The 72,089-nt window shown below is 37.6% G+C and overlaps 1 pseudogene across 1 annotated transcript; it reads left to right on the forward strand.

The window, feature by feature from the left end:
* Positions 1–13,982: 13,982 nt before the first annotated feature.
* Positions 13,983–45,048, forward strand: LOC114302121 (MLO-like protein 3; annotated as a pseudogene). The gene is made up of 14 exons (XR_014341467.1): positions 13,983–14,158; positions 14,256–14,402; positions 15,256–15,372; positions 15,569–15,629; positions 19,207–19,295; positions 19,709–19,783; positions 19,907–19,998; positions 20,467–20,516; positions 20,947–20,987; positions 21,111–21,284; positions 21,853–21,887; positions 33,235–33,302; positions 33,428–33,488; positions 44,366–45,048. The product of XR_014341467.1 is annotated as an MLO-like protein 3 (transcript).
* Positions 45,049–72,089: the final 27,041 nt, after the last annotated feature.

A 72,089-nucleotide genomic window follows, 5' to 3' on the forward strand; every position in this document is an offset into this window, starting at 1 on the left:
TTTTTACTTTTTTTTTTTTTTTTTTTACTTGATATGGAAATTAGGGGGATTAGGGGGGATGTTTTTAGGGGGATGTAGCATGACCCAAACTCAAAATACAACCGTATTATCAAATAATAATATTTAACAAGCTCTACCAAATGCTATCTTATATTTTCCGTATATTTATTTGGAATTTCTCTCTTATTGTTTGAAGCTTCTTTATATTAATTATGTGTTGTATTTTATTTTTATTGAAATTATAATCTATTAAGAGGTTGTTTGGAATGATATAAATAAATATATTCTTTTAGTTTTTATGAAAAGATGTGCAGAAAAATAAAAAGATGATATGACTAAAATAAGCGCATTTATCTAAATAATTGCATGTTGTTTGAGAAAATTTAAATAAGTATACTTTTTAACTTTTTATAAAAAAATATATAAAAAAAATAAAAAAATAATGTGACCTAAAAAAAATAAATAAAATATGCTACTATAAATCATGCCAAATAAACTCTTATTTAGAGTTTGCGAAACACTCTAAGTTTTATGGTAATATTAAATATAAAATACAAAAAGTAGTGGACCCTGTAGGTTTAAGTGAATACTGTGATTCAAATCCTCTTCATTTTTCTTAGTAAAGGGAGATTTCTTAGGGAGATTTCTTACCTATGATATGGAAATTTTTCTAAGGGTATTTCCGTCTAGTCCAACTCAATTGGATTAGAGTTATTGCTTATTTGAACAATCAAAAATTCTAACTCGGTATCTTAAATTTTATTTTCATATTTTTATCACTTGACCAGTTTTACAAAGATGTAAGTAGTTGTAGGGTGTTAGTTTTGAATTTTACTGATATATTTTATAATTGTATGCTAAATTTTGGAGAAATAACCTTTCACGTAGTTGAATATTTCTTTTCTTCGTATTCATGATAAATTTTACAAATTTTAATTATTAAAGTTAGTTTAAATTATAAATACACCTTTTAAGGTTTGCAATGAATACAAACTATTTTCTGCAGGTTTGAAAATTACATCATACCCCTTTAAGTTTTAATTATATAACAAATAACTCTTTTATTAATAAATCATCAAATTGATTAAGAGTTTTAATAAAATCAAAAATATGTTCTGATTAAAATTTTATGTAATTTTATTGTTACATAGGAAAGTAGTTAGGAATTTCATCTTTTCTGTTAATTCTGTTAAATAATTTTTTTTTAAACAAAGATGTATTTGTAATTCCTCAAACTATAAAAAATAATTTAAATTTTAAACAAATCTCATGAGTTATATTTATAATTTATAATTAAAATTATAAATATTTTCATAAATATGTAATTGTTTTTAAAAATTATATCTGATTTATAAGTTCCCCTTAAATTTGTAGGGGTCTCCAATTCTAACACATGGAGTATGATATTTGTCGATGCTTTGCCTTGATAAGTTATCATTTTCGACTTGGTCAGCAAGTACGTATACGTAAAATTGAATGGTTCATCATATTTTATGTTTTTGATAATCCAACGTCTGGACTATCTTCTCTGCTGATGTCAAACTCTCAGAAAACGATTATAGCCAAATTACGGGGATTCTATTTACATTTAAAAAATTATTATGAACTTTTAATTTTGAAATACACTCTGTTTAATTATTTAAAATTTTATTTTATTCTTATTATATCGTGTTATTTTTCTTAAATTGCCCTCAAGGTAAACTCAAATAATAAATAATAAATGAACTAAAAAAATTAAATTATTTCAAATCTTCTCAATATAGAAAATAATTCTCAAATACAGAAAAAAAACTTATAAGCACTTAAGCATTATAAATACAGAAAAAAATCAAACTTTTACATAAGCATTATAAAACTTTTCAATACAAAAAAAAAAAAAAAAATTACATTATAAATTATTCACAAGAATGCTTGTGAAAAAGTAAAAAACCAAACTTATAAGCACATAAGAATCAAGCACAAACAAGAAAGAGTAGTTCTCAAATAATGCACTATTTAAATGACAAAATAAGAACAACTCCAATAATATATTATTGTTAATTTAATTACGGAGCCCTGTAATTTTTTTTCAAAAAAACGATATAGAAATAATTAATGGTGCTCTACAAAAATTGTGAAACCCCTTTATATGAGTATTTACCTGCTTTTTGATGGGTTGCTTCAAAAAACTATTTTGATTATTATTCTCATATATTATTTGATTGTTCAAACCTTCTTCTAGAATTTAGGATTTATAATTTCAAAATAATAAAAAATAATGATGTTGATGATGATTGTGAGTTTTGGTAGGGTGGATTGGAGTTTTGGAGGAAGGAAGAAGAAGTCGAAGAATAACTTTGATCTCTTGAGGAAGAAAATACAGAGATTTGAATTGGAATAACTGATTAAGGTGTACTATGAGAAAAAAAATATTATTTTGAAATTTAATATTTGCTGTCTTTATTAATAAATTCATATTATGATATATTAGAAATTAAAATTAGGCGTACTGAGACATATTTTGGATTCAAATAGAATCCCCCAAATCACTTGGATCTGCCCTCACACATCACACTTTCTACAATAATAAAAATTAACATAATGGTTAATTATATATATTTTTTTGGTCTCCAAAATACAAGTATTGTATCACTTCAATTCTTAATATTTAAATTATGTCAATTTAATTCTTTATATAACCTTTCAATTTTTTAAAGTTACGGTAATCAAGTTCCCAATGTATAAATGTGTTTCATTTTAGTTTCAAAATTTAATTATGTTAATGTCACGACCCAAACCCGCCCCTGTAGATTTAGCATCGTAACCGGCCAGTAATCCGTGGATTACCAAAGGCCTCTGAACAGATTAGCAATTAATAAGGGGCTGCGGAAGCAATAATACAAAATAAACAAGGTCCAATTAACTGTGATAACGTACATGAGACAGAACATTCTGTAAATACTTTGTAAATATTGTGTATCTGGACTGGCATGTTTATATATATATATATATATAGACCTGACTTAACAAAACAGTCATAGAGACTAGCATGAATACAAAAGCAGCCATGGCATTAGGCTTCGTTCGGAACCTCCTCGGGAGGCACAATAGTTGGCTGACACAAAAATAGAACAGAAGGCCGTCAACTCTGGCCCTGGTCACCCACCGACTCACCTACGTACATAATATAAACTGTGAGCGAAAGCCTAGTGAATAATAATAGAGTAAAAGGTTTCAATGAATGAGTTTGTACAGATTCAGAAATCATAATTCAGTTTCATATCAAAATCATAGTTTATCCAGATCATATACAGACAGAAATCATAAGTCATGATTAAGTTTACGCGATACATCCATTAGCACTAACAGAACAGAACAGAATAGAACATATACACATGGGGTTACGAATAACCAGTTCCATAAAGGAACCTCCGGATCCGGGTAACAGAACAGAACATAACAGAAGCTGAGCCCCCGTGGCAAGGCCTCCGGTACGGGTAACAGAGTGCAGACAGATATAAGTTCCATAAAGGAACCTTCGATACTGGGTAACAGCTAACAGATATCACATGATGCTAAGGATGTCACGAATACATATCAGAAATTGAACAATCATTCATTATACAGAACATATCATTTTGGAAAACAGATCATGTTTTATCACACAGAAAATAGATATAGTTGAACATAACTTTACTAAATTATTACTCATAGTTGGCCTTGAAACAGACACACGGAGTAGATTGATCACACGATACGCGGCACGCGACCTACATAACACATAATAGACACACGCTTGAAACATACATTCTAATTGCATAAAACTTACGTCGTTGGTTCTTAGTGTGTTTCTAACCTTAAATCCTCACTATAGAGTCTTAAACATGGCCTAGGAATGCCTAGGATGAAATGAGGATGCAAACATGCACTTTAAAACACTTTTCAAAATTTTCAAAAAACAGGGGTCTCGTTCGAGCGTGGCTTTTTACGCTCGAGCAGACATACAGACAAAGGATCTCCGCTCGAGCATGACTTCCTTCACTCGAGCGGACTGTAAACTACAGTAAAAGTATTGGATGCACAAAAATCACGCTAGATGGGCGCTCGATCCACGCTCGAGCGTGAGACACAAGTGCTCGCTCGAGCGTGCATTCCCTCGCTCGAGCCGACTGCAAACATGTGAAAAGTACTGGATACACGCATTTCACGCTCGAGTGTTACTTTCCACGCTCGAGCGGAATGCATGTATTCAGAGTGTACGCTCGAGCGTAAAGTCCTACGCTCGAGCGTGGGTCCAAAATCTGGAATTTTCAGATTGAACCTCCAAGCTCAAAACCAATTTTTAAAGCATTAATTTCGATCCTTTTGGGCTAATTTTCTGAAAAACACTTGTAAACTCATAGTATAAGATGTTTCAAAAATCAATTTGTAAAATCAAAGCCCAAAGGTGAGTCAATTAAACATAATTTCAAATAAAATATCAAGAACATAACTCAAATGTAACATGCATGAATTCTCATGACTTCTAATGCTCCAAAACATGATTCAAAGCAAAATTAAGCTCAAGAATAGGATGAATTCATAGACTATAACAAAAATGTGGACATGCATGTGGAAATTCATGAAGAACAACTCTAAAATCCAAGAATATGTGCATGTATGCATGAATTCACTCTCAAATCCAACTCTTAAAGCCAATTCTAGACTTTAAACTCTAATCTTCCATGAACCATGCAAGAATTAATCTTAAATTCACATTTGAAAGGGGAATCTCCTACCTTAAACCTTGAATTCCAAGTCTAGGAGCTCAAATTTGCCAAGCCTCTTCAAGTCTTCTAATTCTCCAAGCCAATTCTAGATGAATCAATCTTGTTCTCCCACTCTCCCACTCTCATACAGTTTGGGTTTCTAAGAACATGGCTGAAGAGTGATGTATGAAGGTGCCAAACAAGTTTGTAATGGTGGCCCACTAAGTGGCAATATAGTTATAAATTTGAACTAATGTAATTTAGCCTTATTTAATCCAATTTAATCATACCAAGTCAAATTTCACCTAAATTTACCATAAAATCACATAAATTCTAATTAGCATAAGACATTAATCAATTTCGGGTTCGGCCGTCGATAAGGCTTTCAATTTGCAAACCGAACTAAAATGCGAACAGATCTTTCTACGCCTAACAGATATAAACACCCCAATGCAACACACACATGCATTTAAATTTAGAATTTTGCCTTAATTACTAATTAGGCATAATTAATCATGGATTAACGTTAATCAGGGGTTGGGGTTATTACAGTCTTCCCCCCTTAAAAGAGTTTGGTTTTTCAAACTCGAATTACCTTCATTCTGGAACAACATTGGGTCCAACGGGAACAGATCTGGATGCCTCTTCATCATGTCTTCTTTTGTTTCCCAAGTTGCATAGGTTCCTCCGTGGTTTTGCCAATCAACTTTCACCAATGGTGTTTCTTTGTTTCTCAATCTTTTGATCCGGCGGTTCACAATCTGGATAGGTCTTTCTTCATAGGTATAATTATTGTTCAAAAGCACATGTGTTGGCTCAATGATGTGGAGTGGATCCCTCAAATATTCTCGAAGCATCAACACATGAAAGACATTGTGCATATGCTCCATTACCGGTGGTAAAGCTACCCGATATGATACCGGATTGATCTTTTCAAGGACTTCATAAGGTCCAACATACCTTGGCGCCAATTTTCCCTTAACACCAAACCGAGTTTGACCTTTCATCGGGGTCACCTTTATAAACACGGGGTCTCCAACTTCATATTCTCTATCTCTTCTTCGAACATCGGCATAGCTTTTCTGCCGACTCTGTGCAGTTTTCAGGCGCTGCTGTATCAGTTTCACTTTCTTGGTTGTTTCTTACACAAGTTCCGGTCCTAACAAAGGTCTATCACCTACTTCAGCCCAATATATTGGAGAACAACATTTTCTTCCATACAAAGCTTCGTAAGGGGCTATGCCAAGGCTTGAATGGTAACTGTTGTTATACACAAATTCGGCTAATGGCAAGTAGGTCTCCCAATTTCCTTGGAAGTCTAACACACACATTCTGAGCATATCCTCCAGAGTTTGGTTCGTTCGTTCAATTTGGCCATCTGTCTGTGGGTGATAGGCACTGTTCAGTCTTAATTCAGTCCCCAAGGCCTGTTGCAAACTCTGCCAAAATCTCGATACAAACTTTGAGTCCCTGTCAGACACAATAGATACTGGCACTCCATGCAATCTCACAATTCCAGTTATATAGATATTGGCCAATTTATCAGTATTATAAATAGTTTTGACAGGCAGAAAATGGGCAAACTTAGTTAATCGGTCAACTATGACCCAGATAGAGTCCATACCTCGAGAAGAACGAGGCAATCCCACAATGAAGTCTATGGTAATGTGCTCCCATTTCCATTCTGGTATTGGGAGTGGTTGTAGCAAACCAGCGGGTCGTTGATGTTCAGTTTTAACCTGTAAGCAATGTAGACATCTAGCTACAAAGTCTGCAATACTCTTTTTCATTCCAGGCCACCAAAAATTATGTTTCAAATTATGATACATCTTTGTGTTCCCCGGATGCATAGCAAATTTACTACTGTGAGCTTCGGTCATAACACGTTTCCTCAAATCATAACAATCGGGCACACAAAGACGGTTCTGAAATTTCAGCACATTATTCTTAAACACAAATCCTGGCCTCGGCTTTGAATCAAATTCCTCCGTGATCTTTTTCAAGTATTCATTCTCGCATTGTTTCTGTTTGATCTCGTCAAGAATTATATGTTGAGCGACAATAGCAGTTAGTATCCCATCTTGTTCTAGGTCAGCCAACAATTCTTTTCGGTTGGATAACAAACATGACAAATTTGCACTGGATTTTCGGCTCAAGGCATCTGCTACGGTATTAGCCTTTCCTAGATGATACAAGATTTGCAAATCATAATCTTTGATTAGTTTTAACCATCGTCTCTGTCTCATGTTCAATTCCTTTTGGGTGAAGAAATATTTCAAGCTTTTATGGTCTCTATACACCTCGCAAGTTACCCCATACAAATAGTGGCGCCATATTTTCAAAGCAAACACCACAGCCGTTAATTCAAGATCATGTGTCGGGTAATTCTTTTCATGAGGTCGAAGTTGTCTAGAAGCATAGGCAATCACCCTTTCGTTTTGCATTAGTACGCACCCCAAGCCTTTATAGGAAGCATCACTGTACACTTGAAACCCATCAGTACCATTAGGCAAGGTTAAGATTGGTGCAGTCACTAACTTGGTTTTCAACTCTTGGAAAGCTGCCTCTCTTTGTTCATTCCAGTCAAATGGCACATTTTTCTGAGTTAACTGAGTCAATGGCAAGGCAAGCTTGGAAAAGTCTTTCACAAACCTCCTGTAGTAACCTGCAAGTCCTAGAAAACTTCGGACTTTCGTCACATTTGTCAGTCTAGGCCAATCCACGACAGTTTCAATTTTCTGAGGTCAACAGAAACACCATCCTTGTCAATTACACGTCCAAAAAATGCCACACTGTCAAGCCAGAATTTACACTTGGACAATTTAGCATACAGCATCTTCTCTCTCAAAATCTGCAAGGTAGTTTTCAGATGGTTCTCATGTTCTTCCCTGTCTTTAGAATAAATCAAAATGTCATCAATAAATACAATAATGAAGTCATCCAGATATGATTTAAACACCCTATTCATAAGATCCATGAAAGTTGCAGGTGCATTGGTCATCCCAAACGGCATTACTAAAAACTCATAATGTCCATATCTAGTTCGGAATGCAGTTTTCTCTATGTCCTCAGCTCTAACCTTTAATTGATGATACCCAGACCTAATGTCAATTTTGAAAAACACTTGGGGCACCCTGAAGTTGATCAAACAAGTCATCTATTCGGGGCAGAGGGTATTTATTCTTGATAGTCACTTTATTCAGTTCTTGGTAGTCTATACACAATCTTAAAGATCCATCATTCTTTTTGACAAACAACACTGGGGCACCCCAAGGTGAAGTACTCAGACGGATAAATTTCTTGTCTAACAGTCCTAAAGTTGGGTTTTCAATTCTTTCAGCTCAAAGGTAGACATTCTATAGGGAGTCTTGGAAATAGGTTGTGTCCCCGGAAACACTTCAACAGTGAATTCAACTTCTCTATCAACTAAGTCCCCAGGTAAGTCAGTTGGAAACACATCGGGAAATTCACAAGCAACAGGGATTGTTTCTACAGTTGTACTGTTAGATGGTGCAGTCAGTATACAACACAGATAACCCCTACATCCCTTCCTAAGGAGTTTTACAGCTTTCATAGCCGAAATCAAATATGGGGGAGGAACTACCCCATTTCCAATAAAAGTAAATTCAGGCATACCCAGTGGTCTAAACACAACAGTTTTATTGGCACGGTTAATGGTAGCACAATATTTAGTCAACCAGTCCATCCCCAAAATACAATCAAAATGATTAATGTCCAAGGGTAATAAGTCCACATATAACATCATATCGCCAACCATAACATCACATGCAGGATAAACATGAGCACACATCATAGGATTCCCAGACGACGTAGGCACAGATAACACATAGGTCATAAGTTCTAATGGTTTAGTCAATTTTCGAGAAAAAGCATGCGATACAAAGGAATGTGTAGAACCAAAATCTATCAGTACACATGCATTTTGAGAACATACGTATGTCACCGGGCACTAAGACAAACAATTGGCCTTGTCTCAGAGGTTCTTTCCCAGGATTGGCTTTGGCATTGGTTTTGGCCACAGAAACGGATCCCGCTAAACTTGCTGCAGGACGACTCGTAGTCTCAGACCTGAGCGGACAATCTTTCACTTCATGACCTGGCTGGCCACACCGGAAATAAGCACTGGACACTCAGTAGCACACACCCCTGTGCCTTTTTCCACAATCAGAACAGACCAGAATAAACCCGCTACTTTGACTCGAGCTGTTCGAAGTCCCTATGTTTTGCTTCTTATCGACAAAGGGCCAGCCTCTTTTAAAACCAAACCCGAATCTTTTTCCTCTCCATTCAGTTGTTGTAGTTATTGGGGCTTTACTTTGTTTCATGGCGGCTAGGGTGGCCTCTGCCATTAAGGCTCTGTCTAGAACTTCCACATAAGTAGGCAATTTCAGGACGCCTACTCGATCAAACACCTCCAAATCCAATCCACCTCCAAACTTTTGTGCTTTCTTGTAATCAGTGTCCACCATATGTGAAGCAAACCGTGCCAGTTCGGTGAATTTAGCTTCATATTCTACCACAGACATTCTTTCCTGTTTGAGTTCCTGAAATTCAGACACTTTCCGATCCCTAAAACATTGGGGAAAGTACTTGTCGTAGAAGATAGCATTAAACTGTGCCCATGTCATATTTCCATTGCCATTTTGGATCAGTAACCACCACCTGCGGGCTTCATCTTTCAGAGTGTAGGTGGCTAGGAGGACTTTTTGAGTTTCAGAGCAAGAAAATACTTCATACAATTTTTCTATCTCAAGCAACCACGTCTCAGCTTTCAAAGGTTCAATTCCACCATAGAACGTTGGCGGTTTCATTTTTATGAATTTCTGTGTCAGATTGATGATGCCATTATTATCTGCCTTGGCTTGTGCCGATGGAGGCGGATGGGGCAAAGAGTGTTGTCTCTGCTGTTGTGTCAAGGTTTCAGTCAATGCTGCTAACATCTGTTCCATTCGGCCCATGTGAGCCTTTGAAGATTTACTTTCACCACTTCCCCTTACATTCTCCATCTTACTATACAGACATCAAATAATAATAAACACAGGCATAATCTTATTCGTTTCTTTTCAATTCATTTGATTCAAATGTACATTCAGTTATTCATATTCAGTTGCATTACCACACACTCAAACATGCAAATGGAATGCCCCTAACTCTTACTAGGACATCCTAAGCTCATACGGACCTGTGTGTGCGGTAGAACACGTGCTCTAATACCACTCTGTCACGACCCAAACCTGCCCCTGTAGGTTTAGCACCATAACCGACCAGTAATCCGTGGATTACCAAAGGCCTCTAAAGATATTAGCAATTAATAAGGGGCTGCGGAAGCAATAATACAAAATAAACAAGGTTCAATGAGCTGTGATAACGTACATGGGACAGAACATCTCAAAACATATTTATATATATATAAACATGCCAGTCTAGATACACAATATTTACAAAGTATTTACAGAATGTACATCTCAAGACCTGACTTAACAAAACAGTCATAGAGACTAGCATGAATACAAAAGCAGCCATAGCATTAGGCTTCGTTCGGAACCTCCTCGGGAGGCACAATAGTTGGCTGACACAAAAACAGTACAGAAGGCCGTCAACTCTGGCCCTGGTCACCCGCCGACTCACCTACATACATAATATAAACTGTGAGCGAAAGCCTAGCGAATAATAATAGAGTAAAGGATTTTAATGAATGAGTTTGTACAGATTCAGAAATCATAATTCAGTTTCATATCAAAATCATAGTTTATCCAGATCATATATAGACAGAAATCATAAGTCATGATTAAGTTTACGTGATACATCCATTAGCACTAACAGAACAGAACAGAATAGAACATATACACGTGGGGTTACGAATAACCAGTTCCATAAAGGAACCTCCAGATCTGGGTAACAGAACAGAACAGAAGCTGAGCCCCCGTGACAGGGCCTCCGGTACGGGTAACAGAGTGCAGACAGATATAAGTTCCATAAAGGAACCTCCGATACCGAGTAACAGCTAACGGATATCACATGATGCTAAGGATGTCATTAATACATATCAGAAATTGAACAATCATTCATTGTACATAACATATCATTTTGGAAAACAGATCTTATTTTATCACACAGAAAATAGATACAGTTGAACATAACTTTACTAAATTATTACTCACAGTTGGCCTTGAAACAGACAGACGGAGCATATTGATCACACGATATGCGACACGTGACCTACATAACACATAACAGACACACACTTGAAACACACATTCTAATTGCATAAAACTTACGTCGTTGGTTTTTAGTGTGTTTCTAACCTTAAATCCTCACTATAGTGTCTTAAAAATGGCCTATGAATGCCTAGGATGAAATGAGGATGCAAACATACACTTTAAAACACTTTTCAAAATTTTCAAAAAACAGGTGTCTCGCTCGAGCGTGGCTTTCTACGCTTGAGCGGACATGCAGACAAAAGATCTTTGCTCGAGTGTGACTTCCTTCGCTCAAGCGGATTGTAAACTACAGTAAAAGTGCTGGATACACAAAAATCACGCTCGATGGGCGCTCGATCCACGCTCGAGCGTGAGACACAAGTCCTCGCTCGAGCGTGCATTCCCTCGCTCGAGCCGACTGCAAACATGTGAAAAGTACTGGATACACGCATTTCACGCTCGAGCGTTACTTTCCACGCTCAAGCGGGATGCATGTATTCAGAGTGTACGCTCGAGCGTAAAGTCCTACGCTCGAGTGTAGGTCCAAAATCTGGAATTTTCAGATTGAACCTCCAAGCTCAAAACCAACTTTTAAGCATTAATTTCGATCCTCTTGGGCTAATTTTCTGAAAAATACTTGTAAACTCATAGTATAAGATGTTTCAAAGATCAATTTATAAAATCAATGCCCAAAGGTGAGTCAATTAAACACAATTTCAAATAAAATATCAAGAACATAACTCAAATGTAACATGCATGAATTCTCATGACTTCTAATGCTCCAAAACATGATTCAAAGCAAAATTAAGCTCAAGAATAGGATGAATTCATAGACTATAACAAAAATGTGGACATGCACGTGAAAATTCATGAAAAACAACTCTAAAATCCAAGAATATGTGCATGCATGCATGAATTCACTCTCAAATCCAACTCTTAAAGCCAATTCTAGACTTTAAACTCTAATCTTCCATGAACCATGCAAGAATTAATCTTAAATTCACATTTGAAAGGGGAATCTCCTACCTTAAATCTTGAATTCCAAGTCTAAGAGTTTAAATTTGCCAAGCCTTTTCAAGTTTTCTAATTCTCCAAGCCAATTCTAGATGAATCAATCTTGTTCTCCTACTCCCCCTCTCTCATACGGTTTGGGTTTCTAAGAACATGGCTGAAGAGTCATGTATGAAGGTGCCAAACAAGTTTGTAATGGTCGCCCTCTAAGTGGCAATATAGTAATAAATTTGAACTAATGTAATTTAGCCTTATTTAATTCAATTTAATCATACCAAATCAAATTTCACCTAAATTTACCATAAAATCACATAAATTCTAATTAGCATAAGACATTAATCAATTTCAGGTTCAGCCGCCAATAAGGCTTTCAATTCGCAAACCGAACTAAAACGCGAACAGATATAAACACCCTAATGCAATACACATATGCATTTAAATTTAGAATTTTGCCTTAATTACTAATTAGGCATAATTAATCATGGATTAACGTTAATCAGGGATTGGGGTTATTACAGTGAATAACATAATTTGAGCATTAGAGGAAATTGGGATACTAAATTTAAACAATTTTGATACATTGAGAACTAAATTGATACAATTTAAATATTGGTAATCAAATTGAAATACTTTTACATATTATGAACTAAATTGAAACACTTTTATATATTAGGGACCAAAATGTAAGAGTGATAAACAAACTAAACAGCTCGAGCTCAACTAATTTTTGGCTTATTAAAAGCTTGTTGAAGCTCGGTTCGTTAAATAAACAAGTCAAACTTGAACACATTTAATAACTCGCTGTTTTCAAACTAATTTTGAACAATCAATTGATCCTTCGGCTTGGTTCAATAAATCTAAAATTACATAAAATATTAAATTATTCGAGTTCGGCTTGATAAAAGTTCGTTTGAGATTGACTCAAAAGTTTAACAAACCAAACTTGAACAAATTTTGAAAGTTATTAAAGTCATCAAACCAAGGTTGAACATTTAACTCGTTCAAGTTGTTTATTACCCGACCAAAATAGCGCAGGGTCCATATTTTGAAAACTAATAGTACAATTAACCTAAAAAAAAAATCATAAAAAGTGTTTGTGCTTGTTTGTTTGTGTTTTTCTGTTTTTTTTTTTTTTTCTTTTTGGTAGTAAAACAGTCTTCCAAATTAAAAAATAAAAAAATAAAAAATTCTGAGAGTGCTTCTTGAGAATTGAATGCTTCTCTCTCTCTCAAATTCCTTCCATTTGAAAGCGAAGGAAAACGTCCCCCCCCACACCACAATTTCCTTCCCCAATTTCCTCGCATCGAAACGTGGTCAACCATCACGATTTAAATTTTGATTAGTGGATTGTCAAAACTCTTGATTTTCATGGCCAAATGTAGATTCTCAATTCTTGGATTATTTATTTGGGTTCACACCTTTTTTTAAAGAATATTTAATATAAGTCTGATCTATATGATATGTGATATGCTATTCTAATAATATGAGTATAAAAGATCATTTTTTTAGAGTAAATAATTGTATATCTATATATTATTAGATGTACATACAATTACTTGATAAATTTGACGAATTACGCAATTTTTTTTCTTTTCTTTTTGTTTCAAAATTTGGCATTGAACATTCAGGGATCCAAAGAGAAGCATTATTTGAGACCTTGTACTTTTACATTTCACTTAAAAAGATAAAAGTCAATTTAAAATAGTTATTAGAAAATTTTAAAAAGATAAAATCTATTATTATTGCTTCATATTTTAACTATTTACATAACAAAGCAAAAAAATAGTAGACCAAAATCTAGAGTGATAAATTAATTGAAAGCAATATCACTTAAACATTATTGTTATTACATTTTTAATTATAAAATTGAATCAAGAGCTGATTGAAAAGGTTGACCCAAACACACAAAGGAAAGCAAAAAACCATTTTTAATTATAAATACATATAAGACTCTAGTTTCTTCTTGTAGTCATATGTCGCCAATGTTGATCCAGTCTCCACACCATAGGAAGGCAAACTAACAACCACCACTTCATCCTCCAGCAGCAGCAGCAGCAGCAGCAGCAGAAGATCATGGCAGGCGGAGGTACATCCGGTCAGTCTCTTGAGTACACTCCGACATGGGCCTTTGCCACTGTCTGTTTCTTCATCATTGCCATCTCCATTATTATCGAGCACTCCATCCATCTCATCACCAAAGTAAGCGTGCACGCACACACACACACATATATATCTTTGTTACTTTGATTATTGTTGAATGAAACAGATGTTGATTCAATACTTCTAATTGGTACAGTGGCTCAAAAGAAATCGGAAGTCTGCCCTCTATGATGCTGTTGAAAAGCTCAAATCTGGTTTGATAATGAATAACTGTCCAGAGATTCAATACAGTTCTACTTACATAAAAATCAATAACATAATAAGATTCAACCCTCTCACACAAGCGGGAGACCTATAAAAAGAGTGGGACTCCACTCATGTGAGAGGATTTTGTCCGTTCTCTAATTAGTTTCTGTGTTCTCAGACTATGTCATTTCAATTTTTATAAAATCTTAGAACACATAAACTTGTCACAAAAAGACACAGAATATATGTAAACAAACAAGATTTTCAAACAATAAATCCTATAAAATTTTGTCTATTCATGTGAATTCTATGTTAATTTCTGTGTTTGATTTCTGCACCTGTAGTAGAACCGTCATACGATGTTTGATTTAGATTTAGATTTTGTTTATGTTTTTTTTGGAATTGTTTTTGCAGAGCTTATGTTACTAGGGTTCATGTCACTCATACTAGCAGTAACACAAGAGTGTTCTCGTAAAAATTTTCAAATTTTCAAATTTATTCCTTTCTTCAATTCTATAAAGCTCAAAAAATTCTGTGTGGTTTGATTTCAGAACCTGTTTTCAAAAATATTTTTAAAAAATAGGAATTAATTTGACAAAAATAAACATCTAAAAGATATTTTCAAAATTTTTAAAAAATATTTATGTACCCCAAATTATGAGTATTTTTTTAAATATATTTATACCAAATTAATTTATAATTTTCTTAGAATTCTTATAGAAAATTTCTTCTGAAAAACAAACCAAGCAGGTTTCAACCTATTCACATGTGGCAGTTATTGGATCATGGTGCATCTATGCATACTAATATATAACGGGAGAAACTATCATGGTGCATCTATGTATACTAATATAAAGGGAGAAATTAATTTATAATTTTATTTGAATTTCGTTAATTTAAAGGACAAATTTGTAAAGATGTAGTTAATATCTACCCACTGAAATTTGCAGGGAAAGGTTTCACTAGTGTCACAAGAAGGGATACACCAGCTTCACATATTCTTCTTTGTGCTAGCAGTCATGCAAATTGTTTATAGTGTACTTACCATGGCTTTGGGTAGGCTCAAGGTAACAAGCTATATTGTCCACTACAAATTTTAGCATCCATCCTTGGCCATACTTTTTTCATTTCTTTTAAGTGCACATAATCCGATTACAGAATTAGACATAATCATATTTAATTCTGTAATCGAATTTTATGTGCTTAAATTTTTTCTATATTTCCCCTTTTGTTTTCATTTTTATTTGTTTTTAATCCATGTAGATGAGGCGTTGGAAAGCTTGGGAGAAAGAAACTCAAACAACTGAGTACCAAGCTGCAAACGGTATGTCTAAAAACTTTAAAAAAATATTATAAAATAATGAGTTTCACGTTTATTTATTATTTATGAATTTAATTACTTTTGTGTTTAGGGTTAAGGAAATTTGAAAAAATAACTTGTTTTAATATGACTCAAAAATTTATTCTAATGTTTTGTTACCAAATTTAGTTGTTAAAATTGTCATTATTATATTTTTAGTGACAAAATTGAACATTTACTAATATATTACTATCGTCTTGGGGACTAAATTTGTTGTCTAAGAAAGTAAACCCTTCAATACAACATAATAGTCTCTAAAATTACATTTATTAGCAATATTTTACAATTGTCACTAAATGTTTTTTTTTTTTTCTCGAGATGACTCACATGACGACTGGAATTGGTTTCTTAATAATTTTTGCAATAAAATTCACTTGAGGAAGAAAAAGTTTGATACCTACAATTCTTATATGTTATAGTGAATAATCTTACCTTGTTTATCCGGTATCTTCACACCATGTATTTTTCCTATCACTCTAACTTTATTAAAAAAAAGAAAAGAAAAAGAAATTGATATAAGTATATCCTTGTAGTAGTTATTACATTTTTTTTTAAATATTAATGTAATTTATCCTTAAGTTGGGATCATATATAAATTGATAATCCAAACACTTCATTATACTTTTTTGTTGAAAACTTTTCCGATTCAAATTAATTTTTTTCTTTTCTTTTCTTTTTTTTGATCGGCGAAAGTCAATAATTAATTGTTAAATTAACACATTGTAAGAGTTGAAACTCACGTCCATATACACGGTAAGAAAATTTTACTCTCCCATTTCACGCCTAAAAGCGAAACCCAAGATCTCCTCTCTAGAAGAGATTTGATGACCAAAAGGCTGACCACATAGGCTTCTAGATTTGATGACCAAAAGGCTGACCACATAGGCTAGAGTGGTCACAACGGCAAATTGATCTAATCAACATAAGTTTGGGAACTTTGAAAAATTATATTAATATTAAAAATAAAATTTTAACAAAAAGCAGAAAAAATAATGTATACAGGCCAGGGTTTTTCTTTGCACGAGAGGTGGCCCTACCATGTATTTTTTGGGTCATTTTCCATGTGATTTTTCGGCTTTGTAGACTTTCCAGTGCCATATTGCTGCGCTATGGACAACTCGATTTGGGGATGCTGCTACGCGAATCACACGAGCAATTGCTGTGTAATGAAATGGACTCATTTTGAGTTTTATTTTAATAATCTAAACCGTTCATATTTTAAAATACATCAAGTAGAATGTGCCTGAAAAAAATCAAATTAATCGGTTATCGTTTATCCATTCATCCACTCATATTTGTATCTACAAAAATAAATAATAATTGTGATTTAAAGTATTAAAATAAATACAAATGTGAGTAGATGAATAAGTAAACAATATCTGATTAACTTGATATTTTGCAGGCATGTTCTACTTGATATATTTTAAAATGTGAACGATTCGAATTATTAAAATGAGTTCCAAAATGGGTCTATTTTACCGCACAATAATTGCTACTACACGGGCTGCGCAGCAGCATCCCAATTCCATGGACAACTCTCTTCTACCAAAACATGCATATCAATTCTTTGGAAAAAAAATGAATTTGTTTACATAATGGAAACAAAACACAATATTTTAATTTGTCTAAAGAATGCTATTAAGCTTTCCATTTTCTCATATGATTTCTCTCTGTTTCATTATTTTTCATATCTATTTTATTCATATTGTATTTTGTGGGCCTTATTCCCAGCTCAAAATGATAATTTGAACCATTTATCTTGTAAGTCCAACAATAAAGATGAGTTGTGCAAAAATTTAATTTTATTGAACATTAATGCACTTGCACAAATTACATTTTGTTTTTAAAAATGGACGGAAACTATTTAAACGTGAACCATCTATTTTATAAAACAAAATATGATTTGTTCATCTATTAATCGATATTCGATGAATCTAATTTTTTAAACTGATGATTTTCACAGTAAGGTTTATCAGATGAGGTGTTAAGATCACTAACAAAATACATCAAGGAGAATAATGGTATAAAAAAATAGCCATTCCCACCTTTTAATGTACAATGTGTGATATAAAATATGGTATATGTATCATTATTATTGTCTAAAACAGTGTACTCTCTTTAAAAAGTGTATTAATCTCATCTAAAATTGGAAATTAATCTGATCAAAAAAAATAAAATTGGAAATTTTATTATTTTAAGCTAATCAAAAAATGTATTTCATTCACACATTTTGAAAGTTCGAACAAAATGAAACTCGTTGGTTGGGCGGTCTTTTTGCATGCATGAGTACTTATGTAATCAAGCCTAAGATATTCAAAAGTGTTGAAATTTACTTATTAAGGTAATATTAGATGTAGAAACTAATTCACTGGTCTGAGATAGAGTTCTATTTCTTTATCTTTCAAAAATTTTATTTTATTTGAAGAATTTTAGGTCTTCACGTTAATGTTTTTGGTAAGCTGGTCCGGTCAATGTTCACATAAGGACTCTTACAAAATTTAAAAATATTATTTATCCACAATTTTTGTCTTAAAATTCATTCTAAAATAAGACGTATAATGATTGAAGTCTATCGATATAATTTTATAAATACTTTTTTAAATAATTTTTTTTGAGTTGTATTGTTATACTAAGGGGTGGTTTGGAATGATCTAAATAAGTGCACTTTGGGTATGGGTGGAGTTTGAAGTGATGTGGTAGAGAGGTGATCTGACTTAAATAAGATGATGTGACTTAAATAGAATAGTGACTTTTTGACTTTTTTAGATTATGACAAACAAGGCCTAAATTTCATGAAAAATTAATTTGTCACACTCTTTAGGAGTCTGTGAACAAAACACCAAACCTGATTAGTCTAAAATTATTTTTTTTGATAACTGAGGTATCCGGGCTCTGGTTTTTGACCCGTCTGACTAATCCTCTGAGAGCAATCACAGCAACTCACCGTCGTGGCTCCCGCTTAAATCCCAAGTTTAATCCCATGGAGAATCGAACCCGTGATCGTGCGCCTAGAATTTTTGGATGTTGATTCCACCTAGAATTGTAGTATAAAATTATAGTGTGTTGAATCCACCTATAATTGTTGTCTATTATTTTAAATTAATTTAAACTTGTGTTTTATTAACACACTTTGACTCATAGATGAATAACAACTTGGTTGGTGGATAGGTGGACTCAATTTAAAATGGTAAATTACTTTGAAATTATGTGAATTTAAGACTTTTCATAGTGTAACTCAAATTTGTTTTACTTTTCTTTGGGAAATATCATCAACCCTGCAAATTGCAAGATAAGTTGCAAGTTACTGTTTTCTTACTTTGGAGGCCATGACCTAATATAATATCAACTAGTTATGCATTATATGGCTTTCTAGAGCTAGTTTTGATAGAATTTGCTCTTATTTAGGCTTGTAACATGAGCAAGTTAAATCCTGCTTAATTAACCCAAATGAATATTGCATATACATGAGTTCCAATTTCAATATCGTAAACAAAATAATCTAGCTTTTTTGTCCCCTTCTAATATATGATTTGTTTAATAGATCCAAATCGATTTAGATTCACTAGACAAACAACATTTGGGAGACGTCACATGACGCATTGTACAGATTCAACAGCTCACCTGTGGATTGTAAGTTATAGTCTATATCTTACCTCTCCCTATATGGCATGGGTTTTTCGTTTGCCAGATTAAAGAGGAGGGATTGGAACTTCTTGTCTATTGTTTGGCAAAAATATCTTATCTTGAGATTTGGCTCTTATCCTTTATAGGGGGACTAATTGAGCTAGGGGATAACTAATCGCACCCCATGGCATCAATTAATCCCTCCACTTCAAATTATCCTCTCTTCTGATCTAACATTCTAAAATAATCGTCTCCTCATTATTTCATTATGCGTACACGTAATTTAACTCTTTTCCTATGGTATTCAATTTTTGAAAAAATAATTCAGCAAACAAACACGATCTTATTGTCCTTTTAAAGTAATATAGTTTTGATGATTTGCATTTGGGTACTTAATAAGTAACTGTGAAATTGTATAGAAATGTTTTTTCAGACAATTCTTCAAGTCAGTAGCGAAAGTTGATTACCTCACCTTGAGACACGGTTTTATCTCGGTAATGGTCTCTCAATTCTAATCTTATTAATTTTCAAATTGATTTCATCAAAAAATTGTGATGGAAAATGAGTTCTTGATTGATTAACCATGTGATTTTATTTTGTGAAATTTCACAATCAAGGCTCATTTGTCTGAGAGGCACAACAACTTCAATTTCCAGAAGTACATACAGAGATCCTTGGAAGAAGATTTTAAAGTGATAGTCAGTATCAGGTTGTAGATTATTTTCACTCTTTGCTCTTCATGGTTGTCATCGTATATTAAACAATATAATTAAACGTTTTAATTAATAATTTATATACCCCTTTCATATATTTCATTTACATATTTTGAAAGGACGGTTTGGGCCACTAGTAAAGCTTGTCATTAGCGTTCTTAACAGTGCAACTTTAGTTGAGTTACAAAAACAATCTCAAAGATTCAAGAGAATACTACGTACATCTTGCCACTAGTAAGGATGCCATAACCTCATCACCCAGAAAAAGTATCTTGAAAATGAATTGTGTGATTCAAATTTATTATGATATAATATACGTACATCATGTTAGAACAAAATTAAATCTATATAAATGTACTTAAATTCACCAATCTTTTCCATTTTCCTTTTTAAATTTTTAGCCTAATTCATGATCCAAAAGCAATCTAACTTACTCTGATAGTGTGTTGTCTTTGTCTTGGCAGCCCACTTTTGTGGTTAATAGTTGTCATCTTTATGCTCGTGGTTGTTCAAGGTGAGTATATGGTTTTCTCCTAGAATTCCTTTATTTTATTTTTACTCTTTTATTTTATTTTGTAATTAAGATTTTTTGGATTAAATACATCAAATCTCACAGTTTTGGGTTAACTTGCCCAATTTCTGTTAGTTAATGGGTAATAAGATGGATGGCATACGATGATTTTTGCCGATTTTGTGCTAAAATGTCTATTTTTTCCTTAGTTAATGTTGAGTTTGCTAAGGGTAAATTAGTATTTTTGCTTGTTTAGTTAACGGTGTCAATGTATAGGGGATGTCAAACTAATTTTCCTAAATTTGTGAAATTTGCTGTATTTAATTCAAATATCAAGGAAATGAATATAATTTATCTCTTTTTATTATTATTATTATTATTTATTTTCAAATAAGAATGTTTGATCTAAAAAATTGTTTTTGGATCGAATCAGGTTGGCACGCGTATCTCTTTATATCATTTATCCCACTACTAGTAAGTATATACATCTTGCCGCAAAAAATACCAAATTGAAACTTGTATGAAGTTTCATTGGTCTCCTCTCCGTGGATCAATGATAATTAAAGTGTCTAATTTTATATGTATATATATATGTAGATAGTGCTAGTGCTTGGAACTAAACTAGAAGTGATAGTCGCAAGAATGGCTCTTCAACTCAACAATCAGGACAATGTAATCAAAGGAGCCCCTCTTGTTCAACCCCATGATGATCTTTTCTGGTTTGGGCGCCCAAGATTTGTTCTCACTCTTCTCCATTTGACTCTCTTTCTGGTACCTACCTACCAACTTTAATTCCTCCTTTGTGTTAATGCATTAAGGTTTGTGTTTGGATTTTCAATTTGTAAAATAAAACAAAACAAAACGAAAACAAAAATAAATAATTTTCTATTAGGTAAATTATAATATATTCTCTGAGCATTGCTTAAAATTCAAGTTGTCCCTTATAGTTTTGAAAATTACATTTCGTCCCTTAAAATTTTTTATTTCATAAAGTCAATTAACAATTTTAATGATGTCAAAAATATATTTCAATTAATAATTCAGACAATTTTATTATTATATAGGAGAGCAGTTAAAATTTTTATTTTTTCAATTAATTCCATTAATTAAAAAATTCTAATAGAGGAGTATTTATAATTTTTCAAGGGACAATCCATATTTTATGTAAACCTCATAGAGTGTATTTGTAATTTTTCCTTCTCTATTTGCTTCAAATCATTTAAAGAAAAAAAACAAGAACTAAAACGAGGATTTAAAGAAAAAGACAAAAACTCTTCTTAAGTTGTTTTGGATTATTAGAGTACTAGCAAATTGCTACATTTTTTCCTGATTATTTCAGAATGCATTCGAGCTTGCATTCTTCTTTGGGTAACGGTAAGTCTTTTCCTTCTCCTTTTAAGTCTAGAAGTAGATTAAGATCTTATCATGTTGGGCTGAGCCAACAGTTCAACCCACTAACCCTTCCGTACCAAGCCCATTCAGCAAGGCTTCAACTTAGGTTGTGTTTGGTTAGGAGATTTGATGAAGAATTTGGAAAGAGAAATAAAAAAGATAGGTAAAATATAAATAACACGTTTTCCCTTTCTCTTTTTAATTTCATTTTCAAATCTCCCAATTAAACACAACGTTAACGTGTTAGGCCATGAACCGGCTCACCTAGCAAAGCCCGTGGACAGGTTTAGGCACCAATTTCATGGGTTAAGTTTACATGTAGTTGACAGTCACACCCAAAAAAAAAAAAAAAAGGGAACGTTACAGGCAGTTGTGGGATTTTGTGAGACCCACATCCATCTAATGTGGATATTTTTTTGAGAAAATTATTTAAAAGTTTGTAACTATCCTATCAATTTTTGCATTGATCTTGACCAATTATGGTAGACCATATAGAAAAAAAAGTAAGGACAGAACTCCATATTTTCACCATATTAAATAAGTGGTTCCAATATGGTATGTAGGGATGTAATCGGTGGAGGAAACTATTTATTAAAATAAGTGAACTGTGTGTATTTTAAAAAAATACAAAATGACTTATACAATAAAAGTTTAAATAATTTCAGAATGTAAATTATTTTTTAGAAACCAAAAAATTATTCTGTAACAGAATAATATTTCCGTAGACCATAAAAAGAAAAGAATAAGACTACAAACTGTAAAAAAATAAAATAATATAAATAGAACTTACAGGATGTAGAAAATGTAGAAGTACAGAAAAAGTTGAGGCGTGTGTTGGACACACTTTCTTTAAGATCGTTACGTCCTCACTATGGTGCTAGAGAACAATGATGCCAATGTCCCAAGATGCAACGACTACACCTAAAAACGCAACACTACGATATTGGGACTGGGAACAGACTATGTTGTATTCTCTCTTTCAGAAACATAGAAGAACAAATATGCAGAAGTATGCACTCAAGGAGAAGAGAAAAACGAATAATGGAATTGCTTGGACAAGATCTGAATTTATAGGCAAGATGGTGACTATTTAGATGGGTTTGGAACCCCTCTGAACAGTTGCGAATTTGAAAACAGCTAGAATGAAGAGAGGTGATCGAAGAAGGAAGGGATGTCATTGTTCGGGTTTGAATTCGAAAATTTCTAGCAAAAATTTGAATTTTCCCGCAAAAGTTTTTGAAATTTTCAAATAAATTTTGTCCAAAAAATTAAAATTAGGACCCACACCACGCACCAGCGCCCGGTCGGACGACGGCGGGGCGTGCGTGTGGGAGATTTAGGTCAAACCCACTTTGCCCATAACTCCCATCCTTACAAAACTTGGGATGCCCCTTAGGACCCATCCCAATCCCAAGTATGTCAACCTAGAGTTTATATACTCATGTAAACTCTCTCTTTGTTTCAATGTAGGACAAGCCATTTAATGAGCAAACCCACTTTGTCTCTTCAACTTCTATTTTCATGAAACTGAAAATGACGTCAACTTCCCATTTGCTCGGAAATGTTTTTGATGAACCGTCTTCGAGACATGATTCAACACGTGACCACTCGGACCCACCTCAAATAATGCATGGGTCCCACGTCAATTTGTTGGGCTCAAAATTACCCAAAAATAAGCGTAGAAACTCAAAATTTCTAACAATCTCCCACATGAATGGAGTTGACGGAAACAGACATACAGCAATATGCAAAAAATGCGTGAGAGTACATTAAGGAGATACCCTACTTCAGGATAGGAAGCTTTTGGCTTTGAACCTCCCATAGTGAAAATCTATCGGATTTACTAGCTGTCTAGTGGATGCATTGCCTTGAACTGTTTAGCTGTTGGTGTAAGTCAAGGCAATAGATTACACACAGAGTATTACTAGACACAGTCTTGTTCTACGGTTGTGTTCATTTTGGCCATGAACTATACTTGGCTCAGTGAGTGCTCTAGAGAATTTATCCTTGTTAATTTTCATAGAACCGGCTCAGTTCACATTTATATAGGTGATTCTTATTAAGAATGTCCTGCCACACTCCACTTGGATAACCAAGATATAAAAATCATTAAAAGCAAAGCTTATCCTGACAACGCTGCAGGGATCACTCTTCTCTAGTGATCGAGGAATTTACATAATTCGGTTGTCCTATTGAACCTAGTTCTTGGAATCTCCAGTCTTCTAGGTTGGGTTGCCATTATGGAAATTCTTAGTTAATAGGCTTTAATCACATTTCCCTTGATAAATTAAACACTTTCTCTCTGGCTAGCCATTTCGTTAACGGATTCACAATATTATCTCTAGATCTTATATAGTCAATGATAATTATACCATTCGAGAGCAATTGCCTAACGGTATTATGTCATCGACAAATGTGTCGAGACTTGCCGTTATACATATGATTTTGTGCCTGTTCTATTGTTGTTTCATTGTTACAATGTATGCATATAGCTGGCATAGGTTTTGGCCACATCAGAATATCTTCTAGAAAATTTTGAAGCCCCTCTGCTTCTTCTTCTGTTTTATCCAAAGCAATAAACTCTAATTCCATTGTGGACCTTGCAATGCAAGTATGCTTAGAGGATTTCCAAGAGATTGTTGCGCCTCCTAGAGTAAAGACATATCCACTAGTGGACTTTGAATCATTGGTATCCGATATCTAATTTGCATCACTATACCCTTCAAGTACTGCTGGATATTTTGTATAATGCAATCCATAATTTTGGGTATGTTTTAGATATCTAAGTACCCTAATTATAGCTGTCCAATGATCCTTCCCCAGATTACTAGTGTACCTACTCAATTTGCTGACTGCAAAGGTTATATCAAGCCGTGTGTAGTTCATTAAGTACATCAAGCTTCCAATGATTTGAGAGTACTCTAATTGTGATATGCTTTTACCTGTATTCTTTAATCAAAAATGTTTTAGATCACTAATTAGTGGTGGCTCTAATGATGTGGCAGTGGGTCCCACTCACTGCCACATTTGTTTTGTGCCTTGTTTTTTTTTTTTTCTTTTTTTTTTTTCAATTGCCACCTCACTAGTGGTGGTATTAGTGATGATAAATTAGTGGGCTATAGCATTGCTCATTCTTTAATAAATGAACATTAGCATCTATAGGTGTCTTAGCAGGACGGTTGTCATGCTTCCCAAATTTTTTCAGAATTTTCTCAACGTAATGAGGCTGAGATAAGGCATATCCATCAGATGTTTTAGAAATTTTCATTCCAAGTATGACATCTGCTACTCCTATATCTTTCATATCAAACCTTTTGTTTAACAATTTCTTGGTAGACTTTATCATTTCGATATTACTACCAATGATGAGCATATCATCTACATAGAGACAAATGATGACATAACCTCAATTAGTATTTTTGACATAGACACATTTGTCACACTCGTTTATCCTAAACCCATCCAAAATCATAACATGATCAAATTTCTCATGTCATTGTTTTGGTGCTTGCTTTAATCCATATAAAGATTTGACAAGTCTGCAAACCTTCTTCTCTTGGCTAGGAACTCTGAATCCCTCGAGTTGTTCCATGTAGATTTCTTCATTTAAATTTCCATTTAAGAAGGCGGTCTTAACATCCATTTACTGTATTTCAAGATTACACAAAGCTGCTATAGCAATCAACATACAAATGGATGTTATTCTTGTTACAGGAGAGGTGTCAAAGTAGTTAAGATCTTCCTTTTGTCTATACCCCTTAATTACAAGACGAGCCTTGTATTTATCAATTGACGTATTGGCTTCCATCTTCCTTTTGAAAATCCAATTTTATCCAAGTTGTTTGCACCATAGAGGAAGATCAACCAACTCCCAAGTATGGTTTTGTAGAATAGACTCAGCTTCACCATTTATTGCCTCTTTCTATAAGGTGCTTTAGAACTTGATATCGCTTCCTTAAAGCTTTGAGGCTCATTTTCTAACATAAAAGTTAGAAAATCTGGACAAAAAGATTTAGATGTCCTTAGTCTTTTTCCACGTGTAGGCTCATATTCCTGTTGGTCTTCGCCACTTTCAATGGTGGCTTTAAAGTTCGTTTATTAGAAGAACTTAGCTCTTCCAATCCAGATGACTCGGCTTGTTCAGCCATTGTCACTGTATCTACAAGAATTTGATTCTCTTCATCCTTTTTCCAAGGAAAGATATGTTCGAAAAAGGATGCATTTCTTGACTTGATAATAATATTTGCATTTATATTGAGAATACTTGATTTAAGTATCAAAAACTGATATGCACTACTATTGTTTGCATAACTGATGAATACACAATCAACGGTTCTTGGTCCAATTTTAGTCTTTTTAGGACTAGGGATCGCTGCTTTTGCCAGGCACTCCATACTTTTAAGTAATTATAAGAAGGTTGATGACCTTTTCATAATTCATAAGGTGTTTGGTTAATTTTCTTATGAGGTATCATAGTTAGGACATAATTTGCTGATAAAATAGCCTCTCCCCACAAGTTCTGGGGTAAACCCGAACTTACCAACAAGGTATTCCTCATCTCTTTAAGAATGCGGTTTATCCTTTCACCCACTTTGCTTGACTGAGAAGAATAAGGTGTAGTGGTTTGATAAATAACACCAAGTTCTGAGTAGAACCCATCAAATGGTGCATCATATTCACGGCCTCTATCACTTCTCACAATCTTAATCTTTTTGCCAAGTTGATTTTCAACTTCTACCTTATATTGCTTAAAAGCTTCTAAGGCCTCATCTTTGATTTGCAATAAGTACACATACGAATATCTAGTGTAATCATCAATAAAAGTTATGTAGTATTTTTTACCACCTCTAGTTTGCACAAATTTTAAATTACTAATGTCGGTGTGAATTAAACCTAGAGGTTCAATACTTCTCTCGATTTTATTAAATGATATTCTAGTCATTTTAGCTTCAACACATACTTCACATGTATGATTAGGATCAAAATTAAAATTAGGCAAACATTATAGATTTACAAGTCTAAGCAAAGAATCATAATTTGCATGTCCTAATCTACCATGCCATAAATGAGAATGATCAATAATATAACCAAAGATGTGTTCTTATTATTAGAAGCAATAGTTGGTACAACAGTTAACACATTGAGCTTAAAAAGCTCATCAGTCATATAGCTACGGCCTACATACATTCCAGTCTTAGTAAACTATTTCAGATTCAAATACTAGCCTAAACCCATTCTTAATCAACAATGACCTAGAAACTAAATTTTTTTGCGAATTTCTGGAACATAGAATACATTGTTAAGAGTGAGTTCCTTTCCTTAGTTCATCTTCAGCACTATCTTCCTTTTTTCTTCTATAGTTAATGTGGAGGAGTTTTCCATGAAAAGCTAATCGCCATTTTCCACCACTTTGTAGGATGTGAACATTTTCTTGTCTGCACAAATATGGCGGGTTGCTCCAGTATCCACCCACCATTATTTAGGGTTGCCCACCAAGTTAGCCTCAGAGACTACTACAGAAAGGTTGATGTCTACCAATCCATCAAAACAATCGTAACCTTTGGTTATGTTGGCTTATGCCAGTTTCTCGCTGGAACTTGCTTCATCCTTGCGGCTTCGATAATCCTTTGTTCGATGTCTATCGCCACCACACACATAGCACTTGCCTTTGAATATTTTGTTGTTCTCACCTTTGAAGGCTTGCTTGGACCCTTTGCCATCATGCTTTCTCTTCTTGTTGTTGTTGGACCTTGAACTCTATCATTGTTCCATAACATTTTCCTTAGCTTGCATGATTTGGTTCCCAGACTTCTTCTCGAATTTACTGTTGTCCTCTTCAATCCTCAGTCACATAATAAGTTCTTCCAACTTTATTTCCTTGCGCTTGTGCTTAAGGTAATTTTTGAAATCCTTCAATACTGGTGAAAGTTTTCAATAATAGCAGCAACTTGAAATTATTCAGTCTGAATCATTCCATCGGCAATGATATCATGTAGGATCAACTGAATTTCTTGGACTTGGCCAATCATCGTTTTAGAATCTAACATTCTAAAATCTAGAAAATGTTCGACAACAAAATTTTTTGCACCAGCATCTTCTATTTTGTACTTCAATTCAAGAGATTCCCACAGTTCTTTGCCCATTTTCTTTACACAATACATATTGTATAAAGAATTGTCAAGTCCATTAGGTGTGTAATTCCGAAACAGGAAGTCACCTTGTTTCCTGGCATCTACCATAGCGACAAGTTGACAATCAGCGTCCTTCCCCTCTGTCTATTTCGGGGCCTCCTTACGAATGTACTGGGCCAAATGCAAAGTTGTAAGATAAAACAACATTTTTTGCTGCCATATCTTAAACTATGTTCTATTGAATTTTTCCAGTTTTTCTCCATGGTTTATTGGCATTGTAGGAGTCACTGGCGGTGGTTCCGAGACTGTTGGGGTCATGATCGGAATAGTCTCAGCACTATCCGTTGACATGTTTATGAAATTCACAATTCAGAAACCCAAATAAACACACACACTAAATAGTAAAATAAATAACGATCTTAAGTTGTAGGAAACTATTTATTAAAACAAGTGAACTGTGTGTATTAAAAAAGATACAAAATGACTTTTATAATAAAAGTCTAAATAATTTCATAATGTAAATTATTTTTTGGAAACCAAAAAATTATTCTATAACAGAATAATATTTCTGAAAACCACAAAAAGAAAAGAAAATGACTACAAACTGTAAATAAAATAAAATAATATGAATAGAACTTACAGGATGTAGAAAATGCAGAAGTATAGAAAAAGTTGAGATGTGTGTTGGATACACTTTCCTTAAGATCGTTACGTCCTCACTGTGTTGCTCGAGAACAATGACGCCGACCTCCCTGGATGCAACGACTATACCCAACAACACAACACGACGAGATTGGGATTGGTGAACAGACTATGTTGTATTCTCTCTTACGGAAACACAGAAGAACAAATATGCAAAAGTATGCACTTAAAGAGAGGAGAAAAACGAATGATGGAATTGTTTGGACAATGTCTGAATTTATGGGCAAGATGGTGACTGTTCGGATGGGTTTGGAACTCCTCCAAACAGGTGCGAATCTGAAAACTGTCGGAGTGTAGAGAGGTGACCAAAGAATGAAGGGATGCCACTGTTCGGATTTGAATTTGAAAATTTCCTACACAAATTTGAATTTCAATTTGGAATTTTGAATTTTTCCTCAAAAGTTTTTGAAAAAATTCAAATGAATTTTGTCTAAAACATTAAAGTTAGGACATGACCCACACAACACACCCGACACGGCCGGTTGAACGGCGGCGGCGGTGCGCGTGTGGTGGATTTGGGTCGAACACACTTTGTCCATAACTGCCTTTCTTACAAAACTTGGGGTGCCCTTTGTGGCTCATCCCAAGTATGCCAACCTATATAAACTCTCTCTATTTTTCAATGTGGGACAAGCTATTTAATAAGCAAATCCACTTTGTCTCTTCAACTTCCATTTTTACGAACTCGAAAATGACGTCAACTTTCCATTCATTCGGAAATGTTTTTGACGAATTGTCTTCGAGGCATGATTCAACACGTGACAAAGAACATGTCACCACTCAAACCCACCTCAAATGGTGCATGGGTCTCGCGTCAATTTGGGCTCAAAATTGCCCAAAAATCAGCCTAGAAACTCAAAATTTCCAACAATCGGTTCGGCACGGTTGGTGTTTAGGTGAAATTTTACATCGAATTGATAATGTTGGTCATATTATATTAACAACAGATACAAATTGAATTTTTCACTAAACCGCACCAATTCAAACGGTTCGACTCGGTGCGATTTTCGATTTATGATCTTTCAAATTTGAGTTATTTCTTAAATTTGTATTATAGTAAATAATATATATAAAAATATTGAATTAGCCATTTGTACATTACTTCAATATCCAATCTAACCATTCACAAAAATACAAACAAAAGAATTAATAAATACTAAGTGTTTAAGCTTTTACTAAAATAGAATTAGAAACAAAATATAATTTGAAAACCAAAGTCTTGACACCAAAGCAAAACCAAAGTTTAAAACCATCATCCCATTAGACTAAATAACAAGTCTATCAAGTGGAGTTAAAATAAAAAATTGAAAACAGCATAAACATCTTATATAGTTATATAGGCATAGTAGTAGCAAAACTTGACTCAAACACATATAAGTGGCAAACTAACAATTTATCACATTACCAATATCTATTTTCAAATGTGGAATATTTAAGAAAAAATAAACAATTAAGTGAATCAACTGAACTTTGTACTCAACCAACTTCATTATATATTTAATATGTGAAACTTTCGGTTGATTTCGGTTTAATTCGGTGTACAAGATGCCTAAACCGGTACCGAACCGAAAACTAAAAAAATTAATTTTAAAAACTGTACAGACCGATTCATATTAAAAAAATTGACCAAATATAACCAATTTGATTCGATTTGGTCAATTTTTTCAATTTTTCTTACATTCCTAATAGTAAGATCCCAAATTCCACTTTGTCCATACAACCTATCGTGAATAAACTGTGTGATCAAATCAAAGCCAATTATTTGGTCTAGAGCCATCCAATAATTTTTATTTTTTTTAATATTTTTTTGTGATTTAATTTTTTATACATTGAAATGTTGTTTTATGTTTTCCACATTCAACATAATTTCAAGACAAGTTGAACTATCAAAATTAATATATTCTTACTTTCACGACCTCATTCCGCCCCTAGTAGAATGGTGCCGTGATGGCCAGTAATCCGAGATTACCGAAGGCCAACTTTCAAAATTCACACACAATCAGAGTATTACATATGGGGCTAATAAGTGCGGAAGCAATAATTTATAATACAAGTGGTCCATAAGAGCAGTGCATAAGTCAAATGGAATGGCATACATCTTTACATAGCTTTACAACTTGAATACAAATAAAATGAAGTACAAAAATACATATTACATCTTAACAAAAGGACTTCACAAGCCGACATGTTCAAAATACATGAACTATAGGTCAAGGGACATAATCTTCCAGATTGCCGACATCCTCACTGCCGACATGACATACATACAAAACACACACCTCGGCGTAGCCGACTTCTTGCTTGTTACCTACATATATACATAGGGAGGGTGAGCTTGGATACTCAGTGAATGATATAAGTAATAAAGGGGTTAAATGAATGATACCCGAGATCTTTGGAAAACATACATATCATAGCTTGTTCAAAACATGAGATGAATCTAGTTAATCAATCTTGATCTTACAAAACTTACTTACTTACTTACTTTGGATGTTAATAGCATCTACATAATACAAGGAATGACATTCCGGACTTACAAAACCCACACGGTAAACCGTCAGTGGCAAAACAAGATAAGGCAAGGGAGATATCTCAAACAATTGTGCTACAAAAGTTTAGAGTCCTCTAGCACAAAGGACCTATGTTACGAAGGCTCGTAGCCCCCTAACACGAGAGTACTGCGAAAGTTTAGAGTCCTCCAGCACAAGGGACCTATGTTACAAAGGCCCGTAGCCCCTTAACACGAGAGTACTGCGAGAGTTTAGAGTCCTCCAGCACAATGGACTTTCCGAGAATGTCATCCAAACAAAGCTTACTTGATACATAAAAATAGGGATAATCATTCATACTTGATCAAATACTTTTCTAAAATGAAGCAAGGCTTTATCAAAACTTTATAACATAACTTTATTAAAAATACCACTCACCTAGCTCTTCGGACGTCGGGATCAAGGCAAAGGTCCAAGTCCTACAAACACATGGCAAAGTCTACTGAATGCACTTCTCAAAACAAGTCTTACATGCATGCAAATGATCTCGGGAAAACATGCTGGGAGTCAAAACACTGTTTTACATGTCAAAAAGACATGCTGGGTACCAACCAGGTCTTTGCCGAGATCCCACACCTCCAAGCCGAGGTGTGGTTACCTAGGCTTCGGCGTGCGATTGCATGCCGAGGTGCGCACAAGACAAACTAAAGGTGTAAGTGATCATACAAGGTAGGCGAAGGTGAGATACGATGCTTGGCCTAAGTGTGAGGTCTAGGTAAGAGTGATCTCGGTGACTACACTTCGGGAAGTATGGCCTGGAGATCTGGGTTTTCACCTGTGAAGAACAAGAAGAACATGAACATGAAGATCATGAAGAACATGAATGCTAAAATCATAACTTCTTTGTTACAAAAATCTGGGATTTCATGCTATGAGTTTGAAAACATGGACCTGGGTACCCATACTTGAAGACCATATGGAAACAAACACAAAAACATGGATCTTGGCATGAACTTTCGGATCAAAACATGACTTTTCTTGAAGAACACATGAACACTATTTTCTCTTTCTAAAACCGAACTTCAAAGCAATGCATGGCTTACAAATCATATCCAATCATGCAATGCAATAACATGAACATGAAGAACGACAAGAGCAGATCAAGAATCTAACCTTAGAACACGGATCTAACGGTTCGATCTCTGGGGATCAGGCTTGGAAATCTACTCTCTCTCAAGAACACCTCTCCCTCTTCTAGAGCTTCTCTCTCTTCTTCAAAACAAGATATAACAAATGATAGGTTTCTCCCTCTGCCGGCTGACTTAACACTCAGCTCGGACACGTGGCAGCGGCTGGTTGGTTCTCCTAAAAAAGGTGATAGATTGACAAGACAAGACTATGACAAAGTGTATCTAACAAGCTACCCGGCAAGGTACTTCGGAAAATGATGACATCGGCTAAGGACAAAGCTTCGGCAAATAAGGTGACAATGACCTCAGCTAGGAAGGACAACACTTGACTAAGCTGTGCCACACCTTGGCCTAAATGTGCCACACCTCGGTCTAGGTCATACCACTCGAGGACAAGATCACTTAGGTGCAAAGGTAACATCTTGGCCTAGATAATACACATCTCGGCCTTGGTGATGAACACCTCGGCCTAGATAATGACATCTCGGCCAATATGTCAGGGCAAAGGTAGAGGTCAAACAAAGTGGTTCCAAGATTCTTCTAGACTGAAGATGACCTCGGCTTGGAATGATCTAGGCTTAACATAACTTAGGCTCGAGACACCAAGGAAGGGACAAAGCATGCACACAACACTTAGGCAAATCACATAAGCACAAAACGAGACATGGACCTTACTTAGGCAAAACAAGTCATAAACATGCAAATGCAAGCTTAACGAGTCATAATCATACAAATGCTCATGAACATGACTAAGACATAAATGTGGGTTGTTACACTTACACTTACACTCACTATAGTTTGTGTTTTTGAAGTGCAGATACAGTTTGGGTTCAATTCATGTTACCATGAGCACACAGGGATTATTGTGACAAGAGTTGTGTTAGCGTAAGAAGCATCTATATAAACTTGCATTTTTCATTGCCACCACCACCTATTTTAGTGCAAAAAACTATTGTGAAATTATTTCAAATTCATGTTTGTTTTTCATTACTTATGATTTTATTCCTCAGGGTGGCAGTTCAGGTTCTTTGTAGCTATATTACACTTCCCCTTTATGCACTTGTGACACAGGTGAAACTACTACTATAGCGATCCCGGGTTTTACCCTTGTTGACCAGTGATCCGGACATGTGTCCGTGGATGTTGGTAGTTGTTTATTATCTTGTTTGTATCCTTTTTCTTCGTATTTGAGCTATAGGATGTGTTGGGCAGGTTTGTTACAGGTTGGTTGTGTTTGGGAGCCTAGTGTTGCTGCCCAGATTTTTGGACCTTCGCTCGAGCGAGGAGTTTGTCGCTCGAGCGAGAGTTGAGTTGTGTCTGGTGGGTCGAGCCAGGGTGGCTTCGCTCGAGCGAGCGATGGCGTCTGGTTCTGGACCTGAGAGTTGTGTTTCTTGGCTCGAGCGGTCTGGTTTGTTCTTCGCTCGAGCTAGAGGTCTGTCGCTCGAGCGTGCTTGTGGTTGCAGACCTGAGGGTTCGAGTTGTTGGCTCGAGCGAGCATTCCTTCGCTCGAGCGCACTTTTGAGTTTTTGGCTCGAGCAAGAGTTTCTTGGCTCGAGCGAGAGTATTCTGTGTCTGGTCGCTCGAGCGAGCGTGTTTTATATCAGCGGACAGTAGCGATTTTGAACTTCACTTTTTCACCTTCTCTTTTTGATCAAACCCTAAATCCGAGACTCTCTCTCTCTACACTTATATTCTCTCTAAGAATTGATCTCCCTAGAGTGTGAATCTAGCCTAGGGCCTTTGTTAAAAAGATAGAGGGCATTGAGAGCTTTGTTTTAATCTGAAAAAGTTTGGATTTGGAGCAAGTTGATCTTCGAGTCTTCATCTCCTTTTTGGCTCAAACTTCGAGGTAGGGATATCCTACTCCTCTCTATGGATTTTGTCTTTAAATTTTGGTATTTTGAGATGTTGGGGTTGGTTTGGTAATTTTGTGAAAGTTTGGGGACTTTTGTGTAATTTTACAAAAGTTGGGGTTTTATTCATAATAAACCTAGATGCATGTTTGGAATAGAGAAATGGAATAAATGTTAAATCATTGATGAAAATGGGACCTAAGGGTTGGAATGTTAATTATGGGAATTGACCTAATTACATTGTTTAATTAATTGGGATAATTAATTGTGAAGAGTGAGGAAATGAAATGTTGATTGAATATCCATTGTGCATTTATTTTCTGTTTAGAAATAACTGCTTTGGGCTATCGGTGGAGGATAGTCGTGATTGTTGTAGACAATGCATGATGATTAGGCAAACTGAAACTAATCAATGAAGTGTGTCATGGAACTTGACGGTTGATAGAATACATTAACTATATGTATTGAGTGATTGTATATAGAACCATTGTGTTTGTATACGTAATGTGTAGAGGAGGAGATGGGGGATGTACTCCGCGGTTTAGGGGAAGATAGGGGATGTACCTCTAAACCGGATAGTGTTGGGAGAAGATAGGGGATGAACTCCGTAGATACAGCTCATATGCTTGTCTAAAGAAGTGAAGATAGAGCTTATATGCTTATCTTTGTGATGTGTGGATATAGCTTATATGCTTATCTGTGGATATTGTAGTTATACATATCTGTTGTAGAATGCGGATATAGCTTATTTGCTTATCTGAGAATGTGGATATTGTTGTTATACATATCTGTTGATAATGTGGTTAGTGCTTATATGCCTATCCGTTGAAAAAGGGAAAATGAAAGGAAACTTGGACTCATAAGTCGTATGACATAAATATGTGATTTATGTGATTGTATCAGTGCTGGCCATCTATCAATTGCTAATATTTTAGTCATTGTTCATGGTTGGTTTAGTGTATTTCTACTGGGCTGTGGCTCACCCTATATGGGAATATCATTTTCAGGTGCAGGAAGCATGCCACCTCCAAGGACATAGCTTGGGAGGCTAGAGGCGGACATAATGTTGTCGTTTTACTTTTTGATGTATTACATGTAAATACAAGCCAAGGGCTTAAAGTGTATGAGTTAGTACTCTTTTTTGTGTAACCAAGTGTTAACTTGAAAAGCTGTAGGCCCGTAGGGCATTTTGCTTTTGTTGTTAACATGTAATACTTATGTAATAAGACTCTGAAGAAATGGAAGAATATGGTTATTTCATATGTTAATGAATCTCTTAATTGATGGGTTTAATGCTTTTATTTTGAGGGCGTTACAACTTGGTATCAGAGCGTACCGGGTTCGAATACTTTGGGTACGTGGGAAGTGATTAGTATCACAGTGGGTTCGTCTCGCTTGATAGAGACCTAGATGTAGTATCATATGCTATGTGCTTACTTGATAACATGCTTATGTGACTATGTGGGTATGGGATTTAATTTCTAGGATGTTGATTGGATCCTTGGGTTTCTGGGAGTCTTGTTGGAAAAGCACTTGATCAATGCTGCTTCTAACCGGAACTCTAGTAACGCCTCGGGACTATCATTATCCGGAAATGAAATTCGTAAGTGCTTATGTGTTTATGTGCTTATGTGGAGTGAATTACAGTTGTCCATGCATTAGGACGTGAGTGTTTAGTTTCGGCACATTTGTGAACGTGCTAATGTTCTGTGTTACCTTTATTAGGATGTCAGGACGAGGAAGAGGTGCTAGGCGTGGTAGACCTGCGAGGCAGGAAGTACCGTTACAGGGTGAGGTTTCGGCAGTGCAGGAGGGAGTTGGTCAGGCCAATGTGGCCGAGCCAGTGGGTCAGCAGGCCATGGGTGCCTTGGCCAGAGAGATAGCAGGAGCTTTGGGTATTCTTAGAGCTGGGAATCAGGCCGCTGAGGCAGGGCCTTCTTTCTTGAAGAGGGAGTTCTTCCGGTCTAATCCAGATGAGTTTATCGGGGATCCGAAGGAGCCACTGAAGGCTGATGAGTGGCTAGAGCAAATGAGTAAGACGCTCGAGATGCTTGGCATCAAGGACGGAGCACTGAAAGTGACCTTGGCATCCTTCCAACTGAAGGGAGATGCGGGTCAATGGTGGAAGTACGAGAAGGCTCGTGTTGGTGGTACTTGGGAGGCGTTTATAAATGCTTTTCAGGAGAGGTTTTTGTCTGCAGCAGCTAGGGAGAAGCTGAGGGATCAGTTTAGCCGGCTTAATCAGCAGGGCTTGTCAGTGGCCGAGTTTGAGGCTACCTTTACTAGTTTGTCCAGGTTTACACTTGAACTGGTGGCGTCTGAGGAACGCCGTTGCTATGAGTTTGAGCGGAAGTTGAGGCGGGGCCTCAAGCTGAGAGTTGGTGGATCTTACATCCGAGAGTATAGACACCTAGTGGACGCTGCAGCTCATATGGAGCTCATGATGCAGGAGGAGGATGAGGGGCAGAGAGGTTCCAAGAGGAGCCAAGATGGTCAGGGTGATGGCAAGAGGCAGAGGGGTTCTAACCCTCAGCAGTCGCAGGGTGGTGTTGCTAGATCGACCTTCCCAGTGTCGAGTGCAGGCTCCGGGAGAGGTGGTCAGGGGGATTTCACCTGTTACAAGTGTGGCCAGCTGGGTCACAAGGTTTCTGTTTGCCCGCAGAAGGGTGGGGGTCAGAGAGCTGCTTCTTCTTCAGCTAGACCGCAGAGTCAGAGTTCGGGCAGGGGGCAGCCCTTGTCTTGTTATCAGTGTGGACAGCCTGGGCACCTGAAGAGGTTTTGCCCGCAGTTGAGTGCCACTTCGGGAGCGTCTGGTTCTAGGCAGACGCAGGGTTTTCAGCCAGCTCAGTCTGTGCAGGTCTCGAGGGCCAATCCGGGAGCTTCGTCATCCCAATCTGTGCAGCAGTCTTTTGCTCCGAGAGGTGAGCAGGTAGACCAGGGGCCTACGGGGCGCGTGTATGCTGTTACCGCGCAGGATTTAGTACCGGCTCCATCAGTAGTGAGAGGTACTTTTCTGTTTTGCAACTCGGTTGCTAATGTGTTGATAGACACGGGTGCATCTCATTCTTTTGTATCTGCTGCATTTGCATCTGTTTTGGAATTGGAGTTAGCACAGTTAGCATCTCCTATTTGTGTGGTATCGCCTTTGGGTGGTGAGTTGGTTCTGAAACAGGGTGTTAGAGGATGTGATATAGAGGTCGCCGACTATAGGCTTCCTTTTCTGTTTGTTGTCATGCCTATGAAGGGTTTTGATGTTATTTTGGGTATGGACTGGCTATCGTCATACCGGGCTGTTATTGATTGCTACCGCCAGAGGGTCACGTTATGTACCTTGAGCGGGGAGTGGTTCCATTTCTTGGGAGACCGGGTTGGTAGTGTTTTGCCACCGGGGTATGATTCGCGAGGACGAAGTGAGCTTAGTAGTCTACTTGCTAGCTTTGAGAGTAGTGAGTGTGATGAGACACAGATTGTGTTGCCAAGGGTGGTTTGTGAGTATTCGGATGTCTTTCCCGAAGATCTTGTTAGTTTGGCACCTTACCGAGAGATAGAGTTCTCTATTGATTTAGTGCCCGACACGGCGCCGATTTCTATGGCACCTTATCGTTTTGCTCCAGCAGAGTTGGTTGAGTTGAAAGTTCAGCTCCAGGAATTGCTCGATAAGGGCTTTGTTCGCCCTAGTGTTTCGCCGTGGGGAGCACCGGCCCTCTTTGTTAAAAAGAAAGATGGTGCCTTGAGATTGTGCATTGACTACCGGAAGTTGAATCGGGCTACGGTTAAGAATAAGTATCCTATGCCCCGTATAGATGATTTGTTTGACCAGTTGAAGGGTTCCCGTTGTTTCTCTAAGATAGACTTGAGATCGGGTTACCACCAGTTGAGGGTCAGAGAAGGGGATATTTCGAAAACGGCATTCCGTACGCGGTATGGCCATTATGAGTTTCTGGTGATGCCATTTGGGCTTACCAATGCACCGGCAGTCTTTATGGACTTGATGAACCGAATTTTCCGGGAGTTCTTAGATCGATTTGTGGTCGTCTTTGTGGACGACATCCTTATCTATTCGCCTTCAGAGGAGGAGCACGAGGAACACTTGAGAGTGGTGCTTGAGTTGCTTAGAGCCCATAGGCTGTATGCCAAGTTTGGGAAGTGTGAGTTATGGCTGAGGGAAGTCAAATTCTTAGGCCACGTGGTATCCGGGGAAGGGGTGTCTGTTGATACATCCAAGGTTGAGGCAGTGCAAGATTGGGCACAGCCTAAGAGTGTGTTTGAGATCCGCAGTTTTCTGGGATTAGCTGGGTATTACCGTCGGTTTGTGAAAGATTTCTCCAGGTTAGCGTCACCGTTGACTAGACTGACTCGGAAGGGAGTCAAGTTTGTGTGGAGTGAGACTTGTGAAAAGTCGTTCCAAGAGCTGAAAGTTAGATTGACCACCGCTCCGGTGTTGATTATTCCGGAGAGAGGGTTGGGTTATGCGGTTTATTGTGATGCCTCACGAGAGGGTTTGGGTTGTGTGTTAATGCAAGAAGGGAAAGTGGTAGCTTATGGCTCACGTCAGTTGAAAATACACGAGAAGAATTACCCCACACACGACCTAGAGTTAGCGGCTGTGATCTTTGCCTTGAAAATCTGGAGGCACTACCTTTATGGTGAGAAGTTCGAGGTGTTCTCGGACCACAAGAGTTTGAAGTATCTGTTTACATAGAAAGACTTGAATTTGAGGCAGAGGAGGTGGATGGAGTTCATCGAGGATTATGATTTTGAGTTGCACTATCATCCGGGAAAGGCCAATGTTGTGGCCGATGCCCTTAGTAGGAAATCCATTAGTAATGTAGCTTGTATAGCCATCCGGGAATGGGAGATGTTGGGAGCACTTGGTGAGCTCGATTTGCTACTGGGCGAATCTGTTGGGGCTGCGGCCTTGTTTTCTGTTGTTGCGCAGCCTACACTTGTGATTAGAGTGTTAGAGGCACAGAGAGGTGACCTTGAGGTAGAATCCCTCCGAGAGAAGATCTCCAGTGGGAAAGTTGAGAAGGGTTTGACGGTGTATCCCGACCTGAGTGTGAGATACCGAGACCGTTTGTTTGTACCGGAGTCTTGCCGAGAGGAAGTACTCCGAGAGTTTCATCATTCGCGCCTTGCGGTGCATCCGGGAGGTACTATGATGTATCAGGATTTGGGTCGCCAGTTTTGGTGGCGGGGTATGAAGAGAGATGTGGCGGTTTCGTATCGAAGTGCCTTACTTGCCAGCAAGTGAAGGCCGAGCATCAGAGGCCAGCGGGTTTGTTGCAACCCTTGCCTATTGCCGAGTGGAAGTAGGAGCATGTCACTATGGACTTCGTTGTAGGTCTTTCGAGGACTCAACGGGGTAGTGATGCTATTTGGGTGGTTGTAGACCGGTTGACTAAGTCGGCGCACTTTATTCCTATGCGCGTGAAAGATTCGGTGGATCATCTTGCCGATTTGTATATTCGGGACGTAGTGAGATTGCACGGGGTCCCAGTGACGATCATCTCAGATAGAGATCCTCGTTTTACTGCTAGGTTGTGGCTGAGTTTGCAGAGTGCTTTGGGTACTAAGTTGACCTTTAGTACGGCTTATCATCCTCAGACTGACGGGCAGTCCGAGCGTACTATTCAGATCCTCGAGGATATGCTTCGAGGTTGTGTCCTGGACTTCAGTGGGACGTGGGAGAGGCACTTGCCTTTGGTAGAGTTTGCCTACAACAACAGTTTTCAGTCTAGCATCGGTATGGCACCGTTTGAGGCCTTGTATGGCCGACCGTGTAGGTCTCCAGTTTGTTGGGCTGAGGTGGGTGATGCACCTTTGTTGGGTCCGGAGTTGGTTAGGGAGACGACGGAGAAAGTTGAGCTTATCCGTAGGAGGCTTGTTACAGCCCAGAGTCGACAAAAGAGTTATGCCGACCGTAGGAGGAGGCCTTTGGCGTTTGAGGTAGGTGATCATGTCTTTCTGAAGATATCACCTAGGCGAGGTTTGATGAGGTTTGGGAAGAGTGGGAAGTTATCCCCTCGGTTTATTGGTCCTTTTGAGATCCTTGAGAGGATTGGTGAGGTTGCTTATCGGTTAGCCTTACCGCCGCAGTTGTCCAGAGTGCATGACGTGTTTCATGTGAGTATGCTTCGGAAGTATGAGCCAGATCCATCACATGTATTGGATTGGACCGATTTAGAGGTAGATGAGGATGCCTCGTATGAGGAGAGACCGGTTCGGGTCTTGGATAGGCGGGATCAGGTCCTGCGTGGCAAGACCATTCCTTTGGTGAAAGTCTTGTGGAAACATCACGGAGTGGAGGAAGCCACTTGGGAACGTGAGTTGGAAGTCCGAGAGAAATATCCGGACTTGTTTGTTGTTATGTGATCTTGTATTTAAATTTTGCATCTTGTTGAACTTAAGAGCTTTTATATATGTCTTAAGTTGTGAAACATTGAAAATGTTTGGTTTATTGAAAGTATGTTTTGGAACTTGCCTCATATGGAAGTTGAATGTGACATTATATATGTTGATTATATTGTTGAAATTGGAAAGATAACGCATAATGTTGATGCATATTGAAAGTACATATGTTGTTTACATATTGTGAAATGCCTCTTGTTTAAGGGAGGGGGTGACCGGTAATGGGTCGAAATGTTGAGTGTTAAAGTGTAACATTGTTTAAAATGGAGAAGAACTTGTTTTTGAAAAACTTGTGCTTAATTTCGGGGACGAAATTCTTTAAGGGGGGGAGGTTATAGCGATCCCGGGTTTTACCCTTGTTGACCAGTGATCCGGACATGTGTCCGTGGATGTTGGTAGTTGTTTATTATCTTGTTTGCATCCTTTTTCTTCGTATTTGAGCTATAGGATGTGTTGGGCAGGTTTGTTACAGGTTGGTTGTGTTTGGGAGCCTAGTGTTGCTGCCCAGATTTTTGGACCTTCGCTCGAGCGAGGAGTTTGTCGCTCGAGCGAGAGTTGAGTTGTGTCTGGTGGGTCGAGCCAGGGTGGCTTCGCTCGAGCGAGCGATGGCGTCTGGTTCTGGACCTGAGAGTTGTGTTTCTTGGCTCGAGCGAGCTTTTCTTGGCTCGAGCGGTCTGGTTTGTTCTTCGCTCGAGCGAGAGGTCTGTCGCTCGAGCGTGCTTGTGGTTGCAGACCTGAGGGTTCGAGTTGTTGGCTCGAGCGAGCATTCCTTCGCTCGAGCGCACTTTTGAGTTTTTGGCTCGAGCAAGAGTTTCTTGGCTCGAGCGAGAGTATTCTGTGTCTGGTCGCTCGAGCGAGCGTGTTTTATATCAGCGGACAGTAGCGATTTTGAACTTCACTTTTTCACCTTCTCTTTTTGATCAAACCCTAAATCCGAGACTCTCTCTCTCTACACTTATATTTTCTCTAAGAATTGATCTCCCTAGAGTGTGAATCTAGCCTAGGGCCTTTGTTAAAAAGATAGAGGGCATTGAGAGCTTTGTTTTAATCTGAAAAAGTTTGGATTTGGAGCAAGTTGATCTTCGAGTCTTCATCTCCTTTTTGGCTCAAACTTCGAGGTAGGGATATCCTACTCCTCTCTATGGATTTTGTCTTTAAATTTTGGTATTTTGAGATGTTGGGGTTGGTTTGGTAATTTTGTGAAAGTTTGGGGACTTTTGTGTAATTTTACAAAAGTTGGGGTTTTATTCATAATAAACCTAGATGCATGTTTGGAATAGAGAAATGGAATAAATGTTAAATCATTGATGAAAATGGGACCTAAGGGTTGGAATGTTAATTATGGGAATTGACCTAATTACATTGTTTAATTAATTGGGATAATTAATTGTGAAGAGTGAGGAAATGAAATGTTGATTGAATATCCATTGTGCATTTATTTTCTGTTTAGAAATAACTGCTTTGGGCTATCGGTGGAGGATAGTCGTGATTGTTGTAGACAATGCATGATGATTAGGCAAACTGAAACTAATCAATGAAGTGTGTCATGGAACTTGACGGTTGATAGAATACATTAACTATATGTATTGAGTGATTGTATATAGAACCATTGTGTTTGTATACGTAATGTGTAGAGGAGGAGATGGGGGATGTACTCCGCGGTTTAGGGAAGATAGGGGATGTACCTCTAAACCGGATAGTGTTGGGAGAAGATAGGGGATGAACTCCGTAGATACAGCTCATATGCTTGTCTAAAGAAGTGAAGATAGAGCTTATATGCTTATCTTTGTGATGTGTGGATATAGCTTATATGCTTATCTGTGGATATTGTAGTTATACATATCTGTTGTAGAATGCGGATATAGCTTATTTGCTTATCTGAGAATGTGGATATTGTTGTTATACATATCTGTTGATAATGTGGTTAGTGCTTATATGCCTATCCGTTGAAAAAGGGAAAATGAAAGGAAACTTGGACTCATAAGTCGTATGACATAAATATGTGATTTATGTGATTGTATCAGTGCTGGCCATCTATCAATTGCTAATATTTTAGTCATTGTTCATGGTTGGTTTAGTGTATTTCTACTGGGCTGTGGCTCACCCTATATGGGAATATCATTTTCAGGTGCAGGAAGCATGCCACCTCCAAGGACATAGCTTGGGAGGCTAGAGGCGGACATAATGTTGTCGTTTTACTTTTTGATGTATTACATGTAAATACAAGCCAAGGGCTTAAAGTGTATGAGTTAGTACTCTTTTTTGTGTAACCAAGTGTTAACTTGGAAAGCTGTAAGCCCGTAGGGCATTTTGCTTTTGTTGTTAACATGTAATACTTATGTAATAAGACTCTGAAGAAATGGAAGAATATGATTATTTCATATGTTAATGAATCTCTTAATTGATGGGTTTAATGCTTTTATTTTGAGGGCGTTACAACTACTAGTACTATTACTAACATGTTACATATTTTTACAATAATATTAATACTGAGAAAAATGCTAAGACTTTGAAAAAATGTGATCAAGTTCATCTTGAGTGTGGCTTACACCATACAAAATTTAAATTTATACTATACATTTAAATTTTGAGCATTTTTTGAGTATTTTTTCATCTTGAATTTATAATATTTCTGCTATATAAATAGTAGAATATTGTTTTTCATATGTATCCATATATATTATTATGATTATAAAAATATAATGCTATATAGTGTGAATTTTTATTTCAAAATTTATTCCAAAAATGAGGTTTGTGGTGTTGATTTAAAGTTGATAGGAGTTAGGCCACACCCAAATGATAGTGGTCCATACAAATATATATAGAATAATTTTTCTGGGTATGTAGTATTACTGTTATAAAAATAAGTTTTATTTAGTCTGTGTTTGGATAATAAATTTGGATAGATATTTGAAAAGAAAAAGTAAATGTAAAAAAATAAAAAATTTAGCATATATTTTATTCACATATTCTTGAATCCTTTAAATGTATTAGAAATTGGGCATATATATATATATATATTATCACAAAAATGCAAATTTAGGATAAAATAGTGGAGTGAAAATAACATTCATTTTTTGTTGAGTGTAGACCGAATTCAAAATGAATGCAAAATATATTGCTAAGACATTTATTTTTCTGAAATGTAAGCCACATAAAATAATGGGTAAATTATACAAATAGTTCTAGTAGTTTACACAATATATCAATTTGGTCTATTTTGTTTCAATTTGCTCGATTTTGCTCCTTAATTTAATAGATTGTGTCATTTTAGTCCAATAAATAATTGTTGTTATGCTTGGTGGGCGAAAAGTCAAACTGTGTCAATTTAGTCCCTGTAGTTTACACAATGTGTCAATTTGGTCCCTATCAAAATCGAGCAAATTAAAACAACAGGGACCAAATCGACACATTGTGTAAACTACAAGGACCAAATTGACACATTGTGTAGACTTTCCATCCACTAAACTTAACAACCGTTATTTATTGTAATAAAATGTCATAATCTGTTAAATTAAGGAGCAAAATCGTGAAAATTAAAACAACAGAGACCAAATCGACACATCATGTAAACTATAGGGACTATTTGTATAATTTATCCTAAAATAAATGGATACTGGGTGCAATTTTCTGGAAAAAATTTATGTATCCCTAAATACATAATAATGGATTGTTTGGTGACAGATGGGATCACAATTTAAGAGTAAGGTACTAGAAGAGAAAATAGCCAACATTATAAAGCAATGGCATGCCGAGGTGAGAGTGAAGAGAAAGAAGCAAGAACAGTGTTCATTATTAATGTCTCCTCGAACTTCATTGTCAACACCTGATTGGAGCCTCAGAAATAGTCCCACTGATTTCTCATCTCACCATCATCATCGACCCACTTCAACTACTCAAATTCTAACTGATCAAACCAACAAGAATAATTTCTCTAACAGAGGAGAGATCACTGAAGAAAAAGTAGATACACCAGATGATCATCGGGCACCAGACTCTACATGGCTTCCATACCAAGCTGGGGTGGTAGAATTGCCAACAGTGAGGCGAGATAAAGGAAATTGAAATGGTAAAGGATCTCGCTTCCTTTAATGTGGAGACCAGTTTAATTGATGGCTCATCACGTGTCACGTTTGAATGATATGAATTGTTCATTTTGTAAATTATTGTAAGTAGAAATCGAATTAGGAGAGGTTTTCATCACTTAAGGCCGGCATGAAATAATTTGAGACTAAAATGATAATTTTAAATGAATTTTTTATATATTTTTTAATATTCTTGTAATTTTTTTATTTAAATTCCCCCCCCCCTCTTTTTGAAATGTAAAATAACTAAAAGATAATATTAAGAAAATTATATTCCCAATATAAGTTTAGTTATATGGTGATGATAAGACATTGACAATTTGTTTGGGAGGAATTTGATGAAATTTTTATTTTTAACTCTCAAACTATCACTCAAAAATTAATTAATGTGGCATCGAAACTTGATTTCAAATTTCATTTTACATTATCTCCCAAAGTATTATCAAAATATCAATTAGACCCTTTAATATATAAAATAAGCTCTAATAATAATTTTCATTTAAAAAATGAGAAAAATTAATTTAAATAATAAAATGTACAATAAAAATATTCAAAAAATATACCTCAATTAAAATTGTCTCTTTAAGCCTCAAATTCCTTGAATCAAACATGAGAATTGAGTTTGAAATTCTAAGTCCACTCTCTCTCTTTCTTCCAAATTGAGTCCAAAACTCTGAGTCCACCTTGCAAAATTTATTTTTTTACAAGAATGATATTCTTAAAGTGTCCTCGTGGCTCAACAACGAAGGCATTGGCGACATCTTTTTCCTTAACTCATAGTTTTTTCATATTTTCAAGTGGTTGTAAACCTCTTTTCCATCCAATCACCAATTTATCTATTATATTGTACGAATGTCACCATATATCGACGTCCACTAATGTGTCCTTGTTGTTTCAAGCAACATTGGGTGTCACCAACTTGAACATTTTCCAATGACGGTCCAGCACCATGCAAACGAATTGATTTGCCAATTAATTGGAATAATACACCATTGTAATTGATTGTACAATTGATTGGATGGCTTGACCACCACTACTCGATTCTCCATTCTCCAATTGATTGAATGGCTTGATCACCACCAATCAATTTTTTAATTGATTACACATCTAATTTTACAAAATAATCGATTTACAAAATAATCAATTGGTCATTCGATTGGAAGAATTGGTCACTCCAATAACCAATCGAATGAATATTTGATTGACCACCACCAATCAATTTTTCAATTGATTGGACGATTTGACCAAAACCAATCAACGTTACAATTGATTACACGTCTAAAATTTCACAAAGAAATTGATTAGTGAATCGATTGAGAGAATTCGTCACTCCAATCAATTTGTCAATTGATTGCATGACTTGTCGACAACCAATTAATTGGCCAATCAATTAGCTTCGTCAATTGATTGGATAAATTGATCAATAACTTACTCAAATTTGTGTTACTTATGCATTTTTGTGAGATCACATGTGTGATTTTGTGAAAATTTTCGTGATTTTGTGTTCCTCAAAACTTTTATCAAATCACTTACGGGAAATTTATGTTAACTTACGCATTTTTGTGAGATCTCATACGTTAGTTTGTAAAAATTTACGTGCTTTTGTGTTGTTCAAAATTTTATGAGATGACTTACTCGAATTTGTATTATTTACAGTAATTTTTTTTAAATCATTTACGTGATTTCATGAAAATTTACGTGATTTTGTGTTCCTCAAAAATTTTATGAGATCATTTATGGAAAATTTGTGTTAACTTACTCATTTTTGTTAGATCACTTATGTGAGTTTGTGAAAAACTTACGTGAATTTGTGTTGTTAAAAATTTTATGAGATCATTTACTTGAATTTGTGTTATTTATCCATTTTTGTGAGATCATTTATATGATTTTGTGTTCCACAAAAATTTTATAAGATCACTTAAAGAAAATTTGTGTTAACTTATGCATTTTTGTGATATCACTTATGTGAGTTTGTGAAAAACGTACGTGATTTTGTGTTCGTTACAACAAAAATGGATTTTTACGACACCAAATACACGTTTTGGATACGATTCTACGACGCGCGATGTAAAACTTTGTTATGACCAGTCATGGGGAGTCATTTCACTACAACAAAAGCATATTTTTGTGACACCATATTAGTGGCATGTTCTTAAAAAATGTCACAAAAAGAATATTTGGTGGCATTTTTTAGAAAAATGTCATAGAGCCACAAACATACAAGGCTCTAGTAACATTTCAATTAAAAAAAGTGTCACTTCACTACAACAAAAATGTCACTACAACAAATTTACACTTTAGTGACACTACACTAGTGACATGTTTTTAGAAAATGCCACAAAAATAAAAATTGGCATTAAATGTTTTAGAAAAATGCCACAGAACCACAAATATAGAAGGCTCTAGTGGCATTTCAATAAAGAAATGTCACATCAATTTCATAGCATTTTATAAAATAATGATATAAAAAATTATGTTCGTGACATTTACCAACAAATGCCACTAAACTTTAGAAGCAATGGCATTTTAAAAAAAATGTTAGGACACTAGGTAGGTGCAAATTACTTTTTATGGCACGTAGGTGAAAAGTGTCATAAACAAATATTTTATAGCATTTTGAGAAATGCCACTTTGCCAAAAACTTTCCAAGCTTATAATGACATTTTTGAAAAAACAAAAAATGCCAATATATTTTCTAAATTTTTAAAATGCAATAAGTGATTAAAAATAATAAATTAAACTCAATATACATTATAGGAAAAAGCACATTCGGCGACTAAATTTCCTGACCAAAAAAAATTTGGTTGCTGAAAGTATAGCTTTTAGCAACCAAAACAGCATTAGTAACCAAAAGTAAAGCTTTTTGGTGACTAAACAATTTTAGTAGGCAAAAGTCTACAATTAGCGACTAAAACTAAGACGGGAATTAAATTTTTTGGCGACCAAAATTTTGGTAGCTGAAAGTGTATCTTCGGCGACCAAATCCAATTTTGGTTGACAAAAGTTAAGTTTTTTAGCAACTAAAAAATAATTAGTAGCCAAAAGTATAGAATTGGCGACTAAAAAATATTTTTAGTCGCCAAAAGTGGACTTTTTTTATTTTGCTAGTAAATAATTTATTTTACATAAATTATGTTGAATAAAATAATTATGTTTATACATATACTTTTATATTAATATGGATGTATGTACTATATAAATAATATATGTTGCATATATAATCATGTGGTGCTATAGAGGTGTAGTGGGAAGAGTGTGGTGTATAAGGTTTATGGTGCGGGAGGTTGGCGGTTCGAGTCTCCGCAAGAGCGAATCAAATTGTTCTACAACGAATTATCGTCACAAATGACACTTGATAGCGTCACGAATAGTGCCTACCATGACATTAAAGTGTCACTGAAAGGTTTTAGTTTTGATGGTGTAATGACACTTATAAGTGTCACTAACTCTTTTTTAAATGGCGCTTGATAGTGCCACAAATAATATCTATCATGACATCAAAATGTCATTGAAAGCTTTTAGCCATGATGGTATAGTGACACTTGCAAGTATCTGCTGTGGCACTGGTATCTACCGTGGCACGGATACAAATGGCACTTGTTCAAAATGCCACAAGACTAAAAAATTTCATTAAACCAATAGTTTTGTGACACTTTCAAATGTCACTAAACTAAGAAAATGTTGTAGTGTTTATTTCAACGGCATGTCGTAGTACGCCATTAAAAACCTTTGAATAGCGGATCTTGTATGTCGTATTTGATTTTTTTACAACTACTTTTGCACGCCGTTAATTCAAAGTACAAACAACGACGTTCATTGCTAGTTATTAAATATTTAATATAACAACCTATTTTGCCTGTCGTAGATAACTCAAGTTTCACAACTTTTTTTGCATGCCGTAGAATATGTATATATATATTTTTATTTAGTAGGATCTATTTCATTTATTCTGTATAATCTTAAAAAAATTACAAACAAGCTTCACAAACACACACACACACACATATATAGATAAGCCTAAATTAATACCAAAATTTTGTTACAAACATTCATATATATATATATATATATCCATAAGTTCTGAATATCCAAAAACTTTACATTCCAAACCATCCAAAAAATATGTTTCTAGCTATTAAAAACTATCCTCAAGTTCAAAACCATCCAAAACATTCCAAATCATCCAAAAAAAAAAAAAAAAAAAAAAATATCCTTGAGTTCTAAACCATACAAAACTTATCTAAATATCTTCTGGTGAGTGCACTATCATGGGTTGATGCAATTGCATCAACACTCGGCTTCACTACAAAAAAGAGCACATTTGTCGACCAAATTTCTCGACTAAAAAAAATTTGGTCGCTAAAAGTATAGCTTTCAGCTACCAAAATAGCATTAGTAGCCAAAAGTAAAATTTTTTGGCGACAAAACAATTTTAGTAGCCAAAAGTCTACAATTGGCGACTAAAACTAAGTTTGGTCGCTGATTATATGGGTTTTAATGCCTAAAAAATTTTTAGTGGCCCAAAGTAAAGCTTTTTGGCGACTAAAAAAATTTAGTAGTCAAAAGTCTACAATTGGTGACTAAAAATAAGTTTGGTCGTTGATTATATGGGTTTTACTGACCAAAAAAATTTTAGTAGCCAAAGTAAAGCTTTTTGGTGACTAAAAAAATTTTAGTAGCCAAAAGACTACAATTGGCGACAAAAAAATAAGTTTAGTCACCAAAAGTGGTCATTTTTAGCGCGGGAGAACAAAAATCCTAAGGCGGGAATTAAATTTTTTAGCGACCAAAATTTTGGTAGCTGAAAGTGCATATTCGGCGACCAAATCCGACTTTGGTCTGCAAAAGTTAACTTTTTTAGCAACTAAAAAACAATTAGTAGCCAAAAGTGATATTTTTTTTTTTATTTTGCTACGAAATAGTTTATTTTACATAAATTATGTTCATTAAAATAATTATGTTTACACATATATTTTTATATTAATATGGATGTATGTACTATATAAATAATATATGTCACATATATAATCATGTGGTGCTATAGAGGTAGTGGGATGAGTGTGGTGCATATGGTTTATGGTGTGGGAGGTTGGCGGTTCAAGTCTCCGCAAGAGCGGATCAAATTGTTGTACAACGATATTTATTTATTTATTTATTTTTTTCACGTTTGAAGCTTTTGGCGACCAAAGATGTTGGTCGGCAATTGGTTGCTTTTGGCGATTAACGGTGTTGGTCGGCGATTCCTTGATTATTGGTGACTAAAACATTGGTTGGTAAGTGTATAATTTTAAAGAAATACAATTGACTATTAGGGACCAAAATTTTGGTAGCTAAAGACTTGCTTTTTGCCGACCAAAGGTTTTTTGGTCGGTAAAACCCCCCAAGACCTTTCCTGACAGGGTTTTAGCGACAAACGTAGCGACCAAATTTTTTGGTCGCAGAATGTCATTGGCGACCAAAGAACAGACAATTGGCGACCAATATATTAGTTGCTAAAAGTGACTTTTTTTGTAGTGCTTGTACCATCCTTGTCTTTGTTTTATGAAATTCTTAGCAGCTTGGATTTTGTCTTCAGAAGCTTCCATTCTTAGAGCAACCGAGCTTCAAGCAACATCAGTAGAAAGGGCATATATTGGACCATAAGCATAAAAAAAGTACCCTTTCCCAACATCGATAGACTAAGCATAAATTAGACCCAAAATATATACATTTTAGTTGTCAATATATATAATAATCCCATACACTCACCTTGTGCACACTACGTCTTAGTCGAAGCATAACTATTTCTTAGGCTGAATCGAAGTAAGTGTTAGACTCTGTACACTTAACATAAGCCATGCCATATGATGCAAATGAGTAATAATTCAAAATGCTTGTAATCTTGAATCACTGTGTGTAATTCCACTCAAACTTATATGATGAGGACATATGGTGATACATGAACGCATTATGCAACAAAACAATGCCAAGTCCATGAATTTTTGGATATTATCCCCATGGAATTAATTCTTGAAATTTTTATCTAACAATGAAGACTCATGGTAGAATATCATACTAAACTTTCATGATTTTCTTATGTCATAAACTATTTTTAAAAATTCAAAATAGTAAGCTAAAAATAAAATTTTGCATAATAGTCAAGCTTACAGCAGCTTATTGCTTGATTTTTATATTTCTCGGATATCAATTTCAACATTAACTATTATCTACTGTAGACACCCCATTTTTGACCGCCTTTACGACTTGGACACCACTGCTTGTGCACCTAATGATAAATTGTATATGCTTGTCAAGTGGTCGAAGTCCTCAGCAGAATGCCGCAGCTTTGAGCCATCAAACCCTACACACGTTTTGCCTTGTTCTTGGACCAAAAGCATAGTTTTTCAAGCCTAAAAAACCTTGGGACTTGTCAACCACCACTGTGGGCTGCTGGCCACAAATATGGGCTACCGGCCCTGGATTTACTCTGGCTGAAGCCTGGGTAGTGTTGACGATTTTGGCTACAGATGAAGGCATGTACGTCAGCGTCCAATCCATCTATTTCATGAACAAATTGCAGTATGTTCCAATAATAGGACTCGGAAGAAGTGGCTGGAAAGCCATTGTAACACTGATAGATGTGCCACACAACCCACATGCCTTTGGACTGGGCTATGTACCCACTGAAGAGAACTGGATCTGGAAGGGAGAAGAGATGAAGGGCATAGCCAAGGCCAAGCAAGCTGGGAAACATTATGAACTCATCCACAGGCCAATCCAAGGGACACTAAATGGACGCTTTGTTCGGGAGGGAGAAGACTTCCCTTTTTATGGCTTTCCTGAGCCTGGGATGAATTCCTCGAAGCAGCGTGTCCCTGGGTTCGAGATCTTCTTTAATCTTCAGTTGCAAGACAATGATAGTGAAGAAAGGGTTGAGCCAAGCATCAAGGTTGAACAGAGCATGGAAAGTGACTCAGATGGCAACAAACTTGGAGTAAGGGCAGCAATGACAAATCCTGCGGCCGACCTAAAGAACTTGGGGGATAAACTTACTGTCTCCGTGATCGGGGAAGAACCGGGTGTGAACCCAACCAGTGGCATTTTGGATGCATCAGGGGCACCATCTCTTATCTAGCAGCTGGAGGAAGGCTATCTGTCCAGTTCTGAATTGGGTGATGAGCTAGAATCTGATTCCATTGAGTCTATGGGGTCGGGATCAGATTCAAGTTCTTCTGAGTCTGAGTCTGGTATTTCTGGGGGTGGTAACCCGGATACCAAAGTCCTGTCTAGGTCTCCATTCAACTTTTCTTTTGAGTTTGTACCCGAAGGTCTGGACCTTTTGAATGAGAACTCTACAGATTCTGTATCCTTTTCTGTGCCATTGGTTTATTGTATTGACCAAGATTTTCAAAATTTTAATGAAAACGAAGGGGAAGAAATTCTCTTGGCTTTGAAAAACTTGATAAATCGAGAGGATGAGAGGTTTGCTAAACCCTGTGCTAATGAAATCATTGCCATTAATGTGGGAATTGAGAATGATCCGCATCTGGTCCAGATCGAGTCCATGTTGTCTTCGGAGGAGCGTGAGCATTGAATCGCTTTGTTAAAAGATTTCAAAGAAGTTTTCGTGTGGTCCTACGAAGACATGCCTGGAATCGATCCTGAGATTGTACATCATCGGATCTCTCTTGACCCTGAGGCCCAACCAGTCAAGCAGAAGTTGCGTAGAATCCGTCCCAATTGGGCGTTGAAAATCAAGGAAGAGGTTACCAAGCAGATCGAGATAGGTTTCTTGTTAGTATCTAAGTATCCAACTTGGTTGGCTAACATCGTCCCAGTGCCAAAGAAGGATGGTAGAATCCGTGTACCGATCCAGAATTTTTCCCTCCGCTTGAGTGGGGGAGTTGACGCTCGAGCGGACTCGAGAGGTTCTCAGTATTTTTGTAGACGGTCCGAAATTCTAAGAGTTATGAATTCCTGCTCGAGCGGACAGCTTTGTTGGTCTGTGCGCTCGAGCATGAAAAGCGACGTTCGAGCGTGGAAAGTGAGATTGCCCTTAACATTTTTATTAGTGTATTTGGAACCTCCTTATTTTATTTTTGGGTATTGATTGAGGTGGTAACATGATGGTAAAGTAAGAGTGAACCAAGAATTTAATTCGGATAATTTTTCCTACAAACAGTCGTCACTCTTTTTCCCTTTTCTTTTTCCACACTTTGAATTTGGATGTGAGGCTAGAACCATTGGAAATCTTATTTCCGAGGCTTCGATTTGGACACAAGAACGACCTAGATCGGAGTCCAGATGAGAGAGTTATACCCATTTGAAGTTTTGGAATCTGTGCTAGAAGCAGGTACGCTCGAGTGTGGAAAGCGAAGCTCGAGCGGACCGCGCGAATTCAGCAAGTTTAAAATCACTTTTCTAGATCATTCTTCACTCTTTCCTCTCCTTTCTTCATCCCTCTCACCCTAGGTCTGAAAACCCTGGGGTTTTGAGCTCAAATACCTTTCATTTCCCTAAGGATTGACCAAGATCTCTTACAAAGAAATGAAGAAGACTTGAAGATCATACTTTTCAACCGATTGAAGTTCAGATTTGTGGAAGAATCTCATCAAAGCTTTGCTCCTTTGCTTGATTCTTGAGGTAGGGGTCCTAGTTCTTCTTCAATACTTCCATAAATAGATAGATTTGTGGTATTTTGATTATATACATACAAAACCTACATTTTTGAGCATATGGTGTACATTATGAGAATTGGGGGTTTAGGGTTTGAAGTGTTGGGGGTTCAATTATTGGGTTAATATGGTGGATTATGAACCTTAGGTGTATAATCAATGGGAAAATTGGAATAAAAAGTAATGGCTTAAGAAGTTTGAATTTTTCTTGAAATTCTTGATTTTCTTGAAAACCCTAGGTCGGTTTATGATGATAATTAATGATTTTACCCAAATTGAAAGTAGAATCATGAAATTGAGGTATTGAATTATATATGTACGAGTTTAATTGAATTTTGGAAATGTTTGAAAATTATGTTAAAAATTAGCGAATGAACCTTGTTATGGGCATTGCAAATCAAGTTATAATATGAAATGGCTTTGGGGGAAAAGATGTGTTAATGATATAGATGACATAAATTTGGTTATGGAATGTTAAAAAGGGATTCAAGAATTTATCTTGAATTATGTTGAAATTGCGAATTGTGTTGTTGAATTAAGTTGTGTTGGCTTATGTTGAATTAAGTGTGCCGAATAATATTGAATTGAATTGTGTTGATCTATGATGAATTGTGTTTGAATCATATTGAATAGTGTTGAGTTGTGTTGTGTTGGGTATTGTTGAGTTTGTGTTGTGTGTGTGGAGGTGCCCAATTGCCCTTCCGTGCTTGTAGGCCAAAAAATGTGAGGGTGTTATCGGTATGTTGGTAAAGGTGCCCAATCGCCCTTCCGTGCTTGTAGGCTGGTAAATGTGGGGGAAAAGTTACAATGATTGATGGGTGTCCAATTGCCCCTCCGTGCTCGGTGGCCAGAAAATGTGGAGATGTTTTAAGAATGAAATGGGTGTCCAATTGCCCCTCCGTGCTTGGTGGCCGGTAAATGTGGAGGTTTTCTAAAAGTAAGAGGTGCCCACTTGCCCTACTGTGCTTGGTGGCCAGTAAATGTGGAGAGAGTTTGTGACATGTAACATGGGAATTAATTATAAAATGAAGGTTCATGGTAAACTCATTGGTTAATAAATTGGATCAAAACTTGGAATACGAATTTAGCTTGTTGCAAAATGTTTTTTGGAAGAAAATGGCTTTTGAGAAAATGGTTTTTGGGTGCCCGCTGTCCCACCGTAGTAAGTCGGCAAAAGGTGGATTGTATTGATATATGTGTTGAGTTGATGATATTATGTGTGGCTTGTGATGAAATTGTGAAATTGCATATTGATGTTTAACTTGGTTTAAAAAGGAAATGTACATAGACATTATTTGTAAAGAATGGAAACCAAAAATAGGTAAGGGGATTATGGGTTGGCGATGGTGAACTTAATGAGTTAGTTGTGACAATAAAAATAAATTATGAGTGTTGTTCTGTAAATAAATTAGGGAACTTGAACTTGAAGTTATGGAGTTCTAAATAAATATAATGAGTAGAAAGGAAGAATGAAAGACAAAGATGAATATTAAAAATGGAAGTTAAATGAGAAATATTTTGGGAATTGGTTAATAATTTTTAAATGATGTTGTTTCTTAAATATGTTTGTTTCACAAGGAACTATGGTTTTCTAAAGTTCAGGGATGATTTCCAATGGCTGAAGGTTTTTCTTAAAAGTATTTAAATAGTTTTTAAGGAAAAGGTACTTTACTTATGATATTTTGAAATTATAAAATGTCACCCTACTATATGGTATCACCTTGCATGCATGATCATTTCTATCTGTGTGTTTGCTATTGATTGAGAACTATGAGATTCCTACTGGGCATTAGTGCTCACCCCGTTGTTGTTTTATCTTTTTACAGGAAGAAAGTTTGAATTATTTGATTGAAGATTTATGGAGTTCTTGAGTCCCTTTGTATAACTTTAGAGTAGATGTACAGGAAATGGATTTTGCATTTGTATTTATTTATTTGTAGCAGAGTAAGAGATTGGCATGTATTATTGTCATTGCAATATTCACTGAGAGAGAGAGAACATGTATCCTTGTATTTCTATTACTCAAGGGTAATGAATGTTTGTAAAAAAAATAAAAAATGGACCTAATTTAAAGGCTTTGGTAATATTTTCGAGTAATTAAAATTGGGGCATGAAAACTCCCTCTCACCCTAGGTCCGAAAACCCTAGGGTTTTCGGACCTAGGGTAGGGTTTTCGGACCTAGGGTGAGAGGGATGAAGAGGGGAGAGGAAAGCGTGAAGAATGATCTAGAAAAGTGATTTTAAACTTGCTGAATTCGTGCGGTCCACTCGAGCATCGCTTTCCACGCTCGAGCGTACCTGCTTCCAGCACAGATTCCAAAACTTCAAATGGGTATAACTCTCTCATCCGGACTCCATTCTAGGTCGTTTTTCTATCCAAATTGAAGCCCTGGAAATAAGATTTCCAATGGTTCTAGTCTCACATCAAAATTCAGAGTGTGGAAAAAGAAAAGGGAAAAAGAGTGACGGCTGTTCGTAGGAAAAATTATCCGAATTAAATTCTTGGTTCACTCTTACTTTACCATCATGTTACCACCTCAATCAATACCCCAAAATAAAATAAGGAGGTTTCAAATACACTAGTAAAAATGTCAAGGGCAATCTCACTTTCCACACTCGAGCGCGCCGACCAACAAAGCTGTCCGCTTGAGCGACGACTTCCACGCTCGAGCGGAAATTCACAACTCTCAGAATTTCAGACCATCTGCAAAAATATTGAGAACCTCTCAAGTCTGCTCGAGCCTCAACTCCCCCGCTCGAACGGAGGGAAAAATTCTGGATCGTTACAATCTTTCCCTCTTAAGAAATTTCGTCCCCGAAATTGCATCCGTTCTAACAAAATAGCAATAACCTTATACTCACCAATTCTTAACAATCCCTAATCCAAAAATAAAACATGAGAGCACCCATATATATCCACTAGACCTTAACAACTTCCAATTACACCTTACTTCAATTCTAAACCCAAAAGTACAAAGTGTCACAATCCGGGTGTGTGTAGATTTCCAGGACTTGAACAAAGCCAATCCGAAGGATAACTTTCCTCTACCGCACATTGACGAATTAGTGGATTTCACTGAGGGCCATGCATTGCTATCGTTTATGGACAGGTTTTTTGGGTACAACTAGATTCTGATGGCGCCCGAGGACAGAGAGAAGACCGCATTCACTATGCCGTGGGGTACCTACTGCTACTGGGTTATGCCATTTGGGTTGAAAAATGCTGGAGCTACTTATCAGAGGGCTGCGACCACCATTCTGCATGACATGATCCATAAAAAGGTCGAGGTGTACGTGGACGACATGATTGTCAAGTCCAAAGAACGAGAGGGCCACTACACCGCACTGCAGAAATTCTTTTAACGGATTAGGGAATACAAATTGAGCTTAAACCCGCAAAAATGCACCTTCGACGTAACAGCAAGAAAAATGCTGGGCTTTTTGATTGCGCAGAGGGGCATTGAAGTAGATCCTTCCAAAACCAAGGCCATCCTAGAAATGCCACCACTGAGGACTGAAAAGCAGGTGTGAGGCATTTTGGGTAAAGTGCAATTCATAAGACGGTTTATTTCTAAATTAACCTTGACTTGTGAACCACTATTTGGTCTCCTGAAGAAAGGGAAGAAATTCTGATGGGATGATCGCTGTCAGTTTGCCTTTCAACAGGTTAGGTAGTACCTCTAGAATTCGCCTGTGTTGTCGCCATCAAAGCTGGGGAAGCCTTTGATTCTATACTTGTCAGTAACAGACACGACCATGGGATGCATGTTCGCTCAGGAATATGAAGATAGGGTGGAGAAAGGCATCTACCACTTGAGCAAAAACATGCTGGAGTACGAGACCCGCTATACTCTGTTGGAGAAAGCTTGCCTGGCCTTGGTATGGGCTACCAGGAAGTTGAGGCACTACTTGTTAGCTCACTTTGTAATATTGGTTTCGAGATTAGATCCCATTAAATATCTCTTTGAGAAACTGGCACTTACGGGTAGGCTGGCTCGTTGGTTGCTCATTCTCTCCGAATTTGATTTCAAATATGTAACCTGCAAGTCGATCAAGAGAAGTGCTATAGCGGAGTTCCTGGTAGACCACTTGGTAGAAGGAAATGAGGTAGTGGAATACTTATTCCCAAATGAAGACATTTTGCAGGTTGGGAAGGAAACTTGGACGATGTACTTTGACGGAGCATCCAATTAGTACGGTTATAGGATAGGTGTGTTACTGATAGCACCCGACGATCCCATATACCTTTAGCCTTCAAACTCTGATTCAAGGTGTTCAACAATGAAGCAGAATATGAAGCGTGTATTGCTAGTTTAGAAGCTGCCCTGGAACTAGAGGCAATAAGATTGGATGTCATCAGGGACTCGAACTTAGTTGTTTCTCAAGCAAATGAAGATTGGAAAGTCAAAGAAGAGAAGATGAAGGTTTACCATCAGACTTTGGATATTTTGATTCCTAGGTTTGAAAAACTGACATTCACGCATCTACTAAGAGAGAACAACAGGTTCACTGATGCTTTAGCAACTCTATCTTCTATGGTAGACATCCCACTTGGAGTCCAGATGCATCCGATTATCATCGAACAGAAATACACGCCGGCTTAAGAAACTATTGCTGCAATAGATGAAGTACAAGACAAAAACCCCTGGTATTACGATATTTGGAACTTCCTGTAAAAGGAAACATATCCACCAGGGGCAAATGCCAAGGACAAATGGGGAATACGGCGAATAGCTGTCCAATTTATTATCTGCGAAGGTAAGTTGTATAAAAGAGGTCATTTGGGAATGCATAAGTTGTGTGTGGAAGAAGGGGAATCAAAGTGCTTTATGGAGGCTATCCACGGTGGAGAATGAAGAGCGCTTATGAATGGTGTGATGTTAGCCTGGAAGATTCTCAGGTAAGGTTATTACTGATCCACCATGGAGGAGGATTGTATTTGTTTTGTGCGGCGATGCCACAAATGTCAAATTCATGCGAATCACATGAATATCCCGTTGTCAAAACTGTACAACATGACTTTCCCATGCCATTCTCAGTCTGGGGAATCGATGTTATCGGTGCTGTCTCGCCAAAAGGGTTGAATGAGCATGAATATATTTTGGTAGCGATTGATTACTTTACAAAATGGGTGGAAGCTCAATCCTATGCAGTGTTATAGGCATCGCATGTGGCCAAGTTCATCAGAAACAATATCATCTGCCGGTACGGAGTCCTAAACAAGATCATATCACATAACGGCTCCCACTTCAAGAAAGAGGTGATAGACTTGTTGGAGAAGTACAACGTGGCTTTTCATAAGTTATCCACATACAGGCCACAAACCAATGGAGCTGTTGAAGCTGCCAATAAGAATATGATGAACATCAAGAACATCTTGTAGAAGATGGTTGAGACCTACAGGGACTGGCCAGATAAATTGCCATTCGCACTCTGGGGCTACAAAACTTCGATTCGGACATTTACAAGGGCAACCCCTTATTCTCTCATCTACGGGGTGGAAGCCATTTTGCCAATTGAAATTGAAGTCCCATCGCTGCGAGTTATAGCTGAGTGTCAGATAGCAGAGGTGGACTGGAAATAGAGCAGATTTGAGGAGTTAATGCTATTTGATGAGAGAAGGCTAAAGGCATTGTATCATGTTCAGGGCTACCAATGCAGAATGACCAGGGCTTTTAACAAGAAAGTTAAGTCCCGGAATCTCAAGGAAGGAGACATGGTGCTGAAAGACAACCGAGCTTCCATCTATGACCTTAGGGGCTAGTTCAGACCTAATTGGATTGGTCCTTACATCATCAAAGCTATCTGGTCGGGTGAAGCGGTTATTCTCATGGACTTAGATGGCCTGGAATTTTTACAACCAATCAATATGGACAAATTGAAGAAATACTACCCCTGAGAGGCTTGCTAGGCCGAAAACCCGAAAGGGCGACCTAAGCAAAAGTTAGAGCAAGAAAAATTAGAAATGAAGAAAAACTAAGCTCGCAAGGTTGAAAACCCTAAAGGGCGACTTTGGCAAAAGTTAGAGCACAAAAGGAGAAAGTTAATACTCTAGTGAACCTGAACTGAACTACGTAAGGCCTGATTCCCATATTTGGGATACGTAGGCAACTTTATCCTGAAGTTCGATCGTAATCATCTCTAACTCAACTATCCTGTCTGTTTTTCTGATCAGGTCATCTTTGTCCATCATCTGAGAGCTTGGATCTTCAGTTTGGGCAGAAGAGCTGGTATATTCAAGCAGGGGCGGTTATAATCTTTTGATTTGGGGTTGTACATCTTGAGGATTGATTCTGTGCGTGTCAGGTGGTGATCATTTTCGAAAATGGTTTTGGAAAGTTTTAATAAAAGTTGATTTTGTTCAAAATTTTACCTTTTAAAACTTAGACCATTTTTGGACCAAAAGGAAAATTTTTAGTGCTCACAACTTTAATTCCATTGATTGCAACATAAAGTTCTCCAACTCTCCGATACAAATCAAAGTTGCTTTTACATCATAAAACTTGAAAAGAAAGGTCAAAGCAATAAATTAGGGGCATAGGTGAGTCAGGTGCTCTTGCGTCCTCTACTTGTGCTTGCAAAAGCTTCTGAAGCCAAAACAGGCCCTTTTTGTGCCTCATCCTCGAGCCAGGCCAAGCACTTGCCAGAAAGGGCATAACTGAAACTAGGGACAGGGGCCAGAAGCTCTCTCATCCTCCAGGTAGTGAAGTACCTAGCCAAGTGTGAAGCACAAATCGGGAATGAAGTCGGGTATTCTACCCCCTTCTCTGGGCAGGTTTGATCATGCCCGAAATGGCGTCTGAACTGGAAGGGAAAGTATAACACATAGTGTGTGAGGCCAATCAACTGTATGCCAGGCTGCTGAGTCATGCTATAACTCATCTCAGTCAGATGAAGCCAGGGGCAATGCCAAGCTATGTCGGTTGTAGACCTACTGCGCATCCAGTTACATCACCATTCCTCGTTGGAAAAATCCACTAGTCGTTGGCGGAAAAAATAAACTCGAGCTGAATACTCGGGGCAAGGGTCCACCACCTTCAGCTTATCCATGAGCCATACCTTGGAAGGGATGAAAAATAAGAGAGATTAAAGAATACGGAGATGAAAAATAAGAGAGATTAAAGAATAGAGAGATGTGCGTGGAGAGAAAAGTAAGGAAAGGGCTTTGAGAGAAAAACAGAGCATGAGTGTCGAGTGATATGTGAGGCACATATCAGAAAGGGTGGGAAACAATACCTAAAGAAGTAGTGGACTTCTCGCAAATTTGGTGGTCTCTCCTCGATGAAAAGCATCTAGACCCATCAAGGTCTCGGCCAGTGCCAAACTGATACATCTCTTACCTTCTTTCAAACATTGGGCCACTTCAATCAATTGAATGCTGGTTCCGCCGTAACTCGGGGCAAGAAGGAAATGCGTAGCATGCATAAATAGAGGGCATGCTGTTGAAAACCTTGCCAAAAAAGGTCTCCTCTGTCACCGATGTCAGAAAATCGATGAATCAAGCTGGGTATGTCTAGCTCTCCGTTATGGGCCAAAGATCGAGCCTCGTGCAAAGTAAGCCCACATATTCGTCCCAAAGCTTGGGCGTGGCCAAAACGGGGCTGACGTATGATTTTCTCATCGCCCCGGGTTTCCATCAATGCCCGAAATTCTTCAAGAGTCAGGCACATTGCCTATGTTCTGAAGTGAAATACATGCGTAATTGGGTCCCAGCATCGGGCCGCGGTATGAAAGAACGGAAAACAAAGTGGAGTGTGGCTGAACGAAAAACGTGCATTTATGCCGAAATCTCAAAAATTTACCTTTTCTGTGCCGTCTAAAGTGGCTATCCAATCCGTGAGCTTTTCGGCAAGGAATATCTGCATTTGTGGAAGAAATAGCAGCTAAAATGAGGTTCTGGAGAAAAAATCACGAAGGAGGACCTTTTGTAGAAGATAAGGCTGTGAGTGGAGGCCAGCTATCAGCATTCTGGTGGTTCTTCACATTAGTGGCCGGTAGGCCACCAATTGTGGCCGGCCGTCCACTTCTTCTGCTCTGCCATCCACCAGTGGTGGCCGGTCATCCACTTGTGGGCTGGGCAGTGTTGGCAGCCTGTTTTTGTCTTGATCTTTGTGTTTTGGGGTCTTGTTTTGACTCTTTTGGCAAGTGTGTATATCTGTGTTGGAGTTATTTGTGTTTTGCTTATTGAGTTGTATTTTGTATTTTGGTCGTTGGTTGTCTCATTACTCGATTAAGAACATCGTGCGAATACAAGTTTTCATTTTCAAACTCAATTCCATTTCCATTTCATGCAAATATGGTGCTCATGATGCAAAAATAATAACACTTTTGATAAAAATTGCGAGGTTTTATTTCGATCATGGTTTTTACAAAAAGGAGTATGTAGACACCCCATTTTTGACCACCCGCAAGGCTCGAGCGCTTTGCTCGGTACACGCGATGATGAAAGTGGTGTTATGTGTGGTTCAAGGTCTCAACGAAGGGGCCATGTTTAAGCTCTGAAACAATCCCAAACCCCCTATATTCCCACTGATTATACCCTAGAAATCCATTTTTACACATTGTGCCACCCTATGCTCAGTCTGAACTAGAAAAATAGGGGAACACATTGAGGCCCAACCATGCCTCATTGAGGGCTGGCCATGGCTATTGAGGGCCGGCCGTGCCGTAGTAGCGAGAAACACTATTCTGGGCGGGAGCCCCCCAACTGTCCATTTTTGAAGATATTTATGATCCCTCCTGCTCAAATTCTATAAAAACGAAGTTGTATCTCTGTTTTGAGGGTTAAAGAATTTCTAAAAAGCCTCTACACCTTCTTGAGAGCTCCTTTATCTCCTTCTTCTTGTGCAAGCAACCCTTTGAGCAAGCCTATCACCTTGAATCTGTATCCATACATCATACACACCTTCACACCAGAGCCTTGAACACCATAATTCAAGCTTGAGAGTGTGTTAGGAGTTAGTTTGATTCATAAACAAAAGCTCACTTCTTTGAGAGGTATAAGCTAGTCATCCTCTCTTTTACTTCTTGTTCTATCTATTGCTATCTAGTTCTTACAGTTGTGTGTTGTTATGATCTCCCTTCAAGTGTCTAAGTTTGGGTTTGGAGAGCTACCAAAAGGGTAGAGAGAGTTAACACTCTTTCTTACACCTTTACCTATAGCTCAAACCTTTGCTTTTACACCCATTCCTTTGCTTTCTAAATTGATTTTCAGAGTTAAAATCATACTTTAAAGTTTCAAAAGTGGAGGGGTTAGCCACCCCTCCTTGTTCTTGTTTACTAGCCTTGTTTTATCTCTTTGTTGATTAACTTTTTAAGCTCTTTTCATGTAATTTGAGCCACTATTTTTCACCTATTAAGGACTGTTTTAGGGCTGTTCTAGGTTGTTTAAATAGTTCATGCTTTGATTAGCTTGATTGTTGTCTCATAAGTTTGCATACATAACTTGTTGAATATTGTTATAAGCTTTTCCTTGTCTAATTTCCATGTTTAAGAACTTCATTTTAATAAATCAACTTGCTATTCATTTCTTTCATTTGAGAGTTGTTTCAATCAGTTGACGGTTATTCAAAATGTGAACTAGCGATTTATGCTTAATGGCTTAATCTCTAAGGAGGTTCATTGTCAATGGCATAGTCTCTTTTTCATGCTGAGAATCACCTCTCGTTTGACATATTTCTCACTTAGTGGACGTAATAGTCACCTTGGACTTAATGGATTAAAGGATGACAAAGTCTAATGAATTTGGCTTAAAATGAACCAACTCACATAAAGAAAATGAGTTATGTTGCTTGGGGTTCGACTGAACGTTATGCCGAGTCCATTGTGTCAAGGGTTGTCTTACATCAATTCATGATGTGTTGATGAACCTTGAAGCATCTTTGCCTCCCTCTTTGAGTTCACTCCATGATAGGAGGGAGGGGTGGTTGTAGTTCATTTCATTTATTTATTTTTGTCCAAATTCTATCCAAAATCATCAAGCAATCAACTTGCTCATTGATGGTTTTGGAAATGATTCCAACCTTCTTTCGAGGATTTCCCATAATAGAGAAGTGTGAGAGGGACAAACGGAGTCTAGAGTAACTCTGTTTGCATTGTTTTCACTTCAGAGCACAAAACAGGATTTTGCATGAAATTAAGGCATGGCCGACCCTTTTGGGGCCTGGCCGAGCCCCATTGAGGCACGATTGGCAATCAATGTTTGGCAAGTAGTATGTTTTGCAGAAAACAAAAGGTAGTGGCTGAAGGTGAAACAGAACATCCTAGGTAGACAGAGCTGTTCTTGGACACTATGCATGCAACCCTTGTGCATCCTTGCTTGCCTTAATGTTGTAGATTAATACTCCGATTATTAGCGTTGTTATTATTATTATTGTTATAATTAGTCTTGTTAATTATTAGTGTTGTAATTATCATTATTGTTTATTTGTAATTGTTATAGCTAATTAACTTAGATAATTAGTTTACTTCTCATGATTATCTTTGTTGTAATAGAGTAGTTGCTGGTTAATTTGTTGCTTATTTATTCATTCGGTTTTGTAATAATTAGTTTAATTTGGACTCTTGGACATCGATTTGCACCCCCTTGCACGAGGGAAAATATGTAATAAGTTGTATGTCTTCTAACTCCACGTCTTTCTCCCTTTTACTTATTTGCTTACAATGGTTAGAATAGAACATCATTTTTCAAATTGGCATTCTTATTCTTTGCATCCATTGTCTTGCATGCGTCCAAGGTTTGGCTCATCATACTAACCCAATATTAATGTTCAAATTCATTACTTGAATATATGGTTTATCGCATGTCTTGAATGGAATCATATGCCGTGCTCATAGTCGAGCTATAAAATACACATGCGTTGCATTTAATCATATTGCAGTAATTAGGAGCATGCATTTTTTTTTCTTCTAATTATTTTGCTTTGTTTTGGCTTGGAGTACTAGATGAGTAATTTTGGTGTTTTAGCATCTGGCATTGAATGTTTGTGTTACCATGTCAAAGCATACTTCCATGAGGCTAATTGCTCAAATGATATAACTGTTTGAATGCCTGTGGATGAAGGCTAGTTTCTTGAATTGGGATAATTTGATTGATGTACATTTTAAGCCCACTTTTTCAAGTGGCAAATTCACAAAATAATTTCAAATAAAACACGAAATCAAATGTTTCAATTCTTGCAAATTAGTCTATATTGGTGTGTGCGTCACATAGTAAAAATAACTAATAATCGGAACAAGAGCATGTAATGTAAATAAAAAAATCACATCATGATTAGTAGAGGTCGATCTGTGATCGGGCGAGTGGTATGCTCAATTCATGACCTTCCCCTCTCGTACCTAAGTTCCTGATCTGAGACACTTTGGTGATGATGGACTAATGGCCTTTGGCACGAGTATCAGGTTTCCTAAATTTCCTAAAAACAAAATATTTAGGTGGTGACACTGAAATTTGGCAAAACAGTCCATTTTTGGCATTTGATTCAAACATCAATTTTCCAAAAGAATTGCCAAATTTGGACTTTTTTGTGTTTTCACTGTTTCACATTGCACTTTGTGAAATCAGATTCAGAACCACGAGAGTCCGAACTATGCGACTATTCATCCTCCAAAAGGAGCACGAAAAGTCGAGCCACAGAGTGCAAGTTTCAAAAGCAAAAGTAAAACTATCTGAAGCTATACATGTGCTAAAATACCAAACAAAAAGAAACTAAGCAAAAATTACAAAAATCGGCTCTAATCATCTCAAGCTCGAGAGGCCCTCTTTGTCCTCTTCCTCAGAGGGGACCCAGGGGCACTATCTCTGTTAGTGACATTGTCTCTGTCAGCTCAGAATCAAACTCTGAGCCAGAGTCGGTATTATCTTCGCTCCCTACCTCAGAGCCAGCCTCGACGTCATCTCCGATCCCGAACCCCGAGCTAGCATCATCACCCTCGCTCTCAGATGACTTAGAATGTCGACTCGTTACCTCCTCGGAGTCGCTATTCTCGGCATCATAATCACTCAAAATGGGCTCTAAAGGACTGCGCCAGCCTCAGATACCCGTATTCCTGCCTCGACCGTGGTGAACATCTCGGTCACGTGCTGGGGCCTGCCTCTCTCTCCTCCCTAGTGATGGAGGAGGTGCTGCCGGTGCTGGTGCCGGTGCTGGTGCCGTTGCTGCCACTGGTGCCCTCGGAATCTGGAAAAAAAGTTGTCAACATATCAGTTACAGTGTATGTATCAGATAGTATGCAGAACGAGTGTCAAGCAAAAACCAGATACAGTATGAGTACAGTGTGCCAATGTAGTGTATCAGTGCAGTTTGGGAAAGACTATAATGGAAGTGCTAATGTATCAGTGGGAATATGATGCTGTGGTACACAAATGCATGCTGAAATAGAGAAAATACATGAATACTGTAGAGACCAAGCAACGTCTCTCTCTTTTGCACAATGCCGATTAGAGAGGCAACTAGCTCGAAGAGGGTGCCTGCAAGTGCATTTGAATGATCAATATCTAGAGTAATTAATATCTAAAATAGAAAATATGGGGTGCAAATTGTGGAGTGTGGTCCATACCTGAGGTGCGCCTCGAACTCTGACATATTCGTGCCTTGCCTCTGCCGGCTCAATTGGATTCTTGTAGGCTGTCCTAGTCGGCCGCCAACACGTGAGCAAAGTGGGAATCTCCGACTAACCGGTCATCTGCCAAACGGGAAAGACCCCTCTGGTACCAACCTCGGCCCTCTAAGCAGCCTCACCTGCCACAGGAGCACTTGCTGCCTCGCCTGCATGAACACCCGTCAGGGAGGCATAAGATGAGTCTGGATGAACGTTGCGTAGTCGCCCTCCTCTCTGAAGAAGTCAGCATCTAAACCCACCATGAACTAGATAATCGCCTCAACTAGAAGGTTGTTTGCTGTCCTCATGGACGCTAGGGGTGGCATGGGAATAATCGGATTGGGCAAGCCTACGGTCTAGCGTATAAACCTCTCACTCAGAAACTAGGCCCGCCATCAAAATCCAGAAGCGGGATGTGGCCCAAGCCCTAGCGTACTGGTCCCTCACACCAGCCGACATCGTCGCCCAAGGCTGCCATGTAATCTGCAAATAGAGAATGTACAGATTGTTAGTTATCAGTTACTGAAGTATGAATCAGAACAGTAGCAAAACGGAAATGACTGTGAGTTTCGGGTTATCTCGTCAGCAGCCATCGTGTCGAAGTATCGACGGTAGAAGGCGAAGGTTGTGTTGTCGCGGCTCTGACGCCAGCACCAGTCGTCATACCAACGTGAGTACGACACTACCGAGGGAATCTCGTCTATAGGCCATGGAGATAGGGATGGGAAATAAGCATAAATCCATAACTACAAGGAAAGAGCATCGGTGTTATCAGCAATGCATAAACAGATATGAAGTAGAAAGTGCAAAGTAGAAAGCACAATGTATGAACAGATACAGAAAGTGCAAAGCAGAAAGCACAAGTTATGAGCAGATGTGAGAACAAATAGTACAAAAGCAGAAAGGTGTGGTGCATACCTCCCAGGCTCTCTAGTAGCCTCTAACTCACTCTCTCCTCATGCGGGAAGTGGAGCTCATGTAGCCGTAGAGGGTGGCGAGGCCGACTCTACCCCAGCCATAGAATCAGACCCGGGGCAGGGTCACGAGGGCGCTCAACAAATATAAGCCTATTGTGCTCCACCTGTTCGCAAACAAGGTGGTACCGAGGAGAAATATCAAGAAGCCCCGGGCATACTACTGTATCTCCTTTGGTCTCTCAGGCTCGCTCCCGCAGAACTACTCTACAAACTAACTATACCTCACCATCACCTGTCTGTACAGAGGTGGGCATGCTCCCAACAGGTGGATCCAAGCAGCCTCCCACTCGCCTATGTCCATATCGAAGGGGATCGGATCCCCCCTACTCCTAAGACTGTGAGCATAGCAAAGTCGTAGGGAGTCATTGTCATATCCCTAGCGAAAAAGAGGTGGAAAGAGTTGGTGGTGTCCTACCACCTCTCCACCAACGCTCCGAGAAGACTCGCTATGTGCCGTGAAATTCTGGAGCAGAATAGGCCAAAGTTAGCCTTGTCAATAAGGTCGCGGACCTCTGGAGGGAGCTCATGGTACCAGTCTCTCGCCGTCGTCGCCGCATACCCCTTGTAAGAGCAGGAATCCCCATGTGGCAGGAAAAAGAGTGAATCAAGCAGTGATAAAAGAGCATTTAGATAAAAGGCAGTGTAAGAAATACAGTTAAAAGAAAGGCAAGAAAGGATGAAAATAGAGTTCGTACCTCAGTGGCGCCGTAGGAAAGATGAGAGTCCGGCTCCCTCAGTAAACTGTCCTCTGGTGTGCCACAAATGAAATCACTAAAGCACCTGATGCCTCCAAGCGGCAGTATGTGTGTACGAGGATGATAGGTCAACGAGTCAAAGGGCCATACCCCCAGCGGAAGTGGCTAAAGCTCGAGCTCTGGAACGAACTCCGCCTCAAGATCAGCTGCGATACCCTCCACCGCCTCATCGGGCTCTGCAATCACCAGCTCCTCAAACTCAACAGGAGGTGATAGTGGAAGTGGAACCTTGTCGGGAGCCCCGTCATGAAGAATATCATCCACCATCTGGAAAGTGGGTGAAAAATGAAGAAAAATGGAGAAAAAATGGAAAACTTGAAAAAAGTCAACTCCAAGAGAGAGAAAATGGGAGAAAAAGTCAAAATCCAGGAAAGTTTACAAAACCCGAGAGAAACTCGAGGAGAACAAGCCTAAAGTGGTGAAAACTCAAGAAAAATGACAAAATCAAAATTTGATCGGTTCGAAGTGTAGAGAATCAAGAGGGCTTCACGAATAAAGTTTGCGTGGGGTGTTTGAAAATGCGTATAAAGTGTAAATCTAGAGAGAGAAAGCACCTAGAGAGAGAGGATTTTCGGACTTGGGTGTGTGTGCAAATGAAGTGTGGATGAGTATATTTAAAGACCCAAGGCAAAGGACTTTTCTGCCATCAAAATGGCATGGGTGACCAACAAGCCACATTAGTGGACGGTAAGTGGCTAGCGGCTTTCCTTTGTGGCCGACAGGTGGCTTGTGGTCCTTATTCGTGACATGGATCTGTTTTGTGCCTTTGTTCCCCAAGAAGTGTATGAGAGGTTCTCTTTTGGGTCCAGATTGATTCTAGGGAGCTCGAAACCGCATTCAGTTACGTGAGTGTGCCCTATTTGCCAATATGAAGGAGGTGTATCCTTTTTAGCATGTTGCAAAGTCTCCGAGAGGTAAATCGGAGGTTGTCACCGAATATTGTTTTTATTCATTTTGTCAAATTACATATTTGTTCTCTTCTATTGCATAGAATATGCATTTTCATTTACACGTATGTTGCACGCGAGTCCTGCATCATTCATGATTCATGCATTTTAATTTTGCATATCTTGTTTCTTGTATAGAACATGCTTTTAATTAATGTCATACATCAGTTGTCCATATTACGTGGAACATGCGTTGTCAATGTATTGATTTGTAATCTTGTTCACTTTGTGCATCTATTGCACTTGTTCACTTTGTGCATCTATCGCACTTGTTCATTTTGTGCATCTATCGCACATGCTCATTTCTTTGTACATTTTTTGCTTTTATCTTAGGACACATGAAGTGCGACCCTAGGTGGGTTTTATCTCGGGATGTGTGAAACGCGACCCTGAGCGATTTTTCTTCTATCTCAGGATGCGTAAAACGCGGCCTTAGGCAGGTTTTATCTCAAGATGCGTGAAGTGCGGCCCTGGTCGTGTTTTATCTCGGGACACGTGAAGCGTGACCCCGAGCGGTTTTGTTGTTTATCTCAGGACACGTGATGCGCGGCCTTGGGCGTGTTTCATCTCGAGACGTGTGAAGCGCGGCCCCGAACGATTTTTCTCCTATCTTAGGACGTGTGAAGTGCGGCCCTGGGAGTATTTTATCTCTGGACGCGTGAAGCGTGACCCCCAACGGTTTTGTTGTTTATCTCAGGATGCATGAAGTGCGGCCTTGGGCCTGTTTCATCTCGGCACGCGTGAAGCACGACTCAGAGCGATTTTGTTCTTTTATCTCGGGATGCATGAAGCGCGATCTTGAGCATTTTTTCTCCTATCTCAGGACGTGTGAAGCACGGCCCTGGGCGTGATTGGATCTTAGGATGCATGAAGCGCGACCCCGAGCGGTTTTGTTGTTTGTCTTAGGACGCATAGCGTGACCCCGAACGGTTTTGTTGTTTATCTCAGGATGCGTGAAGCGCGACCTTGGGCGGGTTTTATCTTGGGACGCGTTAAATGTAACCCTGAGCTATTTTGGTTTTATCTTAGGATGCGTGAAATGCAACCTTGAGCGGTTTTCATCTCGGGACATGTGAAGCGCGACCTTGAGCGATTTTATCTCAGGATGCGTGAAACGTGACCTCGAGCGGTTTTCGTTTCTCTTTCTCAGGACACGTGAAACGTGACCCTACGCGTTGTTTTCTTTCCTCGTCTCACATTTTGGTGTGGTTAGAGTGTGTTTTAGATCTTTCGCATGGAACCTGTGTTGGTTTTAAGCTTGAAGCTGCTCATTCATATGTTGTTATCTTGTTATTGCTTATTACAACTGTTATTGCTTATTGCATCATCTTCCATAATCATGAATTTTTAAAATAGCCGGCTTCGCGAAGCATGTGAGTCTAGCTTCAAAGTATCTTTGTGTATATCATTTGCATATTGCCTCAGAACTACGCTGGTTTGATTCCTTGCAAAGGGATATGTAGGTAGCTTGCGAGTGTAACCATTTAACTTGTGTCTTGATTGTTTGCCCAAGTCTTACGGCCTTGTCAAAATGGGTCATCTTTGGACTTTGACATTCACTTACGTCATTTCATGACTTCGAGTTCTGTCAAAGATGGGCAACTCTAGACACCCCATTTTTGACCGCCCTGATGACTTGGATGCCACCGTTTGTGCACCCATTGATGAATTGTATATGCTTGTCAAGTGCTCGAAGTCCTCAACAGAATGCCGTAGCTTTGAGCCATCAAACCCTACACACCTTTTGCCTTGTTCTTGGACCAAAACCATAGTTTTTCAAGCCTAAAAAGCCTTCAGACCTATCGGCCACCACTATGGGCTGCCGACCAACATTAGTGGCCCGCCGACCACAATTAGTGGCCTGCTAGCCACTTGTGTGTTTTGGCAGATATTTTGGCCAACTGTGCCAGCTATTGCATAGATGCATGCACTTGTCTACATGTGTATGTATTGATATTTTTGAGGGAGATTTATTGTTTTCTATATATAAGAGACCTCCCCTTCCATTTTTGAGGGTTGAACATTTTGGAGCAAAATTATCTCTCTCTCTCTCTCTCTCTCTCTTGCAAATTCTTAAGCTTTTGTAAGTTTTTGCCAATACACTCTAAACCAAAGCTTATGGTATTTGAGCTGAGGCACTTTTGAGCTTACTTTGAGCTTTTGAGGGTGTGTAAGTGTTGGTTTAACACTTGGAAAGGGTTCTTCTCTTCAAGAGGTATAAGTCTTGGCTTGTTGCTTTGCTTTATTTCCTATTTTTTCTACGATTTTTAGACTGTTTTTGGGTTGTTTATACTTAGTATTTTTGGGTTGAAACTTGTGGTTTAAGGCCATTAGGGGTGGAGGGGTGGATCACCCTTCTTTGTACCTCATTTCTTAGGCATTTGCCTTTGTGTTTCCCACCTCTTTGTCCATTTTTTTGAGCTTTTTAATACTGAATTTCAGAGCTTTTTTAGTGGCTAAAACCATGTTTTGAAGTCCCAAAAATGGAGGGGGTAGCCTCTTCTCCTTGTGCTTGCTTACTAGCTTAACATGCTCTATGATTTAGCGTATTGTTCTAGCTTTTTTTAGCTTAATTCCAGCATGTTTTAGACTGTATTAGGACTATTTTTGGTTGTTCATTGCATTTGAGCCTTGTATAGCATGCTTGTAGTGTACTTGTCCTCATAGGCTTGGTGGTTTAGGCCTTAGCCACCAACTTTTTGAGTTGATAGTATTTATTTCAAGCTTTCCATACTTGTGTTCATGTTTAATCACCTCTGCAACCTCCCTCCTTTCTTATCTTTTTCTTTGCTTTGAAAGTTGTTTCAAGCTACTTGCTGGTTTAAGCTTGAGATTGAGGCCTTGTGCTTAAGGGTTTAATCCCTTTGGGGGTTCATTACCAATGGCATGACACTTCTCTCATGCCTAAAGCAACATTTGGTTTGGTGCTCCTTTCCATTAGAGGACTTAAAGCACACTTTTGGATTCAATTGGTTAAAGAATGGTTGGTAATTAAAATGAAGTAATAAAATGAGGACTAAAAAATGATGCAAGATAACAATCAACTTGGGTTCAATCGGACGTTAATTGAACGCACTGAGTCTTGAGTCGTTTCATGCTTGTTAGTGATGTAAACGGTTCAAAAGTCAATGTTAACCACTTCCCTTGATCAATCCATGATAGGGAGGGGGTTTTGAGAGTTTTTTCTTGTGCATTTATTGATATTGTACACCTTGGTTCATAGGCCATCATGCAATGAAATTGTATCAATTGATGTCTTGTGAATTGAGCTTGCCACTCCTTTGAGCTATTTTGATGATAAGGAGGGGTAAGGTGTACAAACATACCTTGAGAATACCTTGTTTTGTGCTCTGTATGCTTTTTGTTGCAGCAAGGGAACCAAGCTTTTGT

Source organism: Camellia sinensis, chromosome 10 (genome assembly GCF_055761805.1).
Source record: "Camellia sinensis isolate YWXY chromosome 10, ASM5576180v1, whole genome shotgun sequence".
Taxonomy (NCBI): Eukaryota; Viridiplantae; Streptophyta; class Magnoliopsida; order Ericales; family Theaceae; genus Camellia; species Camellia sinensis.